Here is a 58,714-nt window from a genome sequence, read left to right as displayed (position 1 = left end):
TGTGTGCTAGTGCAACTAATAAACAATAATTTAATTAACCAATAATTAATTGGAGAAAACAACTAATAAATAATAAATAATAATCTAATTAATCAATACATTATAAAAGAAAAACAATTAATGAAACAACTAAACAACAATAATTTATAATTTTATTAATATTTCAAATGAACTTATATAGTTTATTGTTTATTCTTTTGCTACCTTAGGAAAAATTCCTGGGAAAATTCTTAGGAACTTATAAAAACACCCTGCGAAAAATTCCTGGAGCCGCCACTGCATATTTCGATGAAATCCAATACATTGAGTTGCCTTAGCTAATTTTAATTGATGAAAATAAGCTTGTAGGGTACTCGACTTAAATTAAAGTTGCCAAAGAAGACCAAAGTTTTTGTCAAGTATCTTTCCCTGATTAATACTATCGACACATAAAAATGTACATTTTTTTGTCACAACTCACCACATGACAAGTTGTGATTGAGAGATGTATGATTGTGGGACATGTGGAGACACACTCACCACTTACAACTCATCACGTGACGAGTTATAGCACAAAATTGTACATTTTTTATGTCACCATAGCATGACTCATCTTTCACTAATGTGAACGGGCTTTCAAGGTAAACATGATTTAATTGTGTGGGTCCTTGACAAGTGGACGATAGCTTGCATACGTCTAATAACTCATTTAACTTTTATTTATAAAAGAAGAACAACTGATTTTTTTTTTTTTAATATATGGCTATAAAGCTCTCTATAGTCTATTCTAGCCAGTCAGCAACAAGTCCTATTATTGTACTCTTCATTAGAAAAAATGATGAATCCTGCTAAAGGGAATACATCATTGCTTCTTCTCTCCCTTCTTCTTGTTTGCCCAATCTGCACTTCCCTTGACACCATAACACCAGACCAACCCCTTAAGGATGGTCAATTTCTACACTCAAATCATAAAACCTTTGCACTTGGGTTTTTCAGCCCCGGCAGTTCCAATTACCGCTACGTTGGAATTTGGTATAACCAAATCACCGAACAAACCGTTGCGTGGGTTGCAAATAGAGACACTCCTCTCAAGGATGCCTCCGGAGTCCTCTCCATCAATGGTAAGGGAAACCTTGTACTTCACACCCAAAACCAAACCACTCCTATTTGGTCCACCAATGTTTCTTTTTCTGTCTCATCCACAAATAATTCTATGGCTAAGCTCTTAGATATAGGAAATCTTGTTTTGGTTCAACAAGATAGCCAACGTGTTACATGGCAAAGTTTTGATTATCCCACCAATACTTTGCTTCCGCTTATGAAACTTGGGTTGGACCGGCGGACCGGGTTGAATCGGTTCCTAACATCTTGGAAGTCCAAAGATGACCCAGGTGTTGGCAGCTATTCATTTCGAATGGTTCCAACTGGGTACCCTCAGGTGAGCTTATACATGGGTCAGACTCTATTATGGCGTATGGGATTTTGGAATGGCGTAACATGGAGCAGTGTACCCAGAATCTTATCAAAGTACTTCAAAGTTAACTTTGTGAATAATCAAGATGAAAGCACCTTTATGTACAGTATTATTCCAAATTTACCCACCAAAGTTATTGTTAAAATGGTGGTGGATGAATCAGGAATTGTGGAACGGTCCTTATGGCAGGAGACTACATGGGTCGAATATTGGTCCGCCCCAATAGGGCCGTGTGATAAGTATTTGAATTGCGGTCCAAATAGTTATTGTGACTCACACAATATGGTCATTTTTGAGTGCAAGTGCTTTCCTGGATTTGAACCTAAGTCATCTCGTGATTGCATGAGGGAAAAGCAAGGAGTGTCCATGTGCAACAACAGGGAAGGGTTCGTGAAGTTGGCACATATGAAGGTGCCAGATACTTCAATAGCACATGCGGACATGAGTTTGAGTATGAAAGAGTGTGAGCAAAAGTGTTTGAGGAATTGTTCTTGTATGGCATACGCAAGTGCAAATGTGAGTGAGGGAGGGATTGGTTGCTTGACATGGCATGGGGACTTGATGGACACAAGAACATTTCCTGATTTAGGACAAGATTTATACATACGTGTGGATGCGGCTGTATTAGGTACTCTAAAATCTTTTTTCTTTAAAAATTTGGTAAAACATTTTATGAAAATACACAGTGACTTTTCTCACTACATTTGGTGGCTGGGTCACCGGTTTGGTGAGCTAGGCAGATGACGTCGGTAGTCCGATGGTTAGAGCCACCACTCCGATGATTAGCACCAACATTTTGGTAGCTAAAGCCATCACTCTGGCAACCGATATTGGCAATCCAGTCACTAAAGCTATTTGCTAGAGGTTTGATAACTGAAGCCACCATTCCGGTGGCTGGAGACATCACTTTGGCAGTAGTTACCCTTTGTCCAGTTGTAGAAGACATTGTTCAAGCTACAATTATGACAGTTTGGTCACTAGACCTCCTACACCAGCAATTCTAGTGACTCAGTTGCTGATTTTGTTTGTTTGCTTGAAAATATTTATTTGTCATACTAAATACCTAAAAATTTTATTTATTTTACTTCAAAACAAATAGAGTATTAGTTAAAGTTCATGTCTATTGTATTATATTAGTCTAAAATTTATGCAGAATACTAGTTCAACATCTAATTTGCCCTATGGTACTAACCTTAAAGTTGATTTAGGTCATACTATTGAAAATGATTATCTCTATTTAAAATAGATCTATTTCATATTACAAATCTAAATGAGTATTACATTCCATATGGGAAAGAAATTATATATGATTTTTTTAAATTATCTAAAAATATCAAAATTTTCACAATGCTGCCTTATCTATTTCATATAATTCAAAACTCAAATGATGTGTGGAGAAGTCGAAATTATTTAAGAGTGGTATACCCCTAACAACACAAGATTTCTACAATTATATTCATCACTTGTAGTAGGTCCTACTATGTAATACTTGTTTTATTTTATTTTTATATAGTTACAATAATAGGAGAGAGAGAGAGAATTTGAACTGTGATTCTACTTATATTAATAAGAAATACTCTCTTGGCATTTGACATTGTTGTTACAAAAATATGTTTGCAATTTTTGTTTTTCGTTTCTTCTTTTAACACGTTTTTGGCCTTAAAAAAGAGAATCACATATGGACATGACATTGTTATGAGAACATGTTTGTCTTTTTGTTTTGTTCTTTTGATACGTTGGACCTCAAAATGAGAAACGCATTTTCTCCTTTTTTTAAAAAATAATAAAATCACATATTTTCCTTAAACTCATTGTTTCATCCCTACTCAACTGCATCAATAAATATTTATGTTCAATCAACTTCTGAAATTTATGATGTCATTTGAATTATTTTTTATTTTTTATTTTTTTACTCAGCTCAATATGCTAAGAAAAATGGTCTTACTCAGAAAAAGAGGATGCTGGCAATTCTAGGAGTTTCTGTTGCTGTAATGTTTCTTCTTATGGCCTCAGTTGTGTATTGTTTTGTAATGAAGAAGAAGAAAGGTAAGGAAGTTTAGAGTAATTTTTTTAAACCTATTTTTATACTTCTAAGGCTAGTGAACAAATGCTCCCAATATTACTCCAACACTATGTTTTAGAGTTTATAAAAGAATAGGCAGAATACATAAATCATGAAATAAAATTGAATAAAATGGAATGGAACTTGATATATTTTTCAAGCGTAGAAGTTGATAAAAAAAAATGAAAAAGAACTAGATATATTTTGTTATTATCCTCATAATCATTTCTTTGGATCCAAAGATGGTATATTGAAGCAGCCAAGGAAATTTTTCAAATGCTATTCTTAAACTTCTTGCCTTTCAGCCTACGAATAAATGCATTAGCTCATTCCATTTGCACATTCTTATGTCTACCATACCCAAATGTCAAATTCAAAAGAAAGAACATTCGATCTCGAAGATGACATGATCAAAAATCCCTTATGACTTCTACAGAAAACATACATGAGCACCATTGTACCCCATTTTACAAGCCTTTCTTGGGAGGGAAACCTGTCCTTCACTACCAGCCAAGATATGAAGGACTTGTTGGGAAAAGTTGCTTTAGACCATACCAGTTTCTACCATTCATTGAGACATACATGTTTCTTATTTAATTCTACTCTGAATTGCAATTCTTCCTTCATTGCCAGACAATGACAAAGCATTAAGGAATGCTTAGAAGCTGCTGCTTTAGACCATACCACTTTCCATCATTCACCTGTGTCCATCTTGTTTCTTATTACACTCTAGGTTGAAATTCATGTGACTTTTCCATATTTAGATGAAATCTGGTACGTTGAGTTGTCTTAGCTATTTTAATTGATGAAAATAAGCTTGTGGGGTAGTATCTTTTGATCTGATAGGTTTCCAAGGCTACTGCATTTCTTTGAGAATACTGGATACTTTTGCAAACTCAGAAATTGCAGTATCATACACCCCCTTTCGGACAAAGTTGGGGATCAAAACACCTTCAGGGTGTCAATTATCATGCCACATGGATAATTTTTTCACCCTTTCAACTAAAAGCTTGATGAATGGCCCAACCAATTCCCTGACATCTTAAGATTTTCTCCAGCCCCACTAGCAGGCCTAAAGAACTTTCATCATCCATAAGCACTTACCTCTTAGAAAAGTGCATTTTATCCAAATGGGATTTCTTGTCAATGATAAATAGAAAATTGAAAACTTCAATTTTTCCTCTTATTTTCCTATGTTTCATTCTTTTATTTTAATGTGTTTCTCAGTTTTATTAAATTAGGCTTTTGTGTGAGAATTCCTAATTGGACAAATATGGTTACTAGCATTATTAATTACTTGTTTTATTACAGAGAAGAGGCATAGCACATATTCATATAGTGCTGACTCCACTTTACAATACTTCGAAGACTCTCCAAGTAGAAGGGACCTCGATGGAACTGGAAGAAATTCAAATTTGCCATTATTTGATCTAAGAACCATTATTGCAGCTACAGATAACTTCTCTATTGCTAACAAGCTTGGCCAAGGTGGTTTTGGCCCAGTTTATAAGGTAGTCTCATTGAACGAGTCCCAGAATTTGCATAATCTCATTTCAAGTGTGTTTATGCATCATAAATTCCATCATGAATGTTTACAGGTACTCATTGAGTATGAATTTGTTGTGTACAATTGGGCTTCCCCAACTAATTCACCAAGTTGAGTTTCTTTCAACAATTGTGCACAATGGCAAAATGATATTTGGACTTTAATTGCAGGGTTTGCTACAAAATGGAAAGGAAATAGCAATAAAAAGACTATCAAAATGCTCTGGACAAGGAATAGAACAATTCAAAATGGAATCTGCATTGATTGCTAAACTCCAACATAGGAACCTTGTGAGAATTTTAGGTTGTTGCATTCATAAAGAAGAGAAGATGTTGATCTATGAGTACTTGCCAAATAAAAGTTTGGACTTTTTCATTTTTGGTATGTCTTTTTTTTCACATTAACCTCACCCATCATCACTAGAAAACGATCCTCCCATTACAAACATATCAGTTCCAAATAGCAGGATTTATACGTAAGTAAGAAAGCACGAATGCAATATAATCTAATCCAAGTTTTCATTTCTTCATTTAGATGAAACAAAAAGGTCATGTTTGGATTGGGAAAAGCGATTTGAGATTATTTGCGGAATTGGTCGAGGGATCTTATATCTTCATCAAGATTCAAGATTAAGGATTATTCATAGAGATTTAAAGGCCAGCAATGTTCTACTTGACAATGCATTGAATCCAAAAATTTCAGATTTTGGTATGGCTAGAATTGTTGGACGGGACCAAATTGAGGCTAATACAAATTGCATCGTTGGAACATAGTAAGTATGCTAGAAAACAAAGATATACTTTTTTAACCGATTACTTGACTACCATTTTTACATCTAAGGAGAGTACAAACTACAGGCCTATGTAAGAAAAAAAATACTAAGGATATCTTTGTAATTTGCTTTCATATTGTGATACTTCAAATTTTACATGTATGTTAGTGCCCAAAGGGCTATCTTTGATCGTTTTATGTTGAGGTTCAATATCTTCCTTTTCATTGTGCTATGACAGTGGTTATATGTCACCTGAGTATGCAATGCAAGGACTTTTTTCAGTAAAGTCTGATGTATATAGCTTTGGGGTATTGCTATTGGAGATCATTACTGGGAAAAGGAATAGTACTTACCATCATGATGGCCCTTCCTCAAATTTGATTGGACATGTAAGTACATGTGCAAACAATGACTGCAAAATTAAGCCTTTATTGTTGAGCCTAATATGATTAATATCTTGTCTCAGGTTTGGGACCTATGGAGAGAAGACAATTCCATGAAAATAGTCGACCCGTTACTAGATGAGACATACCTTGCTAATGAAGTTTCAAGATGCATTCAAATTGGACTTTTGTGTGTGCAAGAACATGCAAAAGACCGGCCAACCATGTCAACTGTTGTATTCATGTTGGGTAATGACACTCCTCTTCCTTCTCCAAAACAACCTGCATTTATGTTGAAGGGTACTTACAATAGTATAGATAGATCAACTAGTGCAGCATCTAATTCTATAAATGAAATAACGTTTTCTAAAATTGACGGTCGTTAAAACCCCAAACTATTTGATGCAAGTGTACAAATATTCCATTACAACATAGGATCGAGTTACTCTAAGTCTACTCTACATTACTATTTTTTTTTTTTTTGTATGAACAATTGAACATAATGTATGCATTGTAAAATTATTACAAAAAAGAAGATAATATATAATATTACACAAACTGTTATTGTCCAGAACTTGTGATGAAATCACTACCATCTCCTTTAGCTTTTTCTTTCAAGTGGTTTCTGAAATTAATATACAAAAAGTTAACTACGTATATATGTTCTGTGGAGATAACTTCATTGGTTTTCAGAATAAGATGTCCAAAGTTACAAAGATCTTTTCTTTTGGTGTGAAATTTACTAAGTTTAACTATGAAGATTTAAAAGAGGAACATTGAATGCATAAAATTGGAATTTAATTTGGATTTTAGGGTGTTTTACTCAAAACGGAACCATTGTATTTATGAATTGTGCCAAGCCTATTGATATGCTTGGGTATGGCTAATATTTTTAACTTAAATTCAACCAAGACAATATTACAAAATAAGTTAGAGCAATAGTTTATAACTTTGATGGCAGATCCTCTTGTATAGCAAGGAGAAGTGTGAAAAAATGGGTGACAAAAAGTTGTAATCATTTCCTCTTTTTTGCTTAAATTTGGCCCAATTCTACTTTTGTGGTCACTTATATTTGTGAAGGTGCCTTATTGAGAGTGTGTAATTCTCTCCTTGAAGTCCAACCGAAAAAATCATATGGACCAAATTAATGTCATAGAGGAGGACACAAGTGATGAATATAATTGTAGAAAATCTTATTATGTTAGACATCTACAAATTGTAAACAATTTCAATTTGTCAACCTGTTGCTTATAGGTTTGCAATTTTATTTTATTGGTGAAATGGGGATAGGTTTGTAAAAATTTTAAGAAAAATAGAAGATCCATTGAGAGAATTTTAATATTTTTTGGGATGGTTTAACAAAACTATACATAACTAATAAGTTGCCCGTGCGATGCATGGATAATTTTTGACATTTTATGTAAAACAGTTTTGAATAATGTTGTACATAAATTATAGAGAAAAAGTAAACTAAATTAGAGTAAAGAAACATATATATTTTGAGGTATTAAAAATTGGTTTAGTAGCTTCACTACATATTTGTAGCCTTCTTAAGGTAAGATTATTATTATTTTTAAATCATAAAACCAAAAATAAATGCAAAAGAGTAACGGGACCATAAAAATCAACTAATTTGTGTTGTGTTTACATATTTCATACTATAAAATAAAAGTATACTCAACTCTTTGACTGTCTTCCACTAATTGATAGTGCGACATTAAGACATGGTGTGGGCAAGTGTATATACATGTGTCTTATAGATGATTTAAAATTAAATCATAGTAGAATATGACTTTATATTGCGTACCAAATATTCTCTCTACTTATATACCCAAAACAAAAACTAACTAATCAAATTACCTAAACCTAAATCATATTTAAACCCTTAATTTAAAACGAAAAAAAGATTACTTGAATCTTATGTGGTTGACTCATTCTAAAAAAAAAAAAGAAAAAAAAAAGTGATTGACTGTTCTACTATTAGTGATAAACAATCACTATTAAAAAAACCCCCCACAATAAATTTTCTTTACCAGTCACTTTGTCATTGTACATTTGAGTTTTAGGGTCAAAGTTGTTTACCTTAAGTATCTTTCACTAAGGTGAACTGGTTTTCATATGTCGAATAACTCTTTTATTATAATGCAATTAATTTGTTATTTTAAATCTAACTTGAAATATGTGACACAAAATAATTAATTAGAGTGGATTATTATTATTATTATTATTATTATTATTTGATGAGTAGAGTGGATTAACTTAACCTTTAATTTGTTGTTCCTTTGTTTTAAAGATATTATATGTAGATATGTAAAACTTATTCGCAACGTGTAAATCCCCATGCATAAAGTGCTTGGGGGTCTAGGAAAAAGGATTCGAACTACGAGATTAATAGCATAATGTAATTATCTCTTTAAAAAAAAAATTCTCAACGTTCCTTTTTTTTGAATAAAAATTCTCAACGTTCCTGGGTAGTGGGTATTACGGTATAAAAATAACCTATTAAGGCAAACATGTCAGCCTACAGGTATAAAAGCACCCCAATAATCCAATTTAAAAAAAAAAGGGCGTGATTAACCGAACCATATTCCATTTTCTCAGGCATAAAATATAAAATAAAATGGTATTAATTTGTATGTCTTTGCATTTGGATCTGTCTTCATAATTAATATCCAAGCTCTCTCTCTCTTTTTCCAAATCCACCTCTTGCTCTTAGTGCTCTATATGGCTCTGTTTTGCTCAGATCGACCTGTAAGTCCATCTTCCTCATTGTTTCTCTTTCAATTTTCTGCTCCATGGGTTTTCTAGGATCTCGGCTAGACCAAAAAATGGGCAAACTTGCCAAACATGGCAATTTCCCGAAGAGAATAGCATAGTTTAGGCAAGTCTTCCACATTCAACAAACGTATATGTGTCTTAGATATGAAACTTCGGAGAGGATCCTCATCACTAACCAAAATGGGGATGTTATCCCTTTGGTCATCGTAGTAGAGGGTTAGGAATTGGAATAAGGACATGTCCAATTAAGTCACGAGATTTGTGTACATTACTGTGTTGCTAGTTAATCTGTTTGAAGGGTCTTGAGTATGCATGTGAACAGTTCAGTAGTAGAGTAGGCATTTTCATCGAGCTACTATACTAAATGTAATAGACCTTATAACAGGCTTGTAAATCGCCAACATGGAGTTATGGAACTTCTGGCTCCCCTTACCTAGGCATTGACTTCTATCCTATGTGAATTGTAGTAGGCCTTTATATCAAGTTTTGTTACGAGAGAGGGATATGTAAGTTGTATTTGATTCCTGTGGTTCTTTAATAAAATTTGACTGGTATAAAGACTTAGTTTTTGAATCAAAAAATAAAATTAAAAAAGATAGAGAAAGAGAATTACTTTTTAGTGAGAACTGATTTTTTTTTTTCAAAAATAAGAAACTAGTGTCATGTGGAGTACCTAGCGTTTTTTGTTCTCAAAACATGTTTTCAAAACAAGTGTCAAACAAAATTTGGAGAAATTGTGTTATTTTTTCTAATTTTAGATTCATAAAATGGCTTATCTGATCCGTGTGATGTGGATGCGGTACATGAGCTTGAGGTTTAACCAAGTAAAAGGACACGACGCTTGACACAGTCTCCGGGGTTTATTGTCATAAAAAGGGGACCTTCAAATGTGACATGGGTAATAAATTATTACCATCTAATAAAAATAGTGCCCTTTAAAAAAAAAAAAATCAGGGACCAATAGCACTTTTTTTAACAATTCTGGGATAAAAACACTCATTAAGTAAACTTCATGGACCTCTCTCAAAAAAAAAAAAGAAAACAAAGAAAGAAGAAAGTAAACTTCATGGACCAATGGTTTATTTCTACAAAAAAAACAAAATATTGATAGGCTTAAGGTAGTATTCAATAGGTCATGTGGGTAAATATCAAATTTAATTGGTTATTAAAATACATAAATGTAATGCACAAGTTAATTAATAAAGAGTATAAAATAGTTAAATAAATATTACTCAAATAATATCACATTTGAATTTTAAATTTGAGATATTGGTGTCTTTCTTCTACCTAGAAGAACATCTTGGTTAAAGGGCCAATAAGCAACTTACCCGACTCCTTAATGAGCCTTTGGTTAAAAATCTATGTTTTTCTTTGTTCTCACACACTCACTGCAGTCACTGTGGTTTCTTCTTCTTTTCACACAATATTTTGCTCTTCACAATCCTCACATTGCGGCATCACCTTTTTTCTATTATTCACTTCACAACATGAATCAAAGCCTCACAATTTTTTCTTGATTTGTGCTCTTTACAAAAGCTTTGTATAGAAAACTCAAACCTTGTTTTCCTCTTCATGGGGTACCTCCTAAGCAAAAATCTCATTTTTCTCTTTTGGTTTCATGCCCAATTCTATTATTTTTCTCCTCTTCTCATAGGGGAGGACCATTGGGCCAAAACCATCAAATTCTTTGCAACATTGTCTATTTATTAGACTTCAAATCAAATTCCTTAATACACAAGAAATGCATTACTTCTTTGATAAGGAATAGACTTTCTTTGACTTTCAAGGAATAATATTTCCTTCCACACAAAGGAAATTCAAGAAAATAACCAAATTTAATTCTCCTTCTTCAATAAGAAAATCTAATTAGCTTTCCAAGTCACAATAGGAATTTAAGACAATTTCTCAACATAGTAGTGTTCGTCCTTAAAAAGAGACAATGTTTATGTCTTGGTTTTAGGGACAACAGCATGACTAACTAATCACCCTAAAAACTGCTTCCTTAAGGGGAAGACCCCAATTTGAACTTGATGAAATCAAGGGTTGCAGCTGCTTTGCACTAATGATAATTGGTACTTGAGTTATGGAGGTAAAGATGACATTGGCTAAAGCTCTATATGTGTTTGAGACTAGATTATAAGCTAGCTTTTTTAGTTTTATATTTTATATAAAGGTTTTAAAATTTTCATTTTTTCTTAATTTTTTTTTTCAAAATATAAGTATATTTTAGCACACTTTTAACAAAAAATTTTCATCTAAAAGCTAAGCTATATGCATTATTGCTTTAACAAGTTCTTTAATGAGTTCTTTTACTTACAAGTGCTCCAAGTTCATTTGTCAAATTTTGGGTGGGTCCAAAATTGACACGAAACGGCCATTTTGCCCTTCAACCCATTGCTCTTATATTTCCCTTATCTAGCTGTTTCTCTCCTCAATGATGGAGGGAAATTCTTGTACTAAAGCTTATTTATTACAGCTGTGGGCTTTCATAGGCCGTTGCTAATCTTTGGGGCTTCAATTGGTTAATTCCATGGAATGGCTTTTGGACTTTATCATCCGTATAGATGGGCGTTGAAGTTGATGTCATGGGGCTTGTTATGGACCCATCTTGAATTAATTTTGGATGGCTATTTCAAGTGTGTGGGCTGCACTTGCGGCCTGTGGGCTTGGATGGCTCGTGACTTAATAATAATGGGTTTTAGGTTGATTGTATAGGTTTCTTCTACTCATAGATTCAAAATCCATTTGTTTCCTCCCTGAAAATTTGGTTCTTTAGACTTTAGACTACCCATCTCAATTAGTTATAATTTATATGTTACAAAATATTAGTTCATGTCACCATCTAAGGAATAATTTAATTTTAATGCTTAGTTACATTCAACAATATAGAAATAATAAGTTTAATTAGAAAGTGATTATTATTTCTAAAATTACTTGTGATGCTTTCTGTAGACCCACTTATTTGTTGGAAAGTTTTTTACAAGGATTTAATCCTAGATTCAATCTAAGACAAAGAAGATTACATAAATTTATTTTCTAGTTACAATATAAGTTGGGAAAAGTGAGTTATACTAGGATAGTGTATTTGAGGATCTCAAATCCAAATTCTTTTTGTTGGGAACAATATGATCTATGGATACTCCAAATTGTATTGAGTTAGAATGGCTTTTGAAATGTTAAACTAGATGCCTGAACATGACTCAGTGTCTTGGAACACAATGTTATATTGTTATCGGTCTTCTCTCAACATGACTTTTGGGTTTAGAGCCTTAGTACTTTATGTGGAGTCAAGATGTTAGACTGAATTCCATGACCTATTGTAACACCCCAAACCCATACCAAGGATTTAGATGCACAACTTGTTTTATAAATAATCAACAATAATATAATGGAACAGAGCGTAATTAAATATCCACAAATATACTTCAAACCATCAAAATCTTTCCTATGAAATCCATAAAAACAAAAGTTTAACAATATTGTCTCCAAATACAATCTCAAAGGGTTCCACAAATGCCAAACTCACTATCCTAAGAAAATATACTAAAATAGTCTATCAACTAACATAGCTTCAAAAGAAGTCTTCAATCTATGGCTCCAATGATCTACCTCTAAAAGATATTGCATTGCTCTAATTTGAAAGGGTGGAGAAAAAGGGAGTGAGCTAGAAGCCCAATAAGAGACTACATAACATGAGGATGTCTTTCAAAACAAAACATTAGTATCATTGACAAAATATTGTCTTTACAAAACATTTACAAATAGTTTTAACAGCAATATAAGATATTCTATAAAACTATCAAGAATAAAACATTTAACTATAACGCTGTAATCATTAAATAAAATAATAACCACTTTAGTTAGCCAAAATATACTAAATAGGTAGAAACAATGTATTATAGTAATAAACAATTTTTCCACTTCTAAAGGTTGATCACAATAAAACAATAGTTTGATATGGAAAACATTAAACATTAGCCACACAAAGACATAAGCTGCTAAACACTCGGTGGGTGATCCCCATAGGGAACAATAATACTAACCTCATAGAGGCAACACTGGCTCCAAAGAGCAAATGATAACACTAGCTCCGAATAGCAAACAATAACACTACATCGCACCACAATAACACTACATCGGCCGAAGGCCAACACTTAACCCTGTGTTAGCAAAAGTTGCAGACTGTCTAGTTGACTGTTTGAAAACATTCTTACTTTATTACAATATTGTCAATACCAATTATATATCATATAACAAATACTTTCTCAAAAATATAGTTTTGAGTCATTTTTAACACATACAATTTCAAGGTAACACTTAAGAAATAATAAAATTCAGGTATGTGTACAAAGCATTGATAATAGTACTTCACCTTTGCAATTATGTATATATAAATATATTTTTACCAAGAATATATATGAATATACATGTCTTAAGAGACGTCATGTTTTGAAGTCCACTTACCTTGAATTGGTAATTCTCGTAGTCTAGATCCAAAATCAAATGAGCTTTTCCTCCACACCTAAAAGTAAAGGAGTAACATAATTACATAATTAATCCACCTTGGTGTAAACCATAAGGATGTAACGGACACTTCCTAATAATTTATTAGTCTATAAACATCTCTACAATCCTCTATAACATATTACTTCTCCTTACTACTATTATGTCTTTGAGGCTAATAGAGGTATTACCACATGTAAGGATATCATCTAATGAGAATATGCATGCTGGCGGTTCCCCAAGATTTTCATCAAGTCCTAACAGGTTAATACCAATACAACCATTGTCTAGTTAAGTGTCAAATTTATATTTTCTTTAAGATTTCATATAACACTTCAACACCACCATGAAATACTCTATAAGATCCAAATATATTTATAGCATCCATAAAAATCTCTACCCGTATAGCAATCTATAGCATGTACTGAATGTTAGAAATTTAATCTAACATATATAATATCCAAGGATTTTCCTACCCGTAAGCCATAGAAAGAACACAATAGATTTACCAATTAATTCCTACCCGTAGGACTTTGTGACCTGAAGCATGTATTGATAAAAGTTTAGAAACTTGATCATGATATAGATTACAAGATTCAAAAGTCCAGCCCCACTACCATGCGTAAACTCTAGCAACTATCACTCAAGAGCTTTTCGCCTAATTCAAGAGTTCATATGGGACTTAAAGCAAATCTATTAAACTACTCTAGCAACGTAGGTTATTTCCATGAGGGTTTGAGAGACAGGTATGCCTGACCACACGACCACACGGATGCAGGACTTGTTTCTTGTAATTTTGCCGTCTCTCTCTCTCTATCTTTCAGCAGAAAACCCTAACTTACTTACATGTTAAAACTGTTTTCACTTGGGCTCAAATTTAAAACCCACTAAAAACTTAAATAAGCTTCCCAAGACTTTAATTCCCACTAAACTCATATTAAGGTTGTTGAGATGGGCAAGAACTCTAAAGAATTCCAATAACACTTAAACTCCTAATCCAAATAGGAAATCTCTTATATTTTTCCTTAATTGATAAGGAGACTAAAAGTTTAATATGAATAATCCATAAAATAACTCTCACATTACATCTTTTATTTATTTTCTTTGTAGATATCATAATATAAAATAATATCACCTTCAAAATAAATTAAATAATTCATCAATTTCACTTTAGAAGCAATAAAATTAAATTTAAGTGAGGTGGGTGTTACACCTATATTGTTGGGAAATTTTATATCCCTCCTTTTAAGAGGAATAATAAAGAAAAGACTTATTTTACTAGGTTAGACAAAGGTAAAAGTTCTGATGTAAATGCTGAAGTTTCTAAACCTAAGTCTAAACCTACTGTTAGAGAGCAAAATAAATCTGTTTTTGTACCTACCTGTCATCTTTGTGGTGTTGTTGGTCATATTAGACCAAATTGTTCTTTGTTGAGGCAAGAACCAAAGCCTGTGATCGGAAACCCCATTAGGAATACTGATGTTCCTAAATTTGTTCCTGTCTGCCACTTTTGTGATGTCTGTGGTCACATTCGTCCTAATTGTCATAAACTGAAATTTAAGCATTCTATGTTTCAGTCTAGGATATGTGATGATATTTCTCCTGCCATAAGTCCATATAAATTGTTTCATATTATTTTGAAAATTTTAAGCTTACTGGCTTGTGAAAGGAATTTGTAGGATTTTAGTCTTTCTCAGAAGATTGGTGTTATCGCTCAAATACAGTCTGCTTCATATGGATTTTCACCTACAAAGCCGAAGACTCGTGCTAGATGGGTGAGAAAAGATTCTCTAAGGTGAGTGTTGCTGACTTGTCCCTGATTTAATTCTTTCAATTATTTATGGACATGTTTTGTTTTTGTTTTTGATTGTTTTTTTTTTTTTTAGGATTACATGAATTATGATATCTCTCTCTTGATCTAGAACATGCTTGACATTGTGGAGAAACTTAAATAGCATGTGTTATATATGTGCTAAGCTATTTTTGATTTTGTATGAGTATGTACTAGTTTGTACATGTACTCATGGGTTAATTAAGAAATTGATATTTCTTATTTGTGTACCCTCTATAACTTAGTTAAGCATTGTCATGCATTGCATTTGCATTGTTCATTTAGCATAATGTGTGCTTTTTGTTCTTGGTCATAAATTTTTTTAAAACCAAAAAGATTTTTGTGTTTTGTGTTTCACATCTTGGATTTATAATCAAGAATTTGCCATATTATCTTTACATAACAAGTTTATGTACCTTGTTTAGTTTGGATGAGCTTATTTTATTGCACTTTACTAGTTTGAGTTTTGTAGTGCATGTTGTGTGAGAGATATTTATAGTTTTTTATCACTTTGTCTTGATCTTAAAGTCACATGTCTTTGATTGTCGGACTTGAATCTTTTGAGAAAGGCATAAATAACCATCTCACCACTGTTTACTAGCCAATCATGAACACCTTAGTGCTCGTAAGATTTTGTGTTCGAGAAAGTGTAGCACATGCACAAAAAGAACATAAGGTGTAGCCTCGGTTTAAATGTTAAAATTGGTGTGTACATTATTGGACTTAATGTTAAATCAAACAAATAAAATTGGTGTGTACATTATCCTGGCTATTATTAATAAGTTTCTGCTCAAATAAAATTGGTGTGTATATTATGAGGCAAATCAAGAAACTTACATGATTGCAAACTTGTTTTCTAGGAGATGTGAGAGTTATATGATGTAACTCTTTAGGTGATAGTCTCTTTCAAATTCTATGTGATGAATTTTGTAGAAATTATGATTAATTGCTATTCACATATCACCTCACATGTATCTCAAACTTTTGCTAGTTGCACACACTACACAAGTTACTCTTTGTTAAACTTGGTACATTATATTGTGTGTGATCTTGTTGTGATCATCCAAGATTAAAAGTTCCTTGATTTTGATGCAAAATGTACTTATTGTTTGAGTTTTCGAGGACAATTTGATTGAAAAAATTGTTTTTGGAAGATCTAGGTTAAACTCAAGTGTTTTTAAAAAACTTTTCATCTCATACTCATGCATTTTATTCATAAAATAATGTGCTTTGAGAAGTTTCTACATTAACTTGCTCTGTTTTTCAAAATTCCACTTTTCCAGATTTTCGATCGATTGAAACTGTTTCTTGACCGATCGAAATTGCAATAAAATTTTTTGGTTTGAATCTACTTGACTCGATTGGCATTCGATCGATGCTCAATCGATCGAAACTGAAAAATTTCAGTTTTTGAGTATTTGACCAAATTTTTTTTCATGCATCATTTATGTTTAGGATTCGCATGCATTGCATTGATTTTTTGTATCCATCTTGCAATTTTGTAGTTATATCTCTCATTGTTTCACACATAACATGCATACACTTTGCTAAATTAGGTGCTCAACATGATTTACAAATTGATTAATTAATTTTTGAGTCCTTTGTACATTTTAGTATATGCTATTTTTTGTGTGTGAACTGTAGAAAATATTTTTCTTAAGAGATATGATGGATAATCAATGTGCAAATATTTTCTCTACTCATGCAATTGTTTATGGGTCACAGAGTGTCATGTTTGCATTTATTGAAAGAGAGAATATTTTTCTTCATGTGTATACTTAACTTTATTTTTTTAAGTTAGGTTTGTGTGTTTTTTATATATCCCCACCTCCTATATTTTCCCCAAAATAGTTTTTCCCAAAGCTTGTTTTGTTTTTCCTATTTTTATAGGGGGAGAAGCTTGTTTTTACCCTTTGTTGTTCATAGGAGGAGTTGTTGCTCTTTATAGGGAGAGTTGTCTCTATTTTCTATAGAGTTGAATTGTTTTGTGTTCCCTTGATTGTCTATTTTCTCTTGACCTTTGTTACTCTTTGTTTAAGTTATTTTTATCAATTCGTGACAAAAAGGGAGAGATTTAGATGAAATGTGGGAATATGAGTGGAAAATACAAGAATGTTCTGTTTAGGGGGAGTTAACATTGTTTTTTATGAATCTAACTTAGGGGGAGAGTTAGTTTGCATATTTGTTGATTTACTGTCTTTGTTTTTCTGTAACACATGCATTTATGCGTTTTGTTTAAGTGTTTCAGGAAATATACAAGTTGATTCAATTAAGCTGCTGTCTACACTTGCAACTGATGGATAGTAGTTAGGATTGGATTTGTTATAATGAACATTTTTTTGTAAAGGGCTTTTCTTTGTATACTTTGAGCTTTTAGTTGTGTTTTGTCACAGATTGCCAAAAGGGAAGTTTGTTAGGTTCTAAAAACTTAGGAACTAATGTATTTAGAACTCTAATGTGTATTGTTGACAAACCATAATCAAAACAGGTTGTTTAGTCTTGTTTAGACTTGTTCAAAGTTGTGTCTTTTATGTAAAGTTGGATTCGAGTTGATGCAAAATTGATAGTGCATTTCGGTTTGGCTCGATCGATCGAAACTTTGGCTCGATCAATCAAAAATCAGGTAGAATGCGTTTTTCTACAAAATTCCAACTCAGCCCTAGTTCATTAAAATGTTAAGGGTTTTATGTTTTTGCCTTAGGTATATAAAGCAAACCCTAACCACGTTTTAGATGTTGCTCATATTGCGGTTTGTGTAAATCTCTTGTGAGATCTGTGAGAAACTTTCCTTTACACAAGTTTAGCATTATCAAGAAGGAGATTTCTTCAAAAGCTTGATGATCATTCAGTTGTTGCCATAGGAGTTTAAAGAAACACAAGCGGGTGTGCTTGTACTTGCTGGAGAATCCAAGAAAGAAGGAGTCTGTGGTCTCGGAGCTTACACGTGGTCATGTCAGTAAGTTTCTACTGGTAGGTAGCAATAGGATGTTAGTGGTCTAAGTCTTATTGTAAAATTTCGATTCTTTCATAGTGGATTCAGGTTTACCTTGAGGATAGTTAGGTTAAATCCTCCCCAGGTTTTTACCAGTTTGGTTTCCTGGGTCATCATATCATTGTATTATTTATATTTCCGCTGCTATGCATGATATGATTGTTTGATTGTAATAACCTAGATCTGGAATTTGGACTAAGTAATAACTTGACTAATTAACTAGGTAAATCCAATTATGTTTTAAGGGGTCTAAAAACATACAGATGGACTCTCATTTCTTTCTGTAAATAATTTTCTCATTACAAATGTATTTTAACATTGTTAATCACCCCCATAAAAGGAGTGCCATCTACATTTTGGACCAATAGTGATTTCAGAGCCATGGTTGGTAGGCACAAATTAATCAAGAAGAAAATTCTTATTTTGACACAATTGTAGTAGCGGAAAGAGAACAAAATGGGTTGGGACAAAGCTCAGAAGACACAACTGTGCAAAGAAAATCACCCCAAGCGCATAATGACGTCTTTTCAAATGGAATCAGTGAAATCACGTTTCAAAACAACCACATTTTGCATCCAGGAGCAAGCCGAAAGGTGTCGCCACGTTGTTTTGTCGTATTCATAAATGGCTGTACACTCTCATTAATTTATTAAATTAGCTTATTTTATAAATTATTAGAATAATTTAATTTAACTAAAAACCTATTACCAATATTTTAAGAAATAAAAATTTTTACTCAAAATTAAAATTCTATTTATTTTATTAATTATTATTTTTAGATATCTTATTAATTGTTAAGATAGTTTAATTTATGTAAAACTCTAATATTTAAGTTTTAAAGAATTTAAAATTCTATTACCAAAAATAAAATTTTATTTTATTTTAATTATCTATAATAATTTTGTATTTTAATATAAATTGTCTTTATGTCAAGTGGCTCAATTTATGCATCTCTCACAATAGTTAATTTAAAAGTTTTGAATGACACCATTGCAGATTCTTGGCATGATGACTCCACATCTATGAAATTCTTGTAGAAGGGAAGAGGGGGGGGGGGGGGGTGGGGAAGCATCAAGGTTCAAGTCTCTAAGAGGGAAACTTCATATACATATACACTTAAATTATTTTTTAGAATGACATATACACTTAGATTAGTTTTTAGAATGACATATATACTTAGATTAGCTTAGAGTAGAATTTATATTTTGTATAAAATAAAAAACGTTTTGAGTGACTCACTAATTATTATGATAATCTCAATAATATTAGTAAAAATTAAAATTTATTTTATGTAAAATTTTGAATTAATCCATGTATCGCATAGGAAAACTTAGAAAATCACTCACTATTTTGTTATTATTACTCATTGTGAAACTTTACTATTTTTGGTAATTTTTATGTTTAGGGGGTATTTCAGTCATTTTTTTGTTTAGAGGGTATTTTGGTCATTTTTGAGTTTTGGGGGTTATTTTGGTAATTTTCTAGGTTTTGGGGATATTTTGCCAATTTTAGAGATTTTGGTGGTATTTTGGTCATTTTAGTAGTTTTTTTTAGCATATTTGGTGATTTTAGAGATATCGGGGGTATTGCGGTCATTTTTAAGGTTTTATGGGTATTTTTCTCTTTTTAGAAATTGTGGGGATATTTTGGTCATTTTAGTGATTTTTGAGCATATTTGGTAATTTTAAAGATATCGGAAATATTTTGGTCATTTTAGAGATTTCATGGGTAATTTTGGATGTCCAATGGTATATTGGTACTTTTGGAAGTGTAGGGGTATTTGGGTCATTTTAGGTATTTAAGGATATTTCGGTAATTTTGGAGGTCAAGAGGGTATTCAAGTCATTTTAGAGGTATTTGGGTCATATTGGGTTAAATGGGTGGGTTACTAATTAAATGGGTTGAATTGGTAACGGATAATTAATTTATATATAAGCAGGTCATAAATGGATAAATGCGTAATTACACATCCAACCCATTTATGACCCAACCCGCCCATTTGCCACCCTATTGTAAAGAAGGAATAGGAAATTTATTTTTATTTTTTTTTCTTAAGTTTGTTGTCGTAAAATAAAAGGAAAATTATTGAATACTCTGAGAATACCATAAATGCGTACACCCTTCTCTCACATGAATTGTGAGTTCAACCATAAATTTAATTAGTGGGACCCACAATGATGTGAGAAGGGAGAATACGCATTTATGGTATTTCGAGAGTACCCAATAATGACTCAAAATAAAATGATTGAAAATAATAATGGAGAAAGATCACAAACGTTTGTAACAAGGTGGCGTAGTAGTAGAAACTAGAAAGGTTTTAAGACTCATCACAATTGGGAATTCGTAAATTCAAGTAATGATAAATTCAATAGGAGCCCAAGTAGTCACACATCATAACACATGCAAGGTTTAAGTTGTGTAGGGGCACTGACCATAATTATAAGCTCTTTTTGGGTAAATTATGTCTTTGTTCTCTAAATAGGTTGTATGTTAATTAAATTGGTCCCTGATAAATGGAATATACTCATCCTTATAATCCATATTATTATGAGCAGCTCATTTTCAGCTAAAATCATAATTTTAATGACTAAAATTAACACATTTGAAAAGGAAATTACCAATTAGATATTGAATAAAAGTAGGGTCTTGTTAACATGTGCCTTTAGGATAATAGTTAATAAATTATATTAAGAAAGTTTTTTACAACACTTTCATGAAAATATAAAAACCAGTCAAAAAATTAATTGTTTTATTTTTTTTTTCATAAAATATTTCTAAAAATAGTCTCTAAACGAATACAAATTTTCTATACCATTTTTTATATTTCACTTTATGTTCTACCAATCATAACTTGCCATGTATTTAATTTATTTTTATTTTAAATTTTAGTTATTCTATAAGAAAATTTAAACAAATACATGACAAATTGTAATTGATAAAACATAAAATGAAACAAAAAAAATAATAATAATACAGAAAATTTGTATTCCTAAACCAAACTCCCTTGCGCATTTGCTAATATTTTTCATAAAAGTAATATGAGTCATTCTAACGAGTGCCATTAGGGAATTGGTGAACAATCCATTTTAGGAAAATTTTAACATCACTTTTATGGTAAATGAAAAAATCTGTTAAAATATTAATTGTTTTTTTTTTTTTTCATTTTTCCATAAAAAATTTCTTTAAATAAATTGTTAACCAATACTCTAAGGAAATTCGTTAGTATTTCCCAAGTAATATTTAGTGCCATGCATGCTAACCGGTAGTTATTAAAATAAATGATTGATAGTAAAAAGTGGGGAAAGTGTTGTTCTCAAAACCGTTTGGTATAGTAGTTTAAGCAACGCTTTTCAATTTCTAGATTACATTACATATATTTTTACTTACACATATTTTCAAAAAATATAAATAATATTACTCAATTGGCCTGAAGCAGCTAAAATGGTAGACATTTCTAGACTACATCACATATATTTTTACATACATTTTTACTTATACATGTTTTCAAAAAATACAAATAATATTACCCAACTGTCCCTAAAACAGCTAAAATAATAAATACTTTTAGATTATATTACATATATCTTTACGTACTTTTTCCACTTACTCATATTTTCAAAAAATACCAATAGTGTCACCCAACTGCCCGTGAAGCAGCTAAAATGATAGACTGTGCCAGACTCATTCATTTATGAGTCTTATGACAACATGAAAAAGAAGGTTGTGATATTTAGTGCCATCTTAATTCTCCAACTTCAACAATTAATGCCTCAACTGCCCACATATATTTGCACAGATAGATGTCACTGCGGCAGCTAAAATGGTAGACCGTGTCAGACTCATTTATTTATGAGTCTTATGACAACATGAAAAGAAAGGTTGTGACATTACAGTTAATGCCTCAACTGCTCACATTTATTTCCACAGATAAACGTCCCTGCGGCAGCTAAAAAGGTAGACTGTGTGGATCACAAACGACATCCCACACCAACCATTAACCAAGTCTCAAGCAAGAGAGAGACTCACAAATGTCTTCCTATGCGAACTCAGATGATCGATTGAGGCTGCACGGGTTAACCGCTGACTTGTGTCATCTAGTTATCGTTATGTAGGATCACGTGCACGTGTCCCTACTCTGACCTCTCTCTGTGTCTGTCGGTGTAGTTTTACCGATTATATTTAATAATGATGTTTAAACAATAAAAATTATTATTTAAATATCAAAATATATATTTTTATGAAATTTAAATAATATTATTAGAAATCATTTTCTCGATTGGCATATATTTGTGTACTCTGAAGTTAAAATCTTAAACAAGACAAAGGATTAAAAAAAAAAAAATACATAAGACAAAGTCTCACTTACCCTTACCAAAAAAAGAGATGATTATAATCGATATGGTCAACTTTGATATGTCATATGGATGCTATGGAGTGAGTTTGAATTTACAACATAAGCAAACAAATCTTTTTATTTGAAATTTTGGGATAGGTTCTAAATCTCTCAAGATACTTGTAGCATTAAGGGTCCAATGACAAACCCATAATGTTTTATTGGAATTTGATGCTAATTTTGCGACAAAATTGAAGGAGAGAGTCATACACGAGAGTTTCAAGAAAAAAAAAAATGGTGGGGTTTTGAGAATACAGGGTGTTGGCATTTCTCACCAAAAAGTATTTCAATTTTCATTAATATAGCATGTATTTTAGTGAGAATTGTAACTATTGACTAAAATTAATTTTATAGTCAAACTTTGTCATTCTCTTACAAAGTCAAATTTGACCTTTAAATTTGGAAGTTACCCAAATGACCCGATCAATGTCTTAAGCAAAAGTCTGGTTTTTATAATAATTTCATTTTCACTTAGTCAAAAAACATTATAGAAAGTTATCTCACTTTTCATTTTCCTTGGTGGTGGCATTGCCTTCAAAATTGTTAGAATATTACCACTAGCATGGCCTTAATTTTATTCTCCATAACAAAAATTGTAGGCTATCAAGCAAGTTAATCTCTCTCTCTTTCTCTTAATAATAATTTAATATATTAATGGAACAAATTCTATTTTTCTGAAGAGAACATGCAAATTTACCGCTCATTCGTACTTTAAAGTACTAATGAGCGGTAAAATTTAATCATTATCAAGAGAAGAGTAAGGCTAATGATTAGTTGTGCCTAGGCACTGAGAGCCTTCTTCACAATGATTCGGACGTTGCTCTTGTTTTCTGACTTTTTGAATTTAGCTTTATCTTATTTGTTGGTGTTGGTATTGGTGTTGATGAGATATTAATTATTTTTGAGTGTAATGATTGTGAAATTTTCTGATTGGTAGTTGGTTTTTGTAATGGGGGGGGGGGGGGGCATGAGACTTGTCTATTGAGTGGGGTGGAGGGTGGATGGGCAGGTGGGGCTGGGTGGCATATTTGAATTGGGGAAAGTAAATGCACAATAGATGTGTGCAAGTGTAACTAATAAATAATAATTTAATTAACCAATAATTAATTGGGAAAAACAACTAATAAATAATAATTAATTATCTAATTAATCAATACATTATAAAAGACAAACAAATTAATGAAACAACTAAAAAACAATAATTAATAATTTTATTAATATTTTAAATGAACTTATAGTTTATTATTTATTCTTTTGCCATCTTGGGAAAAATTCCTGGGAACTTATAGAAACACCCTGGAAAAAATTCCTAGAATCGCCACTACATATTTAGATGAAATCTAGTACATTTAGTTGCCTTAGCTAATTTTAATTGATGAAAATAAGCTTGTAGGGTATTTGACTTAAATTAAAGTTGCCAAAGAAGACTAAAGTTTTTGTCAAGTATCTTTCCCCGATTAATACTATCGACACATAAAAATGTACAATTTTTTGTCACAACTCGCCACATGACAAGTTGTGATTGATAGATGTATGATTATGGGACATGTGGAGACACACTCACCACTCACAACTCATCACGTGTCGAGTTATAGCACAAAATTGTACATTTTTTATGTCACCATAGCATGACTCATCTTTCACTAATGTGAACGGGTTTTCAAGGTAAACGTAATTTAATTGTGTGGGTCCTTGACAAGTGGACGAGAGCTTGCACATGTCTAATAACTCATTTAACTTTATTTATAAAAGAAGAAAAACTGATTTTATTTTTTTATTTTTTATTTTTTTATATGGCTATAAAGCTCTCTATAGTCTATTCTAGCTAGTCAACCACAAGTCCTATTACTGTACTCTTCATTAGAAAAAATGATGAATCCTGCTAAAGGGAATACATCATTGCTTCTTCTCTCCCTTCTTCTTGTTTGCCCAATCTGCACTTCCCTTGACACCATAACACCAAACCAACCCCTTAAGGATGGTCAATTTCTACACTCAAACCAGAAAACCTTTGCACTTGGGTTTTTTAGCCCCGGTAGTTCCAGTCACCGCTACGTTGGAATTTGGTATAACCAAATCTCCGAACAAACCGTTGCGTGGGTTGCAAACAGAGACACTCCTCTCAAGGATACCTCCGGAGTCCTCTCCATCAACGGTAAGGGAAACCTTGTACTTCACACCCAAAACCAAACCACTCCTATTTGGTCCACCAATGTTTCTTTTTCTATCTCATCCACAAATAATTCTATGGCTAAGCTCTTAGATATAGGAAATCTTGTTTTGGTTCAACAAGATAGCCAACGTGTTACATGGCAAAGTTTTGATTATCCCACCAATACTCTGCTTCCACTTATGAAACTTGGGCTGGACCGACAGACCGGGTTGAATCGGTTCCTAACATCTTGGAAGTCCAAAGATGACCCAGGAATTGGCAACCATTCATTTCGAGTGGTTCAAACTGGGTACCCTCAGACGAGCTTATACATGGGTCAGACTCTATTATGGCGTATGGGATTTTGGAATGGCGTCACATGGAGCGGTGTACCCCAAATCGCATCAAAGTTCTTTAAAGTTATCTCTGTGAATAATCAAGATGAAAGCACCTGGATGTACAGTATTGTTCCAAATTTACCCACCAAAGTTATTGTTAAAATGGTGGTAGATGAATCAGGAATTGTGGAACGATCCTTATGGCAGGAGACTACATGGGTCGAATATTGGTCTGCCCCACAAGAGTTGTGCGATAAGTATTTGAATTGCGGTCCAAATAGTTATTGTGACCCACACAATGAGGTCATTTTTGAGTGCAAGTGCTTTCCTGGATTTGAACCCAAGTCATCTCGTGATTGCATAAGGGAAAAGCAAGGTGTGTCCATGTGCAACAACGGAGAAGGGTTCGTGAAGTTGGCACATACGAGGTTGCCGGATACTTCAACAGCACATGCGGACATGAGTTTGAGTATGAAAGAGTGTGAGCAAAAGTGTTTGAGGAATTGTTCTTGTATGGCTTACGCAAGTGCAAATGGGAGTGAGGGAGGTATTGGTTGCTTGACATGGCATGGGGACTTGGTGGACACAAGAATATTTCCTGATTTAGGACAAGATTTATACGTACGTGTGGATGCGGTTGTATTAGGTACTCTTAAATCTTTTTTCTTTAAAAATTTGGTAAAACATTTTATGAAAATACACAATGACTTTTCTCACTACATTTGGTGGTTGGGTCACCGATTTGGTGAGCTAGGTAGATGATGTCAGTAGTTTGATGGTTAGAGCCACCACTTCGATGATTAGTGCTAACATTCAGGTAGCTAGAGCCATCACTCTAGCAACCAATGCTAGCAATCCAATCACTGAAGCTATTTGCTAGAGGTTTGATAACTGAAGCCACCATTCTGGTGGCCGGAGACGACACTCTAGCAGTAATTGCCCTTTGTCCGATTGTAGAAGACATTGTTTAAGCTACAATTATGACAGTCTAGTCACTAGACCTCCTACACCAACAATTTTGGTGACTCAGCTACTAATTTTGTTTGTTTGCTTGAAAATATTTAATTGTCATACTAAATACCTGAAAATTTTATTTATTTTACTTCAAAACAAATAGTGTGTTAGTCAAAGTTCATATCTATTGTATTATATTTGTCTGAAATTTATGCAGAATACTAGTTCAACATCTAATTTGCCCTATGGTACTAACCTTAAAGTTGATTTAGGTCATACTATTGAAAAATGATTTTCTCTATTTAAAGTAGATCTATTTCAGATTACAAATCTAAATGAGTATTACATTCCATATGGAAAAGAAATTATATATGGTTTTTTTAAATTATCTAAAAATATCAAAATTTTCACAATGTTGCCTTATTTATTTCATTTTTTTTTTTTTTGAAGAGTATCTATTTCATATAATTCAAAACTCAAATGATGTGTGGAGAAGTTGAAATTATTTAAGAGTTGTATACCCCTAACAACACAAGATTTCTACAATTATATTCATCACTCGTAGTAGGTCCTACTATGTAATACTTGTTTTATTTTATTTTTATATAGTTACAATAATAGGAGAGAGAGAGAGAGAGAGAGAGAGAGAGAGAGAGAGAGAGAGAGAGAGAATTTGAATTATGATTCTACTTATATTAATAAGAAATACTCTCTTGGCGTTTGACATTGTTGTAAAAAAAATAGGTTTGCAATTTTTGTTTTTTGTTTCTTCTTTTAACACGTTTTCGGCCTCAAAAAACAAAATCACGTATGGACATGACATTTTTGTGAGAACATGTTTGTCTTTTTGTTTTGTTCTTTTGGTATGTTGGACCTCAAAATGAGAAACACATTTTCTCCTTTTTAAAAAAAATAATAAAATCATATATTTTCCTTAAACTCATTGTTTCATCCTTACTCAACTGCATCAATAAATATTTATGTTCAATCAACTTCTGAAATTTATGATGTCATTTGAATAATTTTTTTTTTTTTACTCAGCTCAATATGCTAAGAAAAATGGTCTTACTCAGAAAAAGAAGACGCTGGCAATTCTGGGAGTTTCTGTTGCTGTAATGTTTCTTCTTATGGTCTCAATTGTGTATTGTTTTGTAATGAAGAAGAAGAAAGGTAAGAAAGTTTAGAGCAATTTTTTAAAACCTATTTTTATACTTCTAAGGCCAGTGAACAAATGCTCCCAAGATTACTCCAACACTATGTTTCAGAGTTTATAAAAGAATAGGCAGAATACGTAAATCATGAAATAAAATAGAATAAAATGGAATGGAACTTGATATATTTTTCAAGCGTAGAAGTTTATAAAAGAAAAAATGAAAAAGAATTGGATATGTTTTGTTATTATCCTCATAATCATTTCTTTGGATCCAAAGATGGTATACTGAAGTAGCCAAGGAAAATTTTCAAATGCTATTCTTAAACTTCTTGCCTTTTAGCTTATGAATAAATGCATTAGCTCATTCCAATTGCACATTCTTGTGTCTACCATACCCAAATGTCAAATTCAAAAGAAAGAACACTCGATCTCGAAGATGACATGATCAAAAATCCCTTTTGACTTCTAACAAAAACATACATGAGCACCATTGTACCCCATTTTACAAGCCTTTCTTGGGAGGGAAACTTGTCCTTCATTGCCAGCCAAGATATGAAGGACTTGTTGGGATAAGCTGCTTTAGACCATACCAATTTCTACCATTCATTGAGACATACATGTTTCTTATTTAATTCTACTCTGAATTGCAATTCATCCTTCATTGCCAGACAAAGACAAAGCATTAAGGAATGCTTAGAAGTAGCTGCTTTAGACCGTATCACTTTCCACCATTCAATTGTGTCCATCTTGTTTCTTATTTCACTCTAGGTTGAAATTCATGTGACTTTTCCATATTTAGATGAAATCCGGTACATTGAGTTGTCTTAGCTATTTTAATTGATGAAAATAAGCTTGTAGGGTAGTATCTTTTGATCTGATAAGTTTCCAAGGCTACTGCATTTCTTTCAGAATATTGGATACTTTTGCAAACTCAAAAATTGTAGTATCATACACCCCCTTTTCGACAAAGTTGGGGATCAAAACACCTTTAGTTTGTCAATTATCTTGCCACATGGATAATTTTTTCACCCTTTCAACTAAAAGCTTGATGAATGGCCTAAGCAATTTCCTGACATCTAAAGATTTTCTCCAGCCCCATCAGCAGGCCTGAAGAACTTTCATCACCCATAAGCACTTACCTCTCAGAAAAGTGCATTTTAACCAAATGGGATTTCCTGTCAATGATAAATAGAAAATTGTAAACTTCAATTTTTCCTCTATTTCATTCTTTTATTTTAGTGTGTTTCTCAGTTTTATTAAATTAGGCTTTTGTGTGAAAATTCCTAATTGGACAAATACGGTTACTAGCATTATGAATTACTTGTTTTATTACAGAGAAGAGGCATAACACATATTCATATAGTGCTGACTCCACTTTACAATACTTCGAAGACTCTCCAAGTAAAAGGGACCTCGATGGAACTAGAGGAAATTCAAATTTGCCATTATTTGATCTAAGAACCATTATTGCAGCTACAGATAACTTCTCTATTGCTAACAAGCTTGGCCAAGGTGGTTTTGGCCCAGTTTATAAGGTAGTCTCATTGAACGAGTCCTAGAATTTGCATAATCTCATTTCAAGTGTGTTTATGCATCATAAATTCCATCATGAATGTTTACAGGTACTCATTGAGTATGAATTTGTTGTGTACAATTGGGCTTCCCCAAATAATTCACCAAGTTGAGTTTCTTTCAACAATTGAGCACAATGATAAAATGATATTTGGACTTCAATTGCAGGGTTTGCTACAAAATGGAATGGAAATAGCAGTAAAAAGACTATCAAAATGCTCTGGACAAGGAATAGAACAATTCAAAATGGAATCTGCACTAATTGCTAAACTCCAACATATAAACCTTGTGAGAATTTTAGGTTGTTGCATTCACAAAGAAGAGAAAATGTTGATCTATGAGTACTTGCCAAATAAAAGTTTGGACTTTTTCATTTTTGGTATGTCTTCTTTTTCACATTAACCTCACCCATCATCACTAGAAAACGATCCTCCCATTACAAACATATTAGTTCCAAATAGCAGGATTTATACGTATGTAAGAAAGCACGAATGCAATATAATCTAATCCAAGTTCTCATTTCTTCATTTAGATGAAACAAAAAGGTCATGTTTGGATTGGGAAAAGCGATTTGAAATTATTTGTGGAATTGGTCGAGGGATCTTATATCTTCATCAAGACTCAAGATTAAGAATTATCCATAGAGATTTAAAGGCCAGCAATGTTCTACTTGACAATGCATTGAATCCAAAAATTTCAGATTTTGGTTTGGCCAGAATTGTTGGAGGGGACCAAATTGAAGCTGATACAAATTGCATCGCTGGAACATAGTAAGTATGCTAGAAAATAAAGATATACATTTTTAACCGATTACTTGACTACCATTTTTACATCTAAGGAGAGTGCAAACTACAAGCCTATGTAAGAAAAAAAATACTAAGGATATCTTTGTAATTTGCTTTCATATTGTGATACTTCAAATTTTGCAGAGAGATGCTATGTCTACAACAGTTTTATAATATTTTTACAACAAATCACAAGTGGTTAGTTGTTATTGGTTCAAATTTGAAACTAACATTAAGATTACTTTTTTGCCCTAACAATAACAACCAGTAACAACCTGCCACTTAGGATTTGTTGTAAAAATGTTATAAAAATATTGTAAAAATATGTTAGTGCCGAAAGGGCTATCTTTGATCATTTTATGTTGGGGTTCAATATCTTCCTTTTCATTGTGCTATGACAGTGGTTACATGTCACCTGAGTATGCAATGCAAGGACATTTTTCAATAAAGTCTGATGTATATAGCTTTGGGGTATTGCTACTGGAGATCATTACTGGGAAAAGGAATGGTACTTACCATCATGATGGCCCTTCCTCAAATTTGATTGGACATGTAAGTACATGTGCAAACAATGATTGCAAATTAAGCCTATATTGTTGAGCCTAATATGATTAATATCTTGTCTCAGGTTTGGGACCTATGGAGAGAAGACAATTCCATGAAAATAGTCGACCCATTACTAGATGAGACATACCCTGCTAATGAAGTTTCAAGATGCATTCAAATTGGACTTTTGTGTGTGCAAGAACAGGCAATAGACCGGCCAACCATGTCAACTGTTGTTTTCATGTTGGGTAATGACACTCCTCTTCCTTCTCCAAAACAACCTGCATTTATTTTGAAGGGTACTTACAATAGTACAGACAGATCAACTAGTGCAGCATCTAATTCTATAAATGAAATAACACTTTCTAAAATTGACGGTCGTTAAAACCCAAAACTATTTGAAGCAAGTGTACAAATATTCCATTACAACATAGGATCGAGTTACTCTAAGGGCATGCTTGGTAGACTGTAATAGGCGTTGTAATGTAATAGTTATTCCTATGATTTAGTTATCCTTTAATTTGGTTATGTTTTTATTATAAGGAATAATCATTCCTTATGAATAACTATTCTTCAAAATGAGGAATAACTATTCCTTTTTAAAATGTTGTATTAGTTATTCCTTAGTAAATGCAATCATTTCAAAACTTAATATATTTTCAAATATACAAACTTTCCATATACATCTAACAATTATAAAAATAAAAAATCATAAAAAATAATACATATCTCTCTTAAATTTAAAAATAACAATTTTTAAGGAGATATAATTGTATGAGTAAGAAATTTCCTAAAATAAATGTTAAGTTTCATTCTAATGTTATAACTCACAACCAAACTAATGAATAGGTTTAGTTATTACATGACAACAAATTTTATTCCTAGTAATAAATATTACAATTCCTGTCGTAATCCTCATTCAGTGTACCAAATGTACCCTAAGTCTACTCTACATTACTATTTTTTTTTTTTTTTGTATGAACAATTGAACATAATGTATGCACTGTAAAATTATTACAAAAAAAAAAGATAATATATAATATTACGCAAACTATTATTGTCCAGAACTTGTGATGAAATCACTACCATCTACTTTAGCTTTTTCTTTCAAGTGGTTTTTGAAATTAATATACAAAAAGTTAATTGCATATAATGTTCCGTGGAGATAACTTCATTGGTTTTCAGAACAAGATGTCGAAAGTTACAAAGATCTTTTCTTTTGGTGTGAAATTTACCAAGTTTAACCATGAAGATTTAAAAGAGGAAAGCTGAATGCATAATACTGGAATTTAATTTGAATTTCAGGGTGTTTTACTAAAAACGGAACCATTGTATTTATGAATTGTGCCAAGCCTATTGATATGCTTGGGTATGGCTAATATTTTTAACTTAAAGAACACTTCAACCAAGACAATATTACAAAATAAGTTAGAGAAATAGTTTATAACTTTGATGGCAAATCCTCTTGTACAGCAAGGAGAAGTGTGAAAAAATGGGTGACAAAAAGTTGTAATCATTTCCTCATTTTTGCTTAAATTTGGTCCAATTCTACTGTTGTGTTCACTTATATTTGTCAAGGTGCCTTATAAAGAGTGTGTGATTCTCTCCTTGAAGTTCAACTGAAAAAAAAAAAAAAAAGAAAAAAAAAAAAAAAAGAAAAGCTCAAACTAGTTTTCACAGCATCAACGTCATATGGACCAAATTAGTGTTATAGAGCAGGACACAAGTGATGAATATAATTGTAGAAAATCTTATTATGTTAGACATCTACAAATTTTAAACAATTTCAATTTGTCAACCTGCTACTTATAGGTTTGCAATTTTATTTTATTGGTGAAATGGGGATAGGTTTGAAAAAATTTTAAGAAAAAGAGAAGATCCATTGAGAGAATTTTAATATTTTTTGGGATAGTTTAACGAAACTATAAATAACTAATAAGTTGCCCATGCGATGCACATATAATTTTGTGACATTTTATGTAAAACAGTTTTGAATAATTTTGTACATAAATTATAGAGAAAAAGTAAACTAAATTAGAGTAAAAAAAAACATATATATTTTGAGATATTAAAAATTGGTTTAGTAGCTTCACTACATATTTGTAGCCTTCTTAAGGTAAGATTATTATTTTTTTAAATCATGAAACCAAAAATAAATGCAAAAGAGTAACGGGACCATGAAAATCAACTAATTTGTATTGTGTTCACATATTTCATACCATGAAATAAAAGTATACTCAACTCTTTGATTGTCTTCCACTCATCGATAGTGCGACATTAAGACATGGTGTGGGCAAGTGTATATGCATGTGTCTTATAGATGATTTAAAATTAAATCATAGTAGAGTATGACTTTACATTGCACACCAAATATTCTCTCTACTTATATACCCAAAACAAAAACTAACTAACCAAATTACCTAAACCTAAATCATATTTAAGCCCTTAATTTAAAAAGAAAAAAAAGAATACTTGAATCTTAAGTGGTTGAATCATTCTAAAAAAAAAAAAAAAAAGGAGATTGACTGTTCTGCTATTAGCGATAAACAATCACTATTAAAAAAATCACACAATAAATTTTCTTGACCATCTGAGTTCTGGGGTCAAAGTTGTTTACCTAAGACTTGAAGTAGCCTAAAAAGACAGGAGTTTTCATTTAAGTATCTTTCACTAAGGTGAACTAGTTTTCATATGTCGAATAACTGATTTAATTTATTTTTATTTTTATTTTTAAAAGAAGAATGAGTGATTTAAGCTATTTGAGTCAGATGTGTTAATTAAGTTGCACATTGTGTCTTTGTCATGGATTTAATAGTTTCATCTCCAACTCCCTGCTAGACTTTATTAAAATCAATGTGGCACTACTGACCTGAAATTTGTGCAATTAAAAAAATAATGTGGTACTCGATATTATTGAAATTGAGTATTTCTTTAGAGTACTCAAGCTTCGTGCAGTCGAGTACCCTTTTTTTTTTCCTACTTTTGGTTTCTATTGGAATGGCTTGAATAGTCAAACTTAGTGGCTTAACATTAACCAACAAACCATTAAATGGCTTGCATGCCCATGTCAGGAAGATGCATGATATTCAAGAAGTTTCATGTGTGAAGAAATTCAAGAGGCAGTGGTGGCGCCACGTTGAACTCAGGGTGTTCTCAGGAACACCCTGACCTGGAAAAAAAAAATTATATATAATAACTAAAATTTTTTTTATTTGTTTACCATTTAAAAAAAAATTATGAACACCCTCAAGCAAAATTAGGGACACCCTCAAACAAAAAAAAAAAAATTATTCGTTCTACTTTCAAGCAAAAAAAAAAAGTCCAAAAGAAATTTTGAATTGAAATCTGGGAAAAAATTTTTTTTGTAACAAAGTAAGCCCACAAAAAAGCCCAACATCAATCCTAAACGTAAAGCAAACCCAATCTAAAGAAAAAACAACCCAACAGATGGTAAACAAGTAAAGCAAACCCACGGATTCTCAAAAAAAAAAAAAAAAAAAAAAAAACCAAAACCCAATATACGCTGCAAATCACTAAATTAAAAATCACTAAAGCAAACCTAAAGACAAAAATGTCAATAGAGCAACGTAGCCAACACTGCAACACAAGCCAATAGACAGATCAGGCATCACTACATCGGAGATCGATTAGCCAACACAACTCGAGCTCCAATCCAGAGCACATCGCATTAGGATTCGGGCATCGGAGATCGCTCACTGGATCGGATCGAAGATCCCTAATCGGTCACATCGCTCGTCGCTCAGCTTGGCCTCGATTCCATCAGGGTCGCCCTCAGCCTCAGGCCTCCCTGCTCTGGTGCTCCCTCAACCTCAACCTCAAGGTATTTCATAACTTCTCTCTCTTTTTCTCTCTGACTCTCTCTTAATCTCTCTCTCTCTCTCTCTCTTTATCTGAAAAATGAAAATGAAAGTGAAATGAAATGAATGAGAGTCTTTTTCTCTCTCTCTCTCTTTATTCTTTAAGACTTTAACTTTATCTGATTCTTTATTTCTTTTGATCTATTTGTGATTGGTTGATTCATTGCTTAGCTTTAACTTTATTAATATTTTGCCCATGTTTTTGACTTTTTCTTTTTGGCTTTATCCGTTGGTGTTGGTGTGTGCTGGTGTTGGTGTTGGTGTTGGTGTTGGTGAGACTTGGTGAGATACAACTAATTGTCTTATTGTGATTGTGAATTTTTCTGATTGGCAGTTGGCTCTTGTGATTGGGGAATGGGAGCCATGAGGCTTGTCTCATTGTTTGTTGAGTGGGGTGGGGGGTGGATGGGCACATGGCACATGGGGCCGGGTGAGATATTTGAATTGGGGGAAGTAAATGCACATGAGATGTGTGCTAGTGCAACTAATAAACAATAATTTAATTAACCAATAATTAATTAAGGGAAGTAACTAACAAACAATAATTAATAATTTAATTAACCAATATATTATAAAAGATAAACAAATTAAATTATGTTAGGCTAAACAACAATTAATAATTTTATAATTAATAAAACAACAATATAACAAATTATAGTTTATAAAAGACAAACAAATTAATGAAACAACTAAACAACAATAATTAATAATTTTATTAATATTTCAAATGAACTTATAGTTTCTTATTTATTCTTTTACTAAGATTATGGACAAATATTTGATAAGAAAACCACGTACCCAAGATTCATCTCCTATGCAAGATTCATCTTCATCTTCTTAGTGAATTCGTGTTGACTTTAACTTAGAAAATCTTCCTTCAGATCATGGGATATGAGAAAAGATATCAACTTATCATCCTAATAGTCATGATGAAATAAGAAGATATTATTTACAAAAAGGCCCTTATCAACCTGTTTTCGAACACCATGATGATTACCCTCTATCATATTTTTCTAGAAAGCCCCATTGATTTATACCCGAATGGTATGTAAATAGAAAGTGGTTGGAATATAGTATAGACAAGGATGCAGTATTTTGGTTATATTGCTACCTATTTGGGCAAGATGTTGGTAAGCAAGGAGGAGGTGAGACTTTTGTAACGAAGGGATTCAAACTTTGGAATCAAAAAGAGAAGTTAAATTCCCATGTTGGAGGAGTTAATAGTGCTCATAACCAAGCTATCAAAAAGAGTGAAGATCTACTGAAGGAAAAGCAACACATTCAAAGTGTTTTGGTTGAGCAATCAAATCAAGATAAAATTGAATATCGGGTTCAATTAAATGCAATAATTGATTGCATAAGATTCCTTTTATGCCCGGGATTAGCTTTTCATGGTCACGATGAATCTCAAGGTTCAAGTGATAAAGGAAATTTCCTACATAGTCATATATATTCAACTTCAAGAGCTTAACAACCGTTTTTCAGAGGCGTATACCGATTTGCTACTTTGTATGGCTTGCTTGAATCTAAGTAATTCATTTGTGGCTTTTGATAAGGAAAAGTTGATACTTCTAGCAAAGTTCTATTCATTTGATTTTCTTGGTACAGATATCTTGGCACTTGGCACTTGACTCTTAATTTCAAAATTACATTTTTGATATGCGCAACAATGACTTGTTTTAGAGCTTCAAGGAGTTAGTGAACTTCCTGAAAAGTTAGTGAACACAAGGAAGCATGAGATTTATCCATTAGTCTATTTGCTTGAGAAGTTAACTTTGATCCTTTCTGATCTCATCATCCTGGCACAATGGCTTCACAGAAGAATCAGAGCCAGCAGATATAAGAGAAAGCAGCAAAAATATAAGAAGTAAGCGTATGAACATGAACAAAGAAATTGATAAACCCATAATGATCGATAATGCTCAACTGGATTTTGTTTACAACCCTTCGATAAGCATGGTGGTGAATGTAGGAGTAGGAGCTTTTATAGGCTGGAATGGAAGTCTTGTTCACGTAATATCACAGTGCAAGTGTGAATAATGTAAGTAGATCCCATGACATGTGGAGTAGTCTCGAAATGTCATGAAATCACGGCTTCAAGTAGTCATCTCCGCATGTCATGGGATCAGTCGAAGTCATCCCCGCATGTCATGGGATCTTACCATTTAACGAGTTTTTGCTAACAGAACGAAACAGATCAAATCCATGTTCCAAATTCGAGATTGCTTGGTGGTCATCACTCATCAGTCCAAGAACCCCCCCAAAAAAAAAAGGGAAAACAGCTAGCAATTAGCTGTCACTTTTTTCAACTCTCCGCGACTCAACGTTGGTGTCTTCTGTGACCCACCAATCAATATTCTCCATGTGGATTGTGATTCTCAATTCTCAAAGCCGTGAAACAGGGGCACAATCAAGCTGGCATCCCTAAGTCTTTCCAAAGCTCTGAACGTAAAGTGATAGGAAACCCTGCTAGCTTGCCGGATCCAGATGTGCTCTAAATCTCATGTATTAGCCTGGGGCACTGATTATTGGACACAGCGTGTGTAACACACTATATCTAACATATTTTGCCCTTCAAAGGTGTTCCGCATGCATGGTTCTAATAACCAAAGTCATCTATTGCTGTTTCGCGTGCTTCTAACCCAAGTCATCTATCATCTATGACTGAGATTTTTTTAGCTAGGACCTAGTCTGTTTTGAGGGTGTTTGATAGAGTAGTTTGAGTAATGTTATTTGTAATTTTTTGAAATACGTGTGGATGAAAAAGTACGTAGAAATGTGTGTAATGTTGTTTAATGTGAAAATGTGAATTTGAAATAGAATACCAAATAGGCCTTTATGAGCGTAATATCTAAGTTCTGTCAAACTTAGTATGTGATTGGCTAGTTGGTTGCCACAAGGCTAAGATTACTATATGCTATTTTTATGTTACTTAACATGTAACAGATATTTTTCAATTAAATAAAATATGCTATTTTTATCCCAAAAAAGTATACTCAACATAGTGGGTCCTATTTTCCAACTTTTTTCCTTTTTGGATAATTCAATTAAACAATTGAGAATGGAATTTGATTTATAAATATTTCTATTTAAACAAAAATAGGATGTACTAGTTGAGATGCAAGACTTTTTGCATTTTAAATTTAAAATAACCATATAAAGCCTCCATTCAAATTAGGTTAAGAGGTTTTTCGCTTTTGCTAGATCGGAATTTTGTACACAAAGCAAGGGTAGTGCCTTGAGAGGAAATTTCTTTTAATCAATCGAGTCCCTCGCTCTACTGACCTGCTTTACTAACACTAGCACCTAATCGCAACAATAAATCTCTAACGCCTCTCTTCCTTCACTAATCTATTTTTCTCATCAATCTCTTCATATTTCGCTCTTTTAAAATATGATTTTTTTGCTATAGATTTAAATTTTAAACAATTAGAAAAATATAAAAATAAATTTGAATTTTAGCTATTTTAATAGCAATAAGGCTATGGGGCAATATACAACTTTCTGAGTATATTGTTATACTTTAACACTTTTATATTTTTCTTCTGAATAATTAAATTACTTGTTTAAAATTTATGTATCTATGTTCATCTCTTGAAAGGATTATTATTCTTATTTTAAGAAATAATAATAACATGAAAAAAAAGCATTGAGGGCAACTAAGTAAATTAACCTAGATATGAAATATGAATTATAGTTTATAATTACTTTACATTTTGTACAACTATTACATTATAATATAATTTTTTATTTATTTTTATAAATGTTGATTAATATTATTAATTTTCTTTCTAATCTTTCCCCCTCTAAACAAAAATCCTAGCTCCACCACTGATGAGGCGTTTCTAGTCATGTCCTCGTCCTGTCCTGTCCTTTCTTCAGGGCAGGAACAGGGTAGATTGGGTCAAAGCAAGTTAGGGGTATTTTGTCATCTCTAATAAGATGGCTTCAACAAATCAATAATAATGAGATGTGTGAAAGAGAAAAGTGAGGGCAAGTCATGCAAGTTCTAGAAAAGAGAGCAAGAAAATAAGTGTTTTGAAATATGATTATATTATTTGTATAAATAATAAAATTACAAAAATAGTATATGTATAAAAATTAAATTATATATTAAATAAATATATATAAACTAAAGCCAAAAATATATTGTTGATGCTTAAAGCTTGCGTAGTGAGCATTTTTGGTCTTTGAGGTATTAAGTAAAATGCTACTAATCACTAGAATTTAAATAATGAGTGGGGTTCATCATCTTCCATTACTCTCCTTATTTATGTAGTTAATGGAGCAATGACATGACATTTATCATGTGATATGACAATTTTTTATTATTAAAAAATTAAACATCATCTTTTTTTTTTTTTTTTTACTGAATTACACATCATCTTGAAAATTGATAGCTAACATGTTAACATATTATTATTTTATGTAATTTAAAGTATCATAATATGCTTCCACATAACAATCTAAAAAATGAGAATCAATCAATTTTTCTCTTAAATTATTTGACAATATTTAGGAATTAATATTCTACTATACAATATCCAGTTATAAATTCTTTATGCGCCCGCCCGGGAAGGGGGGGGGGGGTGGCTAGACTTTTCAAAAATCCTCTCTCTTCTTGCATTTTTGGTATAAAAAAAATTATAACATAAATTTCGATAACGGTCCTTCCTAGACTTTTCCTACAAAGATGTAATGCATTTATATAGTTGACTAATGCATTTTTTATTTGTTTTAATTAATCTTATGTCATACATAATTCATTAAATAAAATTGTATTTAACGTATATCACTATATCATACATAATTTAATTATATTTTTATTTTTATTAAATTGGCTTGTATGTTTTTAGACATATAAAAACTTACTCTTTTTTTTATTTTTTTTGCAAAGATGTAAAAATTTATTTGATGTAAATATTTTGTTTAGGTAAGAAAATATCATATATTAAATTAAAATTATAAACATTCCATATATAAGTAATAGATAAATATTATATATGTGTGTCTTCTGATTAATTTTTTATTATTAATATATAAAAATATAATAGATAATTCATAATTTAAATGGAAATATCATAAATAAATAAATAAATTCATAAAAAAAATTAAAAGATAATAAAATAATACAAAATAAAGATAACAATGGTCATTAGCGTAGTAATGTTCTAACTTCAAAGATGTAATGTAATATAACAATTATAGATTATATAAAAAAAAAAAATTTCCCCAAAATGCATCCATCACTTATATAATTGCTCGCAATACTTATTACGTTGTTTTTGTAGAAAGAAATTGTTAAAAATTAAAATTGTTAAATTCTATTTAAAATTGATAATGTTATAAGAAGATCAAGTTGATTAACTAGTACCATCTTTCCCTTTTAGAATCATTGTAAAAGAGATTAATAAAATAAGGATAAAGAAGATCAATAGATGTGGATTTTGAAAAATTCATCATTGGATAACATTTTCTTATTATTTTTCACTCTTGCAAAATTTTTTAAAAATCAAAAATCAATAACTATATCATTAATCAAATATTTAAAATTTCAAGTTTTTATAATCTAAAATTATGCTTAAACAATAAGTTTATGGATTGAATAATAAATAACATTTGATTGACACAAATTTGACATGTGTGTAAAGAATATAAAAATAATGACAAAGTTTAGCTATAAAATTTATTGTAACCTAAGAATACAAATTTACTCAATATTGAAGGTGAATTTTGACAAATCCACAATTAGATTACATCTTCTTCCTATGTCCTCTATGCTTACAAAATTTCTAGAAAATTAAAGATCAATAAATATGTCATCAATAAATTATTTAAATTTCAAATTTTTGTAATTTAAAAGTTGCATAAAATATAAACTTACATATCATATAATAAATAATATACAATTGACACAAAATTTGACGTATATTAAAAGTATAAAAAAATGCAATTCAATTATTAAATTTTCAAAATATGTAGTAATATTTATTTTATTGAGTAAGATTGTAACTTTATGCCACAACTAATTTTGTAGCTAAACTTTGTCTTAAAAAAAATACAATCCAATGGTTAGATTTTCAAAATACGTAATTATGTTAATTTTTTTAGTAGGAATTGTAGCCACTATCTACAATCGAATTTTTAGTCAAACTTTATCTATAAAACCAAATATATTGTAGTAAATAGAGAAGAAAGCGAAGAGAATAATAGGACCATCGAATTTGGTACAATTTTGTACCACAACTTGCCGTGTGGTGAGTTGTAATTGGCAAAAGTATGATAGTTGGCTATGTGAGGACACATATTTGCCAATCACAACTCGCCACATGACAAATTGTGACATAAGATTGTGTCAAATTTGGTAGTCCTAATATTACTCTTCCTGTTAATAGAAAAAGGATCCTTGACACAGCTTATGAGGTTCCACGTTGGTGAATGACGTATTGCCACGTGTCATATCTCCCATGTTTTTGGAGGTATCGGTGTGAATATGATACCCGTAGTAGATAAGTAAATATTTGGGGACAAACAAAGGAAAATGAGATTCCAACCCATGTTGATGTTTACCGTGTTACAATTTACAAATGCTTACATTTCAATCATAAGTTCATAACGTACGAGAACCAAAGAATCCATATCCCTTCAAAAAACACCAAACCAAAAAAAAAAAACTAACAATATATACATTTTTTTATATATATTGAAACATGCACTGCACTGTCTCTCGATTATGTCTGACATCTCAATCTAAGTTACTAACATCATGGCAATTCAAGCTAAAACCGCTTCTCTTCATTTCTCTCATACTTTTCACTCTCCTTCACCTATGCCTGCATCTCTATCTCTTCTCTTTGGACCACTCAGGTCAATGTCAATGGCTTCAAAACCTCATAGAATTAGAAAGTCTCTTGAGCTAGTCACTTGCAAGTCCAACCCCAATGATAACCAGCAAGTATGATTGGGTTTTCATTGTTCTTTAACTACTTTTGTTTTTTCTTTTTCTTTTTTTCATATTGATACAAAAACTGAAAAACCCATCTTCATTGATCTGGTTGGTTCCTTGATTATGTTTCAGGATTATCTGATTGATGCTCCTGAGTCAGTTGGAGATGGCTTTTCCTTCAGTGGAGGTGCTATTCTGTTCTCTTTCGAATACCCATTTGTTACTATTGCTTTGTGGCTTAAATTCATTAAATTTTAGCCCATTAGTGAATTTAGTCTATGAAATTTAAAATGATTGCTTTTAGTCACTTAAATGATGTGGTATAACCGAAAACTGACATGCCATCACTCCATAGATACAAAAATTGACTGCTTTAAGTTTTTTAGGAACTAAAAGTGATCACTTTTTTACTTCAGAAAGTAAAATTAGTCATAGGCTAAACTTTAGAGACCAATGGTGTATTTTGGCATTGTTTTGATGTGTGTGTGTGGATTAATTGAAAAATGTGGATGAATGTTTTTAACAGGAAAGTATTCAGATGAGCCAAGCCAATCAGATGAATGGTTTAAGAAAGGGAAGATGGTGAGTACTCTCCTTGTTCCTTAATATGGTTTTGGACATTCAAATTGCTATTCCTTAATTTATACATTTTATAAGAACTAGATGCATTTAGAGATTTTAACATTTTTCATAGCTCTGCAGCATTAACAGTTGCTTTTGTGTGATTGAGTGAGAAGTCTAAGTGGTATAAAGATTATAGCTGTTCCCAAGAGCAGTTGTGGCAGTGACATGTTTGATCAAATTTCTGAGTGGTTCAAGTGTGTGTGAGAGAGAGAGAGGGAGAGAGTAAACAAATATTGAGTATCATAGGATTTCAAGGGTTGCTCCCTAGGAAGGGCTTCTCCACATGTCAATTGAAGAAACATAATGATTTAAGTTGTACTTTAGTAAGGAATTGCATTTGAGAGCAACTGAGGAAAGAAAAAGTATACAAATAATATGGGAGCTTCATACTCTTATGCCTAGTAGTAGAATTAAGAAAACCACTTTCGACAACTTGTGATATAAGAATGGCATTGCCTCAAATTTTATGCATTCTGACATTCAATGACATCTAAAAAGACCATCTTGGTCTGACAATAAACTCGTACGAAGAAAAAGTTTTATTTTTTAGTAAAAAGATTTATTTGGAATGGTTAACTAATGTCTAATTGTATAACATCAATACTTGGATTTTTCACCCTTTTGTACTTTACCAATCATAAGCAGTAAATTCCATAATTGGTTGGTCTCTTATTTATATTATTCTCATACTGTTTCCTTCAGATTTGGTCTATAAAAACTAAAAAGTATGCTTATTAACATTATCTTCTTGCTGACACTTAATTACGTTATTAATTTTGTTATGTAGGCCGTGTAAAATAATGATGCAAGCTATATTCTCCACAATTTAAACTGTCTCATTGGGATTCCATCTCCATCATATTTTGGTATGTGAGAAATTTAATGTTGATCATTTACTTTTCCTAGGTGAGAGCTCATGGTGTTGCTGGTTCTGGAGAGAAGGCAAAGGATCCCATTTTTGGACTCACAATGGGTGTTAGTTCTCAGACCTCAGCTGATGTTTTTAGGTAAATTCTGAGGTATCTTTGAGAGAACTTTCCTTATTTGGACTGATATGCAACATACCAATATGTTTCAACCGTGATTTTTAAGTGGTTTCAGGTCTGTAAGATATGCAGAAATTCAAATTAAATTTGCAGGGTTAATCGATTTTGAAATATGCTCTGTATATTTGATTTTGTGCAATAGATGGTTTTGCGTTGAAAGTGGAAGTGCTGATAAGCATCCGGTCATATTAATTCATGGTTTTCCTTCACAGGTGAATCTTTTGTTTGTGTAATTTTTTTACAAGTATTTTCATCTTGTCAGTTGGTATTCTAGGAACTCCATTATCATTATGGCAGATGAAATGTTGTGATTTTAATATGATTTTGATTATAACAACAGTCATGTACTGTGACTAACTATTTTCTTTTAGATACACCAATTTATTTATTTTATTTTTTAATTTCAGGTATTATTTAATACTTCTGAAACTAGCATGCCAAGCAATGACTGATTGATAATATCAGGTTTTGTTTTATGGTTTTTAAAAGATATATTTTCAGTTTGTGATTTATGTCTATAAATACTACTTGTTTTTTCAGGGTCATGTATATCAGTTTTTTACCTACAACATCCTTTATCACATATATTGAAAGGATAGTTACATAATTTTGTAAACTTTGGCATATAATGCACACCATATGATAAATAATTGTCATGTTGAGTTTGATAGCTTAAGTAGATTCAGCCTCTTAAGGTGTTCAATTGAGTGTTTCATTTCATATAAAATGGGAAATCATGTCATTTATAAAACTCGATCTTTGTACAAAATTTTATCTGTGATGTTTTTGACAGATTCAAAGCTATGATTATTATATAAGATAGATGTTTTAATTATTCCGTTAATGGTTGCACTATTTATCAAAATTGTCAGATCCTGAAGTTCAGAAAATTGAGTATTTTGTTATACAGCATAAAGGATGAACATGGAATTAAAACTTCTTGGTCCACAATTCATTACTTATTGCTAGTAATTTGTGGAAGGTCTATGTCTAGGGTGTGTTTAGAGATGCTATAATTTATTTTTCTGCAATTAATAACTTCTTAGTCTATGTTAGGCTATATATTTCTTAAGATATTGGTTGGCATAAGTATAATGATGTTTGAACAAGTTTAGAGGAGTACTGAAATGTCCATGGCTGGTGTATCACTTCAAAATCAATTAAATATAGAAGGAGTGTGTGAGTGAGTGTGCATGTCTGTGCGTCATCTTGAAATATCTAGTTCAAGAGCCCGTCTTGCTAAGATTCAGTTCTTCTTGTCAGATCTATGGATATAGATATGTATTCACTTTGTATTGCTTCTCTAGCATGTGTTCTTCAAGGTTGTTGAGTATATTTGATTTCAAATAATTTCTTATTCCTTCCATTTACATATTGCAGCTGATGCATAAATCTATAATTGTTGCAGTAAATGTCATTATTCTAAAACTACCAACATACTGACCTGACATTAGTACTTTGTACATTGGCAGGCATACTCTTATCGTAAAGTTCTTCCTGTACTCTCTAAGGACTATCATGCCATCACTTTTGATTGGCTAGGTGAGATCATAGATTTAGTCTATTGTGAATTATAATATAAACTGTTAATTTCACATAATTTATCAGTTTTCTGTTCTCTGTGTAATCACAGTGGAGAGAGTGCGGATCATCTGTTACTTATTTTTCCAATTGTTAGGATGTATGGCCTTTTGTATCTGTGGTGTTTGGGATGAGATGGGTGATGCTGAGACCTGCGTAAGGAATGATTCAGTGTTACAGGAGGAAACTAAACTTGTTGCAGAATAGGGTTTGGAATGTGATTCCATCATGTCTCACATGGAAATTTTGGAAAGGAAAAATAGGAGAACATTTGAGTGACATGAGCTTTCTATTGAAAGATTAAAAGCTGCATTTATTGGCACCTTATCTTCTTGGCTAGTTCTAGATGAGTCTCAATTTCTATGATTTGTTGGATACGTTGTATTTAATTTTTTTTTCCTTTAGGAGCAGGTGAGTATATCACCAGTATGCACAGCATAGAATAAAAAAGTCCCTCTGAACTCATTTAAGCATATGATTTTTATAATATTTAGACTCCTTGGAGATAGAAAAAGTATCCATTCTGAAAATATTGATCCTATATGCTGGTTTGTGAAATGAGAATATATTTGTTATCACTAGTATCTGTAATGTTTGTAGTTGATAATTCCTAATTTCTTCTCCCCCACACCCCCCCTCCCACCCCCCCCCCCCCCCCAAAAAAAAAAAAAAAAAAATTGAAGCATATAAAAATTATGTAAGGTTTCTCATTTTCAGACTTGTTTTAGGAAAAAAAAATATTCACCAAGATTTTAATTTCTGCTTGACAATCTTGCTATAGTTGTCAGATTACATGATACATCTTGTCAGGAAAATAAAGTTCATTATATGCTAATTAGACTATTTTCCTATCCTTTTTTCCTTTGTTCCAAAAGGTTTTGGATTTTCAGATAAGCCTCAACCTGGATATGGATTTGACTACACATTGGGTGGTAATTGCTTTATCTGCCCAAACAATGGAGGCTATTATATACTTCTCTTATATATCCTTCACTCCTTTAATATCAAACTATATCAGAGTGTTTCGCATGTTAAGTTTCGTTATGACTGCAGAGTATGTGTCATCCTTGGAGTCTCTAATAAATGAGCTTGCCATCAGTAAGGTTTCACTTGTTGTCCAGGTGTGTTTGCCTTTCCTGATTGTAGAATAATGGATGTACCAATCAGTATTGCCTTTCTCTTCTTTCCTTTTTTTCCAGTAACATCAGACTGAAGACTATTTTTGATGTTTGATGCACTTCCCAGGGCTACTTTTCCCCAGTTGTTGTTAAATATGCTCTCAGTCATCAAGAGAAACTTAACAACTTAATTCTACTCAATCCTCCGGTATAGATTTCGCGAACCTTACCATTTTGCTTGGATTCTCTTTCCAGCAATACTCATAGAGTCATTCTGATTATAAACAATGCTGGTATATATGTAAACAGTCAAATTGCAGAAATATCCCTAATGGTTTTGTGGCATAGCTCTGGCTTCCCTGTAATTCCTGAAATATTGCTGATCTTCTGAGATTTTTCTGAAATTCCGTTAATCAGTATTGTTTTCTATATCAACTTAGCCTTCCTTTTCCTTTTGGGGCTTTTCATGTAAAATATATGTTACATAGAACTAAGTGAGTACAAAATTGCAAATCCTTGGGGTAAGTTTTAATTTTAAAAAACTGAAGGAAAGTTAGTTTCAATTTTGGAACACGGGAGATTCTGCAATCTGTACTGTTTGAATGTAGCTATCTAATATTCAAGAACAGAACAATGGCAGTGATGCATATTGCTTTCTTGGTAATATAGTATTATTAATTAATGAACATGTTCTTTCCTCTGGAAATTACAGCTGACAGCCAAACATGCTAATCTTCCATCAACCCTGTCCATATTCAGCAACTTTTTGCTAGGTGAAATATTCGCTCAGGTAGGATGGTTCTAAGCTTAGGAAAAATGGGGGGGGTGGGGGTGTATTTTGTGAGTGCACTGATACATTTCTTGCTCCTATGTACATCTAGGATCCCTTAAGGGCCAGTGATAAAGCCTTGACCAGTTGTGGTCCTTACAAAATGAAGGAGGATGATGCAATGGTTTATAGAAGACCTTATCTCACATCTGGTTCGTCAGGTTTTGCCTTAAATGCAATTAGCAGGGCAATGAAGAAAGAGCTAAAGGTGAATTTTTTCACATTTTCTTTTCGTTTTATATCTTTAAAAAAATTAATTCTCTTGTTGTAAACCTTAAAATTTTTGTTTGCTTTAACCGATTAAGATTGTCAAGAAAACAAGGTAAAAGTGAACCCATTTCTCTATGCCATCTAAAATTGCCAAAGATCTTTTAGGCATGGATAAAATTTCCTGTGCTAATGAGCTCTAGCTCAAATGTCATCTCTTCTTGTAAGAATTGTGTGGGAAAGTTATGGGTTCAAGGCCCACTAGGTTTGTGTATAATTAACAATGAAAGAATTACCTACTGCTAGGGGTGGGGGAGAATTGCTGCCATAACATGGCAGACTCTTCAAGTTCTTCAAATTCTCATGAGATAATAGATAGTGGATTTTCATCCTTTCTATTGGGTAGGGGTCATTAGGGAATTTCTTCAGGTTCTATTTTACTCTCTCTCTCTCTCTCTCTCTCTCTCTCTTCATAGCTGGAAGATTTCTGCAGTTTTTGTTATTTTTTGCCTTGAAGTATACTGAATACACAGTGCCTCTTCATGGGTTACCATCTTTGTGGGAGTTAATTGTACAAACATCTGTAGCTGATGTGCAAATTCAATAGGTGTTATACCATCTACTCTATCATTTATTATTGATGGAAAATCTGAATCTGACCATTTTAGTCCTGATTCCCAAGTCCGATTTAAGCTCTCCTCAGACATGAGGACAATTTGCTGAATACACATGGTGTGTGATTTGGATTACCTTGTCAAAATGTTACTCTTAGGTATGGGGGGACACATGATTGTGCTATATTTCTGTCTTGTTGATTTATTCATACAGCATTTTTGTGTTTTATAAAAGTTCCAATGCAAGCTTCTTTTGTCATAGATAAAGATGACTAGTTTTGTGTCTATGCGTGCAGGTGTATGATTTTTTTTTTTTTCCTTTTCTTGGGGAAGATGATTAGTTGTTGATGCTTTTTCTATCTTTGTTCTTGTCTTTGCTTTACTGGCAGACCTATGTGGAGGATATGCAGATGATACTCACAGATAAAAATTGGAATGTTCAAACTACAGTTTTCTGGGGCCAAAGAGATCGCTGGTTGAACTACGATGGAGTTGAAGATTTCTGCAAGGATTCAAGACATAAGCTTGTAGAACTACCAATGGTACAAAAATATTCTCTTATGCATGTGTATGGATTGAGAAACATAGTTTACCATTCACTGTCCTTTAGAAAATAAATAAATAAATAAAATAAAAGCTATAGTATCAAAGAATTAACAGCTACTATCTTGTGAGTTTTCATGTGCACATTCCAAATTGATATCATTTACTGAACATTGTCATTCATTAAGCTCATTCTCTGCATCAATATTTTCCTCTATAGTTCCCATTTTAATTTTGTTGTCTTTTCCAGCACTGTGAATAGATTTTATAAGCAATATGCTGGATACTCCAACCATTATATAGAATTGATTCTTATGGACCTGAGTTCATAGCACCAATACCTAACCTCACTCATATCATTCTATACATTTATTAGTATGATAAGTCATGTTTGATTTTGGGCTTGAGGGGCTGGAATAGAAATTTTTGGGCATTTTTCATTGTTGCTCATTTAGAAGCTTGCATCCCGAAACCAAATCACAACCTCCAAAAATTTCAGCTACCTTTTGGGTTCATTTTTTAAAACTCCATTTACAAAATATTTTTGAGTTCCCTTTATTTTGGTTCTCTTTATGTTCCCTTTATATTTGTTTGAAGTAGTTGTCATCACTGTGGTCCTAAGGCCTTTTGACTGTCCTTAATTGTTTTCATGAATTATTGTGCATATTTGTTTAGTCACGCCTTTCTGCTAGTAAACTTATTGCCATATCCTTTTAGTGGTCCTTTGTAATAGATTTGTATATTCATTTTGCATCTATACTATAATAAAATGGTTGCCAGAAAGTACGAAACTGATCATCATTGCCATATATTTTCAGTTGTTAAGTTTCTTACTATTGTAGAAAACATACAGTGTAATGTTGTGCTCTGTAGGCAGGACATCATGTACAAGAAGATCGTGGTGAAGAACTTGGACAACTCATTTCTAAGGTTATCAGCAAAAGGAGCCAAATTTGATGATACAAAAATGTTGCTTGAGTAAGCAGTGCTCAACATTCAGTAAATATTATTTTGCATTTTACAATCCATCCAGTATATTCTTTACAACAACAACAACAACAATAAAGCCTTTGTCACAAAATTTTTAGGCTCAACTACGATCCTCAACAGATTAGTTAGGATCTGTCACATGTATTTTTTTCCTCAACTCTATTCTAACTGAAGTTGTACTCTTTGTTACTTCCTTAATTACATGTCATTTTTTAGTACTTCTACTAATGTTAATTTTGGTTTTCCCCTGCTTCTTTAATTCAGTATATTTTTTGAAAGGTAAAAAATGGCATATTCATCAAAAATTGAATGTCCATGTGTTAAAAAATCACTAAAAATATGGAGAGAGAGAGAGAGAGAGAGAAAGAGAGGAAATGGCATTCCATAAAATGGAGGTTGACATGTAGTATTTACACTTTGATTAGGACAAGTGTTGTGGGAAAATGGAATTTAATGTGCTATGAAGTTTTTTCTAGTAGTCAGTTTCTCGAGTGTTAACAGTTAATTAGATTTTTGTAGGTGTTATAGTTAGCTGCATTCCTCTTCTGTCCAAAATAAAATAAAATACATAAAATCTGCATAATATTAGTAAATATCAATTATATACTGACCCCTTGGAGACTCGGAGCTGAAGGAGGGCCCAAGTGATATCTTCAAAAAATGCTCTTTCAAGAAATATGAGATCAATTGTAAACATACTTTAGTTAGGATATTTATCTCTGTTTATGGTATCTCTATAATATATAGACATCGTACCAAAATGGAAAATTATATAAGGATGCATCTGGAATTAAAAGATGAATTTGAGAAATTTATATAAAGTTCAAAATGACAAGATTTAAATGAATGAGAATTCACTCCCATTAATTTAAATTTTCAAAATTTGTATGAATATCTTAAAATCTGCACCAATTTAAATTTTCATTGTGGTGATAGTGATAGTGATAGTAAGGTATCATGGTGTTTGTAGTGATGGTAATATGGTGTTATGGTGGTGGTGGAGGTCATGGTAGTGATTGTAGTAGTGACAGTGTTGGTAATGGCAGTGGTGGCAGTAATCGCAAAAAAGGGTGGTCGTGGTGGTGAGTGATGATTGTGGTTCAGTGCACACTGGTGGCAGTGACTATGACAATGGCAATGGCAATGGTAGTGATGGTGTTGGTGCTACTGGCAATGATGATGATGTTAGTGCTATCAATAATGATGGTGACAACAGCCAGCAACAATGGCAGTGATGACAATGTAAAGAGCAATGGTGGGTTGTATGGGATGGCAATGTTGGTAAAAATTTTGTGAAATGAATTCGGGGTTTGGATGCTTGGAAATCCCAAATTCAAAAATATATGGAATTTTGAATTGAAAGACTTGCAATTTCATTTCAAACCCTTGTTATAATAGGTCATTAAGATTGACTAATACTATCATAAAACAATAATACACTAAAAACGAAACTGATTTGGTTTTCATTCTTGCAATCTTGAAAATTTTGTGTATTTATTCAAATTCTCACAAATAATGAATAGTGAAATTACAAGATAATGATCACAGGACTTGTATACAGTAATATGTACCATATTAGCGATGTCAACTTGCTAAGTATCGGCCATATTTGGGAAGATGTATTTCAGCACTACTTGAATTCTACATAGCAGTTCCTGTCCTCCTCCCACTACTTTAGGTCAATGACTGTATCATCATGTGTATGTCTTCAGCAATCAACTTATCTATGCAAGGAAATAAACAAGGTTCTAAAATATGAACTAGCTTTTGCCTTGCTGGGGTGGTTTTTTATATGGATCAATCCAGCAATAATCCTCCTTTACTGCTTTTTTCCACCTATTCTTGAAAATCTCTAATTCAACAAAGGACCTCTTTCTCACCTGCAAGTGAGCAATGAATCAAAGAATGAGAAAATCTTGTCCTTAAGCAGCCAGGATCATATGAATACCAGAGACTGTCAAGTAGAAGGTGCATCCCCCTTTTTGGATGCATAAATCATCAAAATCATCTGATAATCAAAGAAAGAAAGCCACTGTGCACAATATATACTGTACATGTCGTATTCATTATGCACTATTTAACTCTCCGGCTAATGGCTTAAGTATATATTAAAGAAGAAAAATGGGCTCCCGATATGCAGGATTTGGGCAGAATAACTTGTTTCTGTGCATAGAAGATACATTGAAAGGCTTACCCCAGTTCTACTATCGGATTGATGTGACAGTGATCCTTCCTGCAAATTCAATGCTGCTTATTAGTACCAGTTCAGACAGCTAAAGAATGTGATGTGGTATATTGGGTTTTGATTAAGTACCAATTTCTCTGAACTATGTGAGCTCATATCGTGGGTAGCTTGATTAGGTTCTTCAGTCTGTATATATAATCATCATTATGAATAAGTAGCGATAGAAAAATTACACAACAGGATTAGTTAGAGAGGGAGAGAGAGAAGTTTTAACAACTAAAAAATAATAATTTATAATTTAGTCATGATTTTGGATTTAATCCTAATGTGAAGATTTAATTAACCACAACTACTTAATGCTCTCTGTATTATGAGTCCCCATGATTAAAACACTTCAAAAATAAAAATTTTCTTATATGGGAACCAATAAAATTTTACTAAGAGAATAAAATGCAGAAAAGATGATGAAAAACAGGATAGAGAAAAGTTCTAGAGAAATCTAAGGACTTGAAAGAGGAAAGGAAGTCCCAGATATATGATAAACACGGGTGAATCTTCATTGGCCAAGATCCCCATTCTTGGATAGAACTCCTTATGATGTTCTTGGTTATAATGTGACATGATGTGTACCAATGTGTTATATGGTCTCATCTAATTACTAATAAAGGACTAAAAGAAAACACCCAATACTTAAACAATGGTGGCAATGGAAGGTTGGACATATGATTCCCTCAATAACAAACGGATTTATGTACCATTCTTTAGAACATTCGAAACTCAGCCTTTCCATCCTTTTATTTAGTTATCCATGATCTTTAACTAAAACTCATTTGGCTCCCACTATGCAGCCCCAATAATAATATTTCTGGTAAATAATAGAAGACGACACAAGAAACAAAAGAAGAACATAAAAATGGACTGATGAAGATCCAGCAAGAGCATCTGCATTAAAGAAAAAAGCCAGGGAAAGCAAGATATTTTACCCTCAAACATAAATTTACACACAAGAGAGAAGGTATTCATTCAAAAAATAAAAAAAAATAAAAAATAAAAAAAAATAAAAAAAGAGAAGGGGAGAAAAATACGGAAGAAGGGAAGGACAATCTCCATATATTTCAAGTCAAAGGTGCCCATCATAGCCACATAGGTGTGTGTGTGTGTAAAAAAAAAAAAAAGGAATTTATAAACAATGAAGTTATACACCATGCAATAACTCAACAAGTATGGCCCAAGTCACCCTAATGCCATTGGGTTGACATGCCCCTTATGTCAAGCACTCTAAATTTCACATTGACCAAAAGAAGTATCAGTCCAATCGGCATTCAACCCCAAAACAAATGTCCTTTTTTATTCGACAGAACAAATTGTTCAGCCATGGCAAATTATAGGGTACATGATATGTATGGGAGGAAGTGTGATAAAAAAGTAGCCTAGATGTTATGTTAGACTCATGTAAGCATGTAACATGGCTTTTAGCTCTGATAGAGGCAATACAAACTAAAGTAACCAACTATAACAATGTATCTGCTAAGTGATCAAACAAGAATATATTTGGTTGTGTATAAATAAAGTTTCCACTATGGAAACATGTGTCTCAAAGATTATTTAATTCAAGTTAAGGAGCAGAAGTAAATTAGGGAAGAAGTACATGGATGGAAGTAATGAGGATGGACACAATTATTAACATTTAATTGATAATATAGCCTTAGATACGCTAATTTTAGCCCATCCCAACACTATTGGGATTATGAATTAGTAATAAAAGAGTTCTAACCTTATTTGCCACTGAACCCCCTAGCGTGGGTAAACCATAATGGATGATGTACTCGGAATCAACAATACCAATGTTTTTGGTTCGATCACCCTGCTTTGCACATAAGAAATTTGCTCAAGGTATGAACAAATTGAAAAATGTTTGTGCACGCGTGTGTGTTCATAAGATGGGAAAATTGCCTGTGCACAATAACCAAGTTGAAAATCCAGGCCCCACGCATGAACCAAGTCATTCTGTCCAAACATTAGGGGAAAAAATATAAATTAGTGGCAAAATTTTGTAAAGCCCTATGTTTATCTATCTTAGCAAAGTTATTGATATTGTTAAAATCTTGTTCAGTAGACCAAAATCTATTATTGATAGGTCAAGTCCAGGTCATACTGTCCAGCCAAACTGATAAGAAAGAAACACTCAATCTTGTATTCAACAGTTCAAGTTAAGGCCATACCTGAATCATATGCCACGCACAGTGCCAGGATGCTCTTGAGAAAACAGGAGCCATCATTTCCACCCACCTGTCATATTTCACAAACTAAAGATCAGCACAATAACTGATAACCTTCAACTGTTGGATACACATACATACATGCATTCATATGTACGTATATGTATGTATATACACATAATTGTTTGTGTTTGTGTGTGTAAAGTAGCAAACCAAAAACGAGTTGCATTCAAATTTGCTACCCTGTGCATGGAGGCTCTGTGCTGTTTGCATCACACTTCCTTCCACCTCCAATCAACTTGTTTATCTTCCTGTTAACCAGTGCAAAACCAACCACAAAATAGTCTCGTATTAGAAGAAACCATACTGAGAAATTCAGTTTGATCAAAGCCAAGTAGTTTTTGTCATGAAACCCAAAATGACAAAACATATGACAGTTATACATAAAAATCATGAAGACCTGCCACCAAAATTTATAAAATAGTCAAATGAATAAATAGAGATGGGACATTAATTCAGCTCATTCTGAAACATCATTTTCTTGGAAAAGATTAGGGAACCTGTGTACTTTTGATCTGCTATCTCTCGCTGTGAGATGATGATGCACCTCTGATATATTAGGATCAAGTGCGGGCTGTGATATCTCAAGCCCTTCTTCTTTAATAATTTTAAGATATCTGCAAGGAAGACATTAACCCAAAATTGAGCCAAACTGAGGTTTATGTGCATACATGAACCCACACACATATACAGATAATGTGTGTCATATATTTATGACACTGTTTTATGTTGACATTCCATTGACAAATTATGAAATAAAAAGCTAATATTTTATACTATCATTATTATTATTTTCAAATGATAAACAACCAGGTGCACAAATCTGTTAACACTTCCAACATACATGCATCTATGTACTCGTTCATACATGCATATATGACATATGTACAGCTACAAACAAATCATCATAAATACTAAAGTACACAGCCATTTACATATACATACATACATACATACATACATACATAATCACAAACTCATACTGACCCAAAAACTACAAACTCATAAAAATGCATATTTACCTTCCAACATTAAAATTTTCAATTCCAAGGTCTTCATCCCATAGGAAGATGTAGGCATACTCGGACACAATATCTGGATGTAAGAACCGCTTGGCAAACCACCTAAGTCATTGAAAAAAAATTTATATACTAGTATGATGACTAGACACATCTGAACAATCATAAATCTTTCTGTTGTTGTTGTTGTTGTTGTTGTTATTATTATTATTATTTATAGCTAATAAAAGTTACCACTTAGTTTGATTGACGGCAGAAACATGTATGGCATGATCACTCCAGTCTAAATCTCTCCAGTCATCCACAATGCCATCATAATGGAAAAGCATCACAACAAAATCACTGGACAAAAACTGTAATTTGGGTTGAATAGGAAATTAGATATAATGAATTCAAAGACAATCAAAGTAACGAGAGCAGGGTTTGTCACCTTCTTTACAATTTTATTCACACTTTCTTTTTGCTTTATCCCAGCTGCAATAGCCAATAAGTTCATCGATGACTTTGATTTCTGGATAGAAGTAGCATACAATATAATTTAATAGTCAAATCAGATAATCAGCATTTTCAAGTCAGAATCAAAGAAAATACACTGGATCTGTCTCAATTGAAAAAGAGAGTGGAGAACAGATAGAAGACAATAAAAAACAGAATTTACAGAAAGATATATTTTCTCTCAGAAGTTATTTTTGTAATTATGTTCAAGTTTCTGAAGTAAAACATTTCTTTGGTCAGTGGAATGTTTTATGCTATTTATTGTCTTCCTTTCTTTTAAAAAAAATGAATTAAATGTTTTCTTAAAGTGGTAACTAACAATCAATATCTCACTTGATTGGAAGTAGGATCCCGTAAATTATAATATTTTTTTCTAAAAAGAATTTGATTTTAAAAGTTTTTTGCCTGCAATCTAAGGTAGAAATTTGTATCATCAAACCTCCGGTACACCAAGTGAGACCTATTATTTCCCCATCTCTTGAAAAATATAAAAACAAAAACCAGAAAGCAAAAACAAAAACAAAAGAAAATATGATAGCAAAAAATAAGTTCTCGTTTCAAAGATTGTCTCTACAAGCAAATTTTAGGATGGAAAAATAATATTTTTGCGCCTACAGTTCATGTGCAAAGTCAACAAGAAAGGAAGCAACAAAAATTTCTCCTTCTCCGACCTAGATTTTCCAGTAAGATGATTTTCTATCCTAAGATATTCCTTAAATCAGAAGGGGGTGAAAAAGCAAAGTAAAAACTGCATGGCCCTTTAGTAAAATGACTAAAGTAACGCAATCTGCAAGGCCATATTACTAATAGAGTGACAAACCTTTTTATCCAGGGGGCCCCATAATGATCGCATTTCCAAGTCAGAAGTCTTGGAAACAATACCCTTAGGTAGTGATTCACTTCCTTGTGGCCTGCACTGAGTCTAAACACAAATGGACGTGCATATAAGAATAGAAAAGCTAATCAGTACATGCTAGAACAAGGAGCAAATAATGCTTCTAAATTGGTTTTGGATGGTAGCAGCATTACCTCACACGTCTTCAATCTTGTATTCTGCATAGCATCAATGAATCCCCTTGACAAAAACCTCTGTGCAAAGATGGCCCGGTTATTACTTTTAGAAGCCATGTTATTTATTTGGGTCTAAAAATATTTATGCACAGGATTGATATGTTCATCAGAGCTGGTGTAAATTTGCAAGTGAACTTACATAGCTTTCTTGTATAAGATATGAATGAAGATATGTCAAGTGTAAGTCCATGATAATATAGTGGAAAATGCCTCTAAACCCAGAAAGCAAACTAAACATACCACAGTACTCTAATAAGTAAATTTATGCAATAAACATGGAAACGAGAGTGTGTTTTACCTCTTTGTAATCTGTGACTACAAATGCACTCCCTATGAAGAAGCCTGCAGAAAGCAAAAACAGCATGCAAAGGAACCTACATCTAAATGTTCTCTGCCTCCTAGGCTCCACCATTAAAGCTTTCTAAAAGCAAAGAGGAAACAAAAAATGTTAGCCCAAGAAAGGGGATAACATGGAATGCATTAATTGAAATAATACACTTGGAAAGACTGATTCTTTTGGCATACAGGTTTAAAGTAGTATTCTCAGTCATCTGTACTCATTTTTTTCTTGTTAACTGAAAGAATTTGTATATTTCAATGTACAACAACAACCAAAACTTAGTCCCATGAATCCAAGTTTCACTAAGGAAACAAATAAATGGAAGAAGATTTCCAATTGAGAGATCCACTATAAGGTGTTATTGAATTCATGATAAATTAAAACACACAAAGGAATAATATGAGCACTGTGGAGTGAGAATCCACACAAAATTTGAATGTGACTTTCTTGCTAAAATGGGGAATAATAATCAGAAGTTTTCAATAGGACCATATTCACTTCTCAGTTAAGCTAGTTCAAATCTCCTACTCCAATCTAACTTATTAAAATAAATCAATTTAAAAAAAAAATTATTAAAAAAAAAAAAACAAACAAACAAACGAGTGAGAACATTACAATTTACCTCCATGTGATTTGGCCCTATCACAATTTAGTCCTCAAACTTTCAATTGCTAAAATTGACACCATTAGTTTTGGTCCAAAATAAAATCGAAGTACCTCTAACAATTTTATTTTAACCCAATCCTTAGGGGGTTAAATGAAAACAATTGAAAAAACTTGTGGGACTAATTTGTGATTAGGCCAAACCATAAAGGGTAAATTTTTATGTACAAGATGAAAATTTTGTTAATCCAAACGGTAAATGTAGAAACTCAAAATTTGAAAACTAAATTGTGATAGGTTCAAACCACAACAAATTTGAAGAAACTATATGGTAGTACTTTAAAGGAAAAGGAGGTGTCCTTTTAACTTGTGATGCCCATGAATGATCACATTATAATAAAAACTGCATTTAGGATATATGAACTCCCACCTGAATTGAAGAACCTATATATATGTGTGTAGTTTTGAGTATATTCATGAACAGTAAATAAATACCCAAAAACAAAAAATGTCATAGTTATGAAACAGAGAGTTAGAGAGTTAAAGACTAAGAGGGTCTTACAGAATTTGACGTCTTCATGTGAACATTTTAGAAGAACACAACAGAGAGCAAATTCTAGAGAGATATATATATAGTATAGTATAGCCAATGTTATTAGACTATGATATAATATGAAATAGTCAAATAGATACATATGTTTGTTGTTGTATTCTAAGTTAAAAAAAAAAGTCGTGCAGAAGGTTGAGCAGTGTTTAAGTTACTTGAAGCTACAAAAGTTGCTAACAAAGTAAGGAACCTCACGTGTATCTCGAATCTCCAGACAACAACGGATACAACGAAAGGCGCGTGAAGACATAACTCGAGCACCGTTAATTATGTTGTGGTGTGTATATACGGTGTGTATAATTTCTCCTTATAAAAGTTTTTTTTTTTTTTTAAGAATATTATGTATTTTAACACACACACATAGGAGAGAGGAAAATGTATTAAAAAAACTGACTGTGGTGTGTATTGAAAATGGTCTAACTTTTAAATAAACAACACAAACTTTAAATCTCTTTAACTCACACTTATTTTCCGATGCGGGATTAACTTACTATTTTTTTCTTTTGGAAATACTAAGTATTTAAACACACACATAAGTTATATTCTTTTGTTTGAACTTTCTAACTTTGATATATAAAAAAAAGTGTTGAAATTCAATAGCTCTTTACCTTGTGTAAGCAAGTGGAATCATTCTCAAATTCACTAAAATTCATTTATGGGAAAAGTTAATGGATGCTCTAATGGAATTGATTTAGGAAAAAATTTTAGAAATTTTTCATGGAAAAAAAAACAACTAACTTTTTTATAAAATTTTTATATTTCCCATCAAAGTGATATTTAGACTTTTCTAAAATTATCCATTAACAAATGTCCTAAGGGCACCCATTAAGGTACCCTTATTTTATTGTGGTCAATATCAATAAAAGAAACAAAAATGTGTTTAATTCTAAAGAATATTAAAAATAAAAATAAGAAGAGAGAAAAATTAATAAACCGGTCCTTAAAAGTTGGAAAGAAAACAAAACATTCTTCCAAGTGTTTTTATTGCAATATAAGGGTGCATGCAACTGTAGGGATGGCAATGGGGCGGGGTGGGGCGGGGCCGAAGGATGGGGTCTTCGCCCCTGCCCCGCATGGATTTTTCTTGTCCCATCCCCGCCCCGCCCCGCATGACGGGGAAAATTTCTTGCCCCATCCCCGCCCCTTAAGGCCCCGTGAAGCCCCGCCCCAACCCATAAAACTTTATTTCTTGTTAATTTTCCCTACAACTATTACCATTTTTTCAAATAAAATGACATGTTTCAATAATAAAAATATACTTGAACCCAATAAATGTTATAAATTACTAAGTAGTGTGCATTATTTTTTTTGACTTAGAAGATAGAATTATATTGAAAAAAGGGATTGAAGCCCAAAAACTTACAAAAAGTGAGGATAGTAGCAGACAGTAGCCCTCCAAAAAATAAAATAAAATAAAGTAACAGATTGTGTCCAAACAAAGAAAAACTATAAGAAGTATTGGTTGTCTTTTTTTCCTACGCATGTTCAAAAACTAGCACACTCAGGTCCTCCCATTTTGTGACTAT

The 58,714-nt window shown here is 32.3% G+C and overlaps 4 protein-coding genes across 6 annotated transcripts; 3 read left to right on the top strand and 1 right to left on the bottom strand.

Annotated features, from left to right (window-relative positions):
* Positions 1-747: 747 nt before the first annotated feature.
* LOC115960236 (G-type lectin S-receptor-like serine/threonine-protein kinase At1g11410) lies at positions 748-7,442 on the top strand. 3 transcript variants are annotated; one of them, XM_031079027.1, is made up of 7 exons: positions 748-2,081; positions 3,371-3,499; positions 4,827-5,026; positions 5,232-5,442; positions 5,596-5,833; positions 6,072-6,222; positions 6,300-7,442. In XM_031079027.1, exons 1-7 carry the CDS (start codon positions 815-817, stop codon positions 6,600-6,602), a joined length of 2,499 nt encoding a protein of 832 aa, XP_030934887.1. In that variant the 5' UTR covers positions 748-814; the 3' UTR covers positions 6,603-7,442. The 3 variants fall into 3 exon arrangements, with proteins under 3 accessions (XP_030934887.1, XP_030934888.1, XP_030934890.1); XM_031079028.1 differs by having other exon boundaries at positions 1,992-2,081; positions 3,403-3,499; XM_031079030.1 differs by lacking the exons at positions 748-2,081; positions 3,371-3,499; positions 4,827-5,026 and adding an exon at positions 5,036-5,113.
* Positions 7,443-24,520: 17,078 nt separating this feature from the next.
* On the top strand, positions 24,521-30,733 carry LOC115960235 (G-type lectin S-receptor-like serine/threonine-protein kinase At1g11410). Its single transcript, XM_031079026.1, has 7 exons — positions 24,521-25,849; positions 27,199-27,327; positions 28,646-28,845; positions 29,051-29,261; positions 29,415-29,652; positions 30,069-30,219; positions 30,296-30,733. The coding sequence occupies exons 1-7, from the start codon at positions 24,583-24,585 to the stop codon at positions 30,596-30,598; spliced, it is 2,499 nt and encodes an 832-aa protein (XP_030934886.1). The 5' UTR covers positions 24,521-24,582; the 3' UTR covers positions 30,599-30,733.
* Positions 30,734-40,755: 10,022 nt separating this feature from the next.
* LOC115960225 (cis-3-alkyl-4-alkyloxetan-2-one decarboxylase) lies at positions 40,756-48,817 on the top strand. The gene is made up of 13 exons (XM_031079011.1): positions 40,756-41,046; positions 41,170-41,224; positions 41,564-41,619; positions 42,568-42,668; positions 42,850-42,919; positions 44,180-44,249; positions 45,164-45,220; positions 45,342-45,409; positions 45,534-45,614; positions 46,119-46,196; positions 46,288-46,443; positions 47,446-47,598; positions 48,473-48,817. The coding sequence occupies exons 1-13, from the start codon at positions 40,858-40,860 to the stop codon at positions 48,554-48,556; spliced, it is 1,218 nt and encodes a 405-aa protein (XP_030934871.1). The 5' UTR covers positions 40,756-40,857; the 3' UTR covers positions 48,557-48,817.
* Positions 48,818-50,031: 1,214 nt separating this feature from the next.
* LOC115959403 lies at positions 50,032-57,283 on the bottom strand. The gene is made up of 15 exons (XM_031077771.1): positions 57,144-57,283; positions 55,937-56,059; positions 55,597-55,656; positions 55,388-55,489; positions 54,503-54,583; positions 54,307-54,425; positions 54,076-54,177; positions 53,554-53,670; positions 53,236-53,304; positions 52,997-53,063; positions 52,728-52,781; positions 52,549-52,638; positions 50,904-50,960; positions 50,784-50,822; positions 50,032-50,469 (listed from the first exon to the last, which is right to left on the bottom strand). The coding sequence occupies exons 1-15, from the start codon at positions 57,159-57,161 to the stop codon at positions 50,350-50,352; spliced, it is 1,218 nt and encodes a 405-aa protein (XP_030933631.1). The 5' UTR covers positions 57,162-57,283; the 3' UTR covers positions 50,032-50,349.
* Between the last annotated feature and the right edge of the window lie 1,431 nt (positions 57,284-58,714).

Source organism: Quercus lobata, chromosome 9 (genome assembly GCF_001633185.2).
Source record: "Quercus lobata isolate SW786 chromosome 9, ValleyOak3.0 Primary Assembly, whole genome shotgun sequence".
Classification (NCBI taxonomy): domain Eukaryota; kingdom Viridiplantae; phylum Streptophyta; class Magnoliopsida; order Fagales; family Fagaceae; genus Quercus; species Quercus lobata.
The sequence above is the reverse complement of the archived record's forward strand: the minus strand, read 5'-3'. Positions and strand labels throughout refer to the sequence as shown.

What these genes read in the sequence shown, in the direction of transcription:
- LOC115960236 (XM_031079027.1), top strand. Translation starts at nt 815, where the DNA reads ATGATGAATCCTGCTAAAGGGAATACATCATTGCTTCTTCTCTCCCTT. An exon ending in TGTAATGAAGAAGAAGAAAG is followed by an intron (nt 3,500 to 4,826) that starts GTAAGGAAGTTT and finishes GTTTTATTACAG; the next exon opens with AGAAGAGGCATAGCACATAT. An exon ending in CCTCAAATTTGATTGGACAT is followed by an intron (nt 6,223 to 6,299) that starts GTAAGTACATGT and finishes ATCTTGTCTCAG; the next exon opens with GTTTGGGACCTATGGAGAGA.
- LOC115960235 (XM_031079026.1), top strand. Translation starts at nt 24,583, where the DNA reads ATGATGAATCCTGCTAAAGGGAATACATCATTGCTTCTTCTCTCCCTT. An exon ending in GTTTTGGCCCAGTTTATAAG is followed by an intron (nt 28,846 to 29,050) that starts GTAGTCTCATTG and finishes CTTCAATTGCAG; the next exon opens with GGTTTGCTACAAAATGGAAT. An exon ending in CCTCAAATTTGATTGGACAT is followed by an intron (nt 30,220 to 30,295) that starts GTAAGTACATGT and finishes ATCTTGTCTCAG; the next exon opens with GTTTGGGACCTATGGAGAGA.
- LOC115960225 (XM_031079011.1), top strand. Translation starts at nt 40,858, where the DNA reads ATGGCAATTCAAGCTAAAACCGCTTCTCTTCATTTCTCTCATACTTTT. An exon ending in AGGTTTCACTTGTTGTCCAG is followed by an intron (nt 45,410 to 45,533) that starts GTGTGTTTGCCT and finishes TGCACTTCCCAG; the next exon opens with GGCTACTTTTCCCCAGTTGT. An exon ending in AGCTTGTAGAACTACCAATG is followed by an intron (nt 47,599 to 48,472) that starts GTACAAAAATAT and finishes TGTGCTCTGTAG; the next exon opens with GCAGGACATCATGTACAAGA.
- LOC115959403 (XM_031077771.1), bottom strand. An exon ending in TAGTCACAGATTACAAAGAG is followed by an intron (nt 55,657 to 55,936) that starts GTAAAACACACT and finishes ATCTTTGCACAG; the next exon opens with AGGTTTTTGTCAAGGGGATT. An exon ending in GCCGTCAATCAAACTAAGTG is followed by an intron (nt 54,178 to 54,306) that starts GTAACTTTTATT and finishes TCAATGACTTAG; the next exon opens with GTGGTTTGCCAAGCGGTTCT.